At 38.1% G+C, this 72,089-nt stretch overlaps 2 protein-coding genes across 2 annotated transcripts; one reads left to right on the top strand and one right to left on the bottom strand.

Annotated features, from left to right (window-relative positions):
* The first annotated feature begins 25,468 nt into the window (after positions 1–25,468).
* LOC134745888 (uncharacterized) lies at positions 25,469–40,585 on the top strand. Its single transcript, XM_063679992.1, has 3 exons — positions 25,469–25,947; positions 37,729–37,807; positions 38,446–40,585. The coding sequence occupies exons 1-3, from the start codon at positions 25,920–25,922 to the stop codon at positions 40,400–40,402; spliced, it is 2,064 nt and encodes a 687-aa protein (XP_063536062.1). The 5' UTR covers positions 25,469–25,919; the 3' UTR covers positions 40,403–40,585.
* An 896-nt stretch (positions 40,586–41,481) lies between these two features.
* On the bottom strand, positions 41,482–64,992 carry LOC134745965 (transketolase-like protein 2). Its single transcript, XM_063680116.1, has 13 exons — positions 64,790–64,992; positions 56,569–56,686; positions 55,309–55,526; positions 53,734–53,884; positions 52,200–52,427; positions 49,037–49,224; positions 48,676–48,747; positions 48,234–48,357; positions 47,631–47,779; positions 46,135–46,252; positions 44,484–44,595; positions 43,092–43,211; positions 41,482–42,677 (listed from the first exon to the last, which is right to left on the bottom strand). Exons 1-13 carry the CDS (start codon positions 64,885–64,887, stop codon positions 42,505–42,507), a joined length of 1,869 nt encoding a protein of 622 aa, XP_063536186.1. The 5' UTR covers positions 64,888–64,992; the 3' UTR covers positions 41,482–42,504.
* Positions 64,993–72,089: the final 7,097 nt, after the last annotated feature.

Here is a 72,089-nt window from a genome sequence, read left to right as displayed (position 1 = left end):
GAATTATATGATCATTGTCAAGAGGGCGCTGTTATTTTCATGTATAGGGTGACAGTTTAGTAAAGTATGAAAAAAATTGTTCCTGTGAAATTCCGCAACATGGCGCGTGATCATATATTCCTGGTCAGGCTTTATATAGTATTTTTTGCAGGCAGAATTGTGTAAAAGCGTAGTAATACTGAAGTTTTATTTAGGTTTATGATAAATCATGATTTACTTATGTGTTCGAATGGAAAACAACGTCAAAAACCATCACTTACATTAGTATTTCAGATGGGATCATAAATATCATAATGACTCTCTAACTAGTGAAGTAATCAATGTTAAAATATCAGACGCAGTTTTCCCTGATCAAAACAACGCATTACTTAAAAAGTATAATATTTCTCTGTAAAATTTCATGCATTGTTTGTTTAGATTAAAGCTTGTCCCAGAAAAAATGACCCATTCACCCATGATTCGTAAGTCCCCGTGTACTTGCACAAGTACAAATTAAATTCGAGTTTTGAACTCATTTAGAAATAAATGATAGTTTCTAATTCAAAAACGCAAAAATTGCCCTGGGTCTTACGAGGATAATTTTCACAAAATCTTACACAACAGTTAAAAACCAACTGTTTTATGGTAAATTCTTGTTACAGATTTAATAAACAACATGTATGTACGCATGTTTTGGGTTTTAGACTTTATAAATCCAGAAATTTGGTAATTTTGTTGTAATGCCTGCCATTAGTATAGGTTTTGTCAATAGGACTGTTATTAATTTTTAAGCGTAGACATATATATTACTTCATAAAGACCGGCTTTACGAGCACTACGAATGGGGCCGATACATTGTAGTCAAAATCGCATTTAGTTACACCAGCGCGCTTAGTCGTGTTGTGGCGAATTAGAATCGAGTGATTCGATGAGTCGAGTCTTGCAGAATGATGCATCACTTATAAGAAAAACTTAAAACTAAACATGCAAAAATAACATTAATCAATTTCTGTATCTTTTTTAGGGTTCCGTACCTCAAATGGAAAAAAACGGAACCCTTATAGGATCACTCGTGCGTCTGTCTGTCTCTCCGTCTGTCTGTCACAGCCCATTTTCTCCAACACTACAGCCGGCCTAGCCAAGGTGACAATCGCTATCGCTACGACAACGAAACGCTTTGTGTCTCTCTATCACTCTTCCATATTAGTGTGACAGTGACAGTTGCGTTTCGATCGCTACGCAGCGTAAGCGATTGGCATGTTGGCTACGCGGCCTGGTCCAATTAAGTTGAAATTTGGTACACATATTGTAAATTTGTAACCCAAAAACGGACATGTAACGTAAACAAATGAATTTTAAACATGGGGGCCACTTTTGGGGGTATATTGTGTTACATATCAAATGAAAGAGCTCATTTTGAGAATCTCAAATATATATTTTTTGTAATTTTAAAATAAATAGTTAAGTTATTTAAGAAAATAGCCAAAAATTACCATTCCCACCCCGAAACTACTAGGTCTAAAATTAACCTTCTGGACGCCAATGACGGATATATCGGCACCGCAGGTCTAACGCCAAAGACAGATTAATCCGTCACAGACCACAGAGCAACATAGACCTACGTGCATGTGCATAAAGTTCAATTTCAGATTTGACACTTAGGTGACGTGGCGTCCGAGTGACAGCTTTTGTGTTAGACACGGCGTCGAAAATGTTAAAAAAAATACACAAAATAGTTCTTTACCTATAGATACAAAAAAAAACACATGACAGATGACAGGAAAACCTATAGAAATGTGGAGTCAAGCGTGAGTCGGACTTAATTACTAGTTTAGTATTTGATTACATTAACAGTAGGCTTTATTATGTAGATCAATAAGTAGTCGTGAATTGGAACAAGTATAAATTTAAAAAAATTGGAAAAGTAAAAAGCACTAGTTCGCGAAAACCAACTTTCCGCACGCTAAACAGCTACGTAAAGTAGCACTTTTTGAGCAACTGTATTAAAAAATAACTTCTACCAACCGTCTGAGTTAAGCGGACTATAACATAGCATAGGCTTGTAACTATAGGTCCCTATAGTTTCATGTGAGATGTCGCTGCTGACTATAGTCTTACAATATTCAGGTCATCTAGAATCCAGTAAAAGACCAGTTTGTATTTACATCTTCAACTAGTCCTTTATGCAACGGTGCCAAATCATCATGTCATTAGCAACATTCACCGGAGGCACAGCAAGTGTGAATTGGCCCGTGAGATCAGCAGTGGGCGGCAGCGGCAGCCCACGGTCCCAGCGCTGCACTCGCAGAATGCCAGTATCGTGTGAGCCTCGCTCCCGAACGCCATCTTGGATTTTTTATCTGTGGTTCAGTTGTTAATGACATTTACGCGCCAAACTTGAATGGTGATTTTGAATAAGCTTTGCTAGTGACTTATTTAGCCAATGGATTGCCTAGTTTTATTGTGATTTGTGTTGTGATTGATTATGAGCTTTGGATGCTAATGTATGGATTTGGAGAGTTTTTGGAATTTGCTGTGAAACGTAAGTTGATTGTTAATTAGGCAAAAGATATATAAATTATAAAGAAGCTAGTAGGTACCGATATAGGAAAACCGATGACTGACTAATGAAAATCGTGCGGTTTTCTATCCAGCAGTGTTACGTACACTTCGACGTATGTAGGTAAGAAGAAGATCTTCTCATCTACATAGAAAATATTTATTTTGACATTACTATTGTAACAGATTTTCCCATAAGTTACTTGCTTGTATGGAAAAAAACAAAAACGGCTAGATAACATTTCCCACCCATTTTGAACAAAATTTTTAATAGTTTGCCCCAAATTTTTTGAAGGGAACGCTAGGATTACTTACACTTTATCACGAAGTGATCCGTATTTTAACGTTTCACGGGCTTTATTTCACTACAAAATCGGCGTGGGGAATGTTATCAAAAACTTAAGATATTTGTCAAAAAAAAGTTTATTTTAAAAATTCTTTACGAAAAACTCATGGTACATGCATGATCATAACGCGAACACGTAGTAGGCATGAAAAAAGGTACCCTTTAATTTTGGTTAGAAAATCAAGATTTTCGAAAAAAACAACCGAATTGAGAACCTCCAGGACCTTTTGAAATCGAAGTCGGTTAAAAATTAAAAATACTGGTCGCTTTATCAAACTCCTGCTGTACGTCATTTATACGAGATTCAACTTGCATACTTTGACGAATATTTTGCCAAGCGTGGGAATCGAATGCGCAACCCATTTGGGCATCATTCGAAAGCCTAAATCTTGCTGTAGGCAAATTAAACAAGAATCCGGGACAGATGCGGGATGCAAATTTGGAATGTTTGGCGTGGCACGAATGGTATGGAGTATGGATTTTTCTCAAGAATTCACATCAGTTGAAAGGTACCTAATTAGGTAGGTACTAATTAATTTGGTATTTTGAAATAATTATAGCTTTTAAAGCTTATTCGGGAGATGTGCAAAAAATAAACCTTACTACCGGTATCAATCAAGCCGATTTTGAAGTGGGCTGCAAACAATTTGAAAAACAAGCGTTAAAGAGCAATATGAAATTTTTAATATTTAAGGAAATTCTTAGAACAAAAATATTTTTTTGAGGTAAAATATAAGTTATTTTCCCCTCACTAGCTCGGAAGTTGTCGTTTATCCTTCAATACAAGCGGGGAAAAACGCGTTTTATCCACTAGTGGGGAAAGTAATTTGACCTTGGATGGAGCGTGTTTAAGTAGCTTGACAGATAACAAAACGTAGAACGCTCATGATAATGGTTCGTTCGATATTAATTATCATTAAATAAATGGTTTGAGAATCTAATAAAAAATACCAAATTTAGCTTTATTTAATGATTTTAAGTCATAAACCTTAAAATTCCATAAGAAACGTTAGATTTTTTATAATGATGTTAAATATAATTCTAAACGCACAAGTTGAGTCGATGCAATTTCAAAACGCATCGTTGACATTTCATACGTCAGAACAGAAATGTCAACATTGTCAACAAAATTTTTACTGTTCTTCTCACCGACTCACGTAAAAATCAGAATTTCTAGTGTTTTCTGTTATAATATCGTAAAAAAATTAGTGATTCCAGTGATGAAGATGATCTAACGCCTGTGGATGTTGCACTTTCCTCGCTATAGTGAGGGGAAAAGTTTTGTGTTACACACGGGTGCAAATGTATTTTACTTCTCGTGTGTTGAAACACTCGCTACGCTCAGGATTCTATTTTAGAACCACTCGCTTCGCTCGTGGTTCAACTATAGAATCCTTTCGCTTGCTCATGTTTCAATTCCACACTCGCGGGTAAAATACAACTTTGCACCCTTGTATAACAAATAACTATTTGTTGTACAAGGGGGCAAAGTTGTTGTTTAACCGCTCGTGCTAATATACCCGAGCAAGCGAATGATTCCAAAACTGAACTACGAGCGTAGCGAGTCGTTCGAAAAACTGAATCTTGTGCGTTGCGAGGGTTTCAAAGCACGAGGGTTAAACAAATTTTGCCCCCGAGTGAAACACAAAAATTTTCACCACACCAACCTGAAGAAAATATTAACTGTAAGATATCAAACAATATCAAACCAAAATCAAATCCAAATGAACTTCATTAAATATTTATTATTCAAAATCATCATTTAAAAGTCAATTCTACTAGCTAACATAAGGAAACAACTCAAAATTTGCATCTGATTACTTTGCCTCACATGTGGATAAAATGCAACTTTCTCATCAGTTTTTAACAATCAAGAGATCCTTTACCAGCTGGTGTGGTGAAAACAAATATTTCATCCGCCTTATCTAAACTAAAAATGTGGCAAGGCAAGGTAGCATAAAAAACATCGATGTACTTACTTATTATCTCTGTTCACATCAAACTGTCCTAACAACGCTCCTCTACATAATTTCAGAATAATGGGAACATTAGGGTCTACCTACACTAATGGCAAAATGGTTTATTTAACAGCAACTATACCTTAATAGATGTATTATCTGCCATCGTCAACACTGTCAAATGACAATTTGTGAACGTTATTACAAAGGCATAAGGTCCACTGATGGTTAGTTAAGAGCCTTGCTGTAAATACAAGCCACTCTGTCCATCATACCTGCGTGCGCGCCGTGGGTGGCTGGAGGCTGGTCTTTTGGCGTTACACTCATAACCAAATATCGCCGATATGGCGTATCGCCCGTAAGGCCATACGGCACGTTTCGCAAGACCTGATTTAGGTTCGTTATAGTCATAACAGATTCCATAAATAACTTGGACAAAGCAGAGCATTAACTTGGCAAATGGTAATATGATTATACTGATTATAATAAACTGATCCGTTCGATTTTTATTGGGATTGGGATTGTGGCGATTTTACGCTATTTAGAGCAATAATATTTATGAATATTATTATGATTGAGGGGTCTGATAAATTCAAATAAGGCATGCAAGTTGGTAATTATAAAGTTTAGAATGTAAGTATGTACGTAGGTATTAAGCTAGGAAGTTTATTAGTCTAAGTACAAGACTAAATAGTAGTACCTACATAGGTAGATTTCGTGGTATGTCTTCCCGCATTTCATTTCAAATGCACGGTCTTTTGAAACGCTTGTACTTAGCTATAATAATTATATTCTATAAAAAAAAATATTAATAAGGACAGTCAGCATCAAAGGTCCAAATATAAATAAATAACAAAATTTCACGTTCTTTTACAATCTTAATTGTTCTATATACAGTGAAACCTGGATAAAGGCTGTGCCAGGATAAGCTAAGTGATTCTGCCCCCCTTGAGTTTTGGCTTGTAATTTTATAGGTTGTGTGGCTCTACATTAGTCATTATTGTGCCAAATTTGACCACCCCAAACGTTATAGTTTTTGTTTAAAAAAAAACGAAATTTTATTTTTCTTTGATATTTTTTTTCTAGTCAACCAATTTTAACGAGCTTGGCATATATTGTACATTTAATAAAGATGATTAAATGACCATAATTATATTTTTATTATCCCATAGAAAAATAAATAAATAAATCCAATTAAACTTTTTAGATTTTTTTTCTTTCACTTTCACGTTAGAGACCGCTCCAATTTTTTTACTGGTAATACATCCACTAACTAAAACAAAAACTATAACGTTAAGGGTGCTCAAATTTGGCACAATAATGACTAATGTAGAGCCACACAATCTATAAAAATTACAAGCCCAAACTCAAGGGGGGCAGAATCACTTAGCTTATCCTGGCACGGCCTTTGTCTAACTTAATGAGTATTCCACTTACCATAGAGTAACTTATACTAGAGCGGTACTGTCATAGTAAATTTTGTAACCCCAGTAAATTCACTGCCATCTGTCGACACACTTTAAAACTAATAAAAATGAAGATTTATAAAAATACGATAAAATGTATTTAAATATGGATAAATGATTTTTTTTATTTGCATTAATTATTTTTATGATTTTGACCCATGTTCTTTCACTGATATGCGTTTCAATTGTTAAATAACAAACGTAACCGTCAACGCCATCTATACGACAGTAGGCCAAAGCTAGTAGCGCCCTCTGAACGAGAATCAAATTTTCTTGATTTTCGAGGCACGTTTTTTCCTTAGACTGTATCCATCTATTACGGAGTTATATCTATCTTTGCACTTATCCAGGTCCTCAGTTAGCCAGGTATAAATAAATTTCTGTCTTATTTACGGAGGTTTCTATTAATAAAGGTTGTTTAAGTTATAGAGGTGGTTAAGAAGGTATTTTGTAAACATTATGTATGAGTTGTAATCTTTAACAATAAATAAAAATCGACCAAAAGCATGTCGGGCCATGTTCAGTGTAGGGTTTCGAAGTTACCATTCTGTCAAAATAGGTTAAACGGGGGCTATTAGTAAGTATCATGAACATTACAAGCATAAGAAAGTACCTTTGCAGTACGTCTTTTTACTAAGAAGAGAAGATTTTTTGCAATAATTCAAAAATGACTGGACCGATCATGTTTGCTTTAGTTTTCGTTGAAAGTATTTATTAAGCTTTTGTTTTAGGATTTTTTTCATATTTTTTGGACCCATGGTTCAAAAGTTAGAGGGTCGGGACACATTTTTTTTCTTTTGGAGCGATTATTTTCGAAAATATTAACTTTATCAAATAATGACTTTTGGAGACCCTTATTTGTTTCGAAAGACCTATCCAACGATACCCCACACTATTGGGTCAAAACAAACAACAAAAACATTTTGTATTGGGAGGTACTTTTTGTTGTAGTTTTTATTTTACCTTTTTGTCGTAATGCATGATTTATGTATCCATGCCAAATTGCAGCTTTCTAGCACTAACAATCACGGAGCAAAGCCTCGGACAGACGAACAGACGGACATGGCGAAACTATAAGGGTTTCCAGGTGACTACGAAACCCTAAAAAGGTAAAACCCTTTTCCTTCAGAACATTGATAATTTTTAAAACTCTGTTTTAAAAAACGAATTTATTTAGAATGATTTTACAAAGGATAGATATTGACAGATTGAATACAGACTTCATTGCTTCTTACCACTTTAATGAATGGAAATTATTTTTTGATTCTTCATATTACTTATCAAGAGCTTCCGTTTTAATAGTTTGAACTACTAAAAGTAACAAAAAAAATTGAAGACGTTTAGACAATTAACCAAATGCGGGATTTGTGGTCAGACTAAGAATTAGTAAATAAACGAAAATTGATCTGCAATAAGGTCCCAGCTAGAGAGGTCATCTAGATTGACTCTATCTCAGATACAGATATAAACTCCTATATCATTAAAAAAAACAATTGATCAAAAGTATTCGATCTTATATGTATACTCTCTGTCTCAATTATAGAGGTAAATGTGACTATAAAATCGAAAATACTAATCCCAATTTTATTATAGAGGTTTGTTTTGTCTTACTAACAGAGGTAATTCAATGGTAAAGTGTCCGAGCTATGGAGGTTTCCCACTTATCCAGGTCCCACTTAACCCAGCTTCACTGTATAAATACTTACATCACTTATTGTTAAGCTGTTACAGAATACTTATGATGCGTTGTTTGATACGCTACTTTTGATGCTGATTTTTGAACCTAGTTGGATTTTCGAGAAAAAACTCTAGTTTTTTTACCTAGTTCCAAAACGAATGTAAAACAAAACAATAGACATGACAAACAAAAGGTAGGGTAGTACAGTACGGGGACGTATAAACACTTTAGGTTTAACCGCCTGTAACTATTTTATTTTTACAGTTAGAAGGGTATGTGCCTGTATTAATTAAGTAAAATACAACTTTGCACCCTTGTATAACAAATAACTATTGTCTTCCACAGTAAATTATCTTACTTAACGCAAACTCATGTTATCGTGTTTATTGACTTACTTATTAGAACCAACGCCAGTGGGCGCCACCCACAGCTACAGCCATGAATCATGAACGAATAAAGTATAGTTAATTAAATTTAAACGCTATACTCATTTGTCGACAAATCACCAGTTGGCATAATAAAGCAAATATATTAACTATGGATATTAACTATGAACTATGAGAATATAAGGTGAAGATACTTGACAGACTAATGCCAAGAGTTGACGCCTTGTGTGTAATTTTTAAAACAAATGCTCCAAAAGTAAAAACAAAATGTTATATCCACCATCTAACTGTTGAAACGTATGGGCCAAAAATATTAAAAAATCAGGGAAGTAAGACTTAATTGACTTAAATTAATACAATGTAGGCCAATCATTAAGCTATATTGGGAATTGGAATCCATAGAGCAAGGGACAAATTTATTAGCTCATAAAAATCCACTCAAATACAGGACTAAGTAAATAGGACCTAAGAAGTATATTGAGAAACATTTTGCTTAGAAATATAATGAAAATATTCACCATACAAAATAATTCGGCCCGCAATGTAAAGCAACATAAAAGTTACGAGATACGAGCTTTTTATAGTAACTGTCAACGCTTGTTGGCAGTAAGTATAAAAAGCTCGTATCTTGTAACTTGTATGTTAAGTATTTTTTGCAGTACCTACATTGCTGCTTGGTAAATTAAAAAATAATAATTACGGGGTCATAATTAAGTGTAACTTAAAAAAACTTCTTAATTAAGGATTATACGAATAAATTCTATACCTGGTTTATTTTATCGCCCGTATTGGATTTACACACGTATATTTCTTTTCTTAACAATAAGTGAGGCCTCGTCTATTCGTCAGTGTCAGCAACAAAACGCGCTAATGTATCATAATTGGATACAGTCGATGACCACGCCTACATAGTCACTAATATGGCAAGTAATGTATAAAGCTAAACCATACCCCATACCTTTAGCTTTTGACAAGTTTTCAGAGATAATAAAATATGACATTGATGCATGTAGGTGGTTTGCTTACAGAGGATCTACCGGGAAACGCGAATCCGAAAATTCGCTATCTGCCTCTTTATCGCTCGAATATGCAAGTGACAGAGATGTTAGATAATAGTACATTTCGATGCTAGTGCGGAAAGCATGTCATTACTTCACGAGTACCGAGATATGGGACGAGTGAAGAATGACATTTCCGCACGTGTATCGAACGACGTTTTTTAATACAGTTGCGAAAAAATAAGAAAAGCATCAAGTAAGGGACGGAATTCGATACTTTCATATTATTAATTCTGTGACATCATTGACATTGACATTATGAAGAAGTGTTTTTCTAGCTTTTATTCGACTAAAATAGATTTTGTTAATATTATTGAATCCACTTCAATGAAAGTTTTTTTGTTCAAATGCATGTTCTATAAGACAGAAACAATTGTAAATATTAAAACATTGTACTATTATTACCTAAATATCGTTATTTATGATTATTTGTGTATCGTATATTTATAAAAACAATATCGAATGTTGCCTTTGGAAACTTAAAACATTCTTGCAGTAAGAAAATACGTCTCTTCTTTGACAGGCGTTCCGTTCCATTCAGACAACTTATTAAGAACGGTTCTTCAACATTAAAAAATAAACGTGTTATAATACTTATAATGATGAAGAGGTAAGTAATAAAATATGAAATATGCATATTTTTCGTATTCTTACATTAACAGTAGGTTTTATGTTGATTACGACGTTTAAAGGAAACTAATATTAACACTCATAACTAACTAACTATAAGTAGTCATGAATTAGAATAAGTAACAATTTAAAAAAATTGGAAAAGTAAAAAGCACTAGTTCGCGAAAACCAACTTTCCGCACGCTAAACAGCCACGAAAAGTAGCACTTTTTGAGCAACTGTATTAAAAAGAAATTTTCTTGTTTGCAGATTGTGGTAGTGGCGCCCTGGCGCCCCCTACGCAGAGTTTCGCGTAATATTCCCTAATGAAAAGTTTGTCTAAACCAAATTCAAACAGTTTCTTAAAAATAAAACTCTGTCTATGGAAGCCTTCATAGTATATGTCACGTCAAAATCATAAAAATGCAAAAACTAGACTAAATAAAAATAATTTCCTTCTCATCTTCTGCTTAATGGCCATCAGTTGACCAGGCGACATCTCCGCAGAATAACTCAGTGCACAACAACAACAACAGTGCTGTGCAGTACTACACGATACCTACCCATCATTTACCATGTCACTGTTGTTTGCAATTGCTGTCATTGTGACCATCCTGATTTTCACTATTTTCCGGGACAACTTGATTAGGCTGGTAAAGATCCGCGTATGCTAGTAACTAATAGAAAGTAGATATCGAATGTATTATAAGGCCGATATTTGGTATTGTAAGCACCTATAGACTTATAACACTCCACGAGAAAAAAGAATGTAAGATCATCATAGAGAAATAAGTAAACTTAGTACTAACTCCATATATGGCTACCCTTTGATTTGAAATAATATTATTTATTTAATAAGTTTTTAATTCGTTTAAAACTTAATACTTTACTAAGCTTATTAGAAATAAGTTTATACAATGCTTAGTTCGCTTAAAACTTACCTATTCTAAATAGATTTTTATCCATGTAAGTCCATACTTGCACACTCCATAGTGTAAGCTTACCTACTTATTTCTCTAAAATACCATTCACTTCTTATTTACAAAGAAGTAAGAGCGTGAATGAAGACTGGAAATTCAGATTTTCTATTTTGCTTTAGTCATTATTATATTCTTGTGATGGGAAATGCTTAATAGTTGGCTCGTGGTTGGCTCAGTTGGCTCAGTCTACTATCTTCTTTCTTCTTATTTTCGCGTACCAGTTTGTACCTTTTTAAATTGTTAGAACTAATTTTAGCTAAAATTATGTACTAAGTAAGTGCAATTAGTATAGGTACTAATTTAGCGAAAACTTTTGTGCTTACGCTTAAATTTTAACGCTTTATCTTATTAGGCATGCTCCGATCTGAATTCAAGACATAATGAAAAGAAAAAGGGATATGGATGCTCTTCTATTTATCCCCAAGATAAAAAAAAGATATCGAGAGAGCAGACGAAAAAGGTCTTCAATTGTAAGGTACTTAGGTCTATCCTTGCAAAGTAACCAATCTGTGAACCATTTTTATCGAATTTCGTTCTGATGTTTTGGTATGACAAAGTACCCGTCACCAATTTCCATTTTTAGGGCTCCGTACCCAAAGGGTAAAAACGGGACGCCTGTTACTAAGACTCCACTGCTCGTCTGTTTGGCTGTCTGTCATCAGGCTGCATCTCATGAACCGTGACAGCTAGACAGTTGAAATTTTCACAGATGATGTATTTCTGTTGCCGCTATAACAACAAATTCTAAAAGGTACGGAACCCTCGGTGGGCGAGTCCGACTTTCCGGTCCGGCTTTATTTTATTTTTTTATATTCGAGGTGATTGAATGAAAGGTAAATTGCGGTTGACGATTTATGACGTATTAAAAAAAAACTACTTACTAGATCTCGTTCAAACCAATTTTCGGTGGAAGTTTGCATTAATGTACATCATATATTTTTTTCAGTTTTATCATTCCTTATTTTTGAAGTTACAGGGGGAGGGGCACACATTTTACCACTTTGGAAGTGCCTCTCGCGCAAACTATTCCCTTTGGGTATGGAACCCTAAAAAGTACGGAACCCTCGGTGCGCGAGTCCGACTCGCACTTGGCCGGTTTTTTTTTATTATAAACTAGCTGTGTCTGCTGCGGTTGCGAGTGGTATTTGGTGAATTCGGCCTACGTAATTTATTTATTTTAAACTTTATTGCACATAAAAAGAGTACAACAGGCGGACTTATTGCCATTATAGGCATTCTCTACCAGTCAACCTTAGGGCAAAACAGAAAAGCGTCAAGTTGTAAACGAATTTTTTGACACGCCAGGCAGTCGTATCAAGCCAATGGTTCCCAAAACACAAGACGGACCCCCGAATCTTTATTGACGACGAAGAGATTGGACAGGAGCCTGTCGTCAACTAATAACATTGTATCATACCTGAGACCATACTTTGCTCGACTCAAAATTTATGGAATTTCTCTTTTAAATATTACATACCCACTGTCATGTGTTACTTAACTGTTTAAATATATTTGTATAAAATTAACTTTGAATTTAATTTTAATTAAATTCTTATTTCGTAGGTACAATAAATCTTAATTGGACATGGGAGTTATGTAAACTCTTTAAAGGGTTTTAACTACCCGTCGTTAAAGTCGACGGGTAGTTAAAACCCTGGTTGAATTAAGACTTCATACTATGGGCTCCCGAATCAACTATAATGACAACTTTAGTGTACTATACTATAATAAATTTGATCAATCACGTGTCGCCGCGGTCAAGAGGATAAAACTAAGCGACAGAACAAAAAAAGACATCAACGAGACTCTTTTTAGTTCAGTAGACAATTTTGTTTAATAGTACATTGTGATACAAGTGTGTATTGTCATTACACACGAGGCGATATTGTGCGCGCAAGCTGTAAGCGAGCGCGCAATAAGAAAGCCGATGTGTGTAATGACCAATGCACACGCGTTTCATACGACGTTTTTCAACACACTTGCCAGGAAAAAAAAGAAACTTTCTTATTAATCAAATTTTAATTGTTAAAACAGTAAAAGTCTAAAATCTGTCATACTGCCTGGCGCCCCGCAGTGCGCCTACTGGCAGGCGCCGGCGCCCTCTAGTCCTTGTTGTAAAATCTAATCGACCAATTTAAGAATGCTCCGTTTCCATACATATTAATAGCAATCAGTTAGATTATCATTCATTACCTAATACCAAGTGCTATAATATAATGAAAAAGCACGCGTGTTTAATATCTAGGATTATGAGCCTAAAAGCGGTTCAATAACTTCCACGTTACGAGTACCTAAGTGTGTTGTTTTTTTTTATACATTTAGGTTGTATAGTGGAAATGGTATTATTTTAGTCGACTCATAGAGTATACAATAGTATATAATCTAGCTGTACCTTACTTCTCTCACTCTTAGCATGATGGATAAGTACCTACCTATAGCCGAGTAATCTGATTCCTTAATTAAAAGCGTAGAGCCACTAGAGCTATTTATTTAGTCCGTCATTATAATAATTGCGTAGGACTAAGTGCAAATCGCGGTAATGCTATTTTGCGCCAAAAATACCAATGAGTAACCGATTACCGAAGATGGCGGTTAAGATGGCGACCATAAACCATAACAGGCAAGACAATGTTGGCATCGGCGAGATGCAAAATGGGCAAAATGGCCATTGACAGGGCATAAGGAAATAACTCGAGGACGGCCAAAACGCGGACAATTTATCGACCACTATTTTTGGTGTGATCAGATTGTTATAACTAAATTGGCTTTTATTGAATACTTACTTATTGGGGAGTTCTGATTGTGGTTTTGGCACGACTGCGTAGGTCTTTAACTTGCGAAATATTGATGTTATAATCATAATACTTGTTTATCTAATGCCTAGCTAACGTTGCACAAAATATGGTAAAGAGTAATTGTCAGCTACCTATAACTCCTTGAAGAGTAGGTATACTCTTACTTCTCTCACTCTTAGCATGATGGATAAGTACCAGTGGAGTGCAGTGCAGTGGAGTAGTAATAGTCTGAAATAGATCGCTAGCTAGACAGTTGAAATTTTTACAGATGATGTATTTCTGTTGCCGCTATAACAACAAATACTAAAAACAGAATAAAAGAAATATTTAAGTGGCTCCCATACAACAAACGTGACTTTTTGCCGTTTTTTTGCGTAATGGTACGGAACCCTTAGTGCGCGAGTCCGACTCGCACTTGGCCGGTTTTTTTATTTATTCGGCTAGTATTTTTTTACAGAGTGCGATAAGTATTCTAATTTTTTTGTTATCACCCATTAATGACTACTAATAAGGGCCAGTTGCACCAACCACAATTAACAGACTGATTAACGTCAAGCAGCAGAGAACTATGAAACCAAGATTCCAAGTAAAATTTAGCTACGGTAAAACGGTGGCAGACGGTTGGGTGCAACCGACCCTAAGTAATATAGTATGTTAACATCAATGATTAGTCACATATTTATTCCATAATGACTAAGGGTTTTCTTACACACTTAATAAACAAATTGTCAGGGAAAATGTGGACATTAGAGCAGCTTATTAAAACCACAATGACCTTAACCGGACTTCTCGACTATCTGTGAACAAGACAAATGGACAAACGAAATATGGCCCCGAATATTAACCATAACAAATAAGAGCGCAGTGTACCTACGAAACGCACGTAGGACGCCCATTACCGCCGCATCTATCCAAAAAGTGACGTATATCTGTTAAAGTTTTGATTGCGCTTAAGTCTTTTAGCTTGCCAAGCCCAACCATTAGCGGTGAAGAAGCACTCATGACCAAAAAAATAACCCACGCGCCGGACTACCGCAAAAACTATTGTCATGGCGTATTGACATCACAATTCACTGGCAAATTGTCGGTGTCCGTGGATGTCAGTGTCAATTCATCATGCCATCTTTAGGAAATATAATCAATTAGGGTAAAGCAGACTAGTTGGTCGATTCCATTAGGGAGATAGGTAGGTACTACATTAGGGAATGCGGGGCTGCGGGAATGCGGTACTGTTCCCAGAACCGGGACTGACATCCGGTACTGGGAAAGAACCGGGTTTTTCCGGTACTTCGGTACTTTTCGGTACTGAGTATTTACTGTTGTATTTTTTGTTAAATGATAAGTTACTTATATGAAACTGAAGATTAAGAATCAATTTTGTGTAATTCAGTACAAACACAACCTAGAAAAGAACAAAATGATGAAAATCGACACTAGCAAAAATCACAATTATGTACCTAACCTTCCTTACTTTATTCAATATTTTTTGTAAAATGTAAAATTTTACGCACAAGATCTATAAAAATAATATGTCATAAACTACAATTTTAATAATCAATAAATGGAAAAGTAAATTAACGACTGATAAGAACAAACAACAGGTTCATAACCTTTCACTAATCAAGAGAAATAGTATATATTATTTTCTTTCTTCACTCATTAATTTTTGTAGATCTTCACGAATCTCTTTTTGTGTCATATTCCTTGAGAATTTCACTCAAGGATTTATTAGGCAGCGGTTGACCAGCTCCTTCAAACAGAGGTGTCAAATCGAGAAATACGGTAAACTTTTTAAAAGGAACTCTAACGAGTGCAACCATGAGACAAATTCTGTCGTTTTTGTTATTTTTGGGTTTACAATCAAATTCATTAAGTATATCTTACAGTCGTAAGCTTCACGTTCTTGAGCATTGGGAAAACGTCTTTGTGCAAAGAATCATCTATTATACTGGGTCTTGGTTGTGACTCTGGATGCACGTCATGGACAATTAAATGAACGTTTTTTATTTAAAAAACGTAATGCGTAATCCACTAGCGATCCATCTAACGTTTTCTGGGGGCACGGTAGTGCCCCCGCCAAGTCGAGCAAAACAAAGAGGCACGGCCGTACCATCCTTTTCTCGAAGCCACTCAGGCCATTTTCAACATACTGTAATTTTGTGATAGCTAAAGCTAGAACCCTGAACTTTCAGTGACGTAAAGAGCATAACATGATTTTTATATATTCTCAATAGCATGTAATTTTACCATGTAGTTTTAGAATTATTGCATGTCAAAGTTCCTTAGTTTTGTCACTGACACACTCACGATCATCATAATTCTAAGGTACTTCTGGCAGACCCACAAGCTCCAAATTTGAAACGTTATAAGTTTTTAGCGTATTAAGCCAATAAAAACTTAAAAATACTGCAATATCAGTCACGTTTCAAAGATTTGATAACTGCACAAGTAAGTTTGTAATCCTATATAAATATATGCGATAACAAAGTTACGTTTGCAGTTCCTACAATTAGTAGTCCACTACGTTTTACGATGTGAGTATGAATGAAGATGTGTATAATTTGATATGTGTATCGTGTATCTCATAGTATGAGTATGGTATGGGTATTAGTACACGAAAAGAAGGACTGCCTACAAAAAGAGATGAGATCCCATCAAAAACATTACGTAATAATTTTTAAGAAAAAAAAACCGACTTCAATGGGGGATGCCGCTGAAAGTTCACTTATTGTTGATGGTGCACACTTAGATTCCAGACAATGAAATGAAAAAGACAGCATCTTTTGCCTAATTATGTAGAAAAGAAGGTAAAACCACCCACTTTTCTAGTAGTATTTCGTTTTTGTAAGGGTCGCAGTTCTAACCTAACCTAACCTACTTTTCTGATAGCATTTCGTTTCTGTAAGGTTCACAGCTCTAACCTAACCTAACCTACTTTTCTGTTAGCAGTTCTGTTCTGTGAGAATCGCAGTTCAAAACCCACTCACCCACCTAACCCTTTTCTAGTAGCATTTCTGGGTCCGGGTCTGGGTCCGTATCTGGCTGTCCGGGTCCAAGTTTGGGTCAGAGTTCAGTCCGGGTCCGGGTCCGAGTTGGGGTCCATGTCCAGACCCGGGTCCGGGTCCGAGTGCGGGTCCAAGTTTGGGTCTGGGTCCATAAAGAAGAGAACAAATCGCCAAACGTGAACTATGTGTCATTGAAGAGTTCCATTCTGATCATCATCAGCAGTTCCACTTCATCAAATGTCACTTTTTTAAAATGTAAATGCTGGATTTGTTGATGCAAATACAAAAATCACTATATGTATGCCTTTCACATTTGAGGTGTTTCCTCGGTTCCTCGTGGGTCTCATCATCAGAACTCGAGCTTGACAAAAATATGTCTTAAAAACTTAAGTTGCTTAACAAACATAAAGAAGAGGACAAATCGCCAAAAGTAAACTATGCGTCATTAAAGAGTTCCATTCTGATCATCATCAGCAGTTCCACTTCATCAAATGTCAATTTTTTAAATGGAAATGCTGGAGTTGTTGATAAAAATACAAAAATCACTATATGTGTGCCTTTCACATTTGAGGAGTTCCCTCGATTCCTCATGGATCCCATCATCAGAACTCGAGTTTGACAAAAATGTTTCTTGAAAACCTAACTTGCTTAATAAACATAACGAAGAGGACAAATCGCCAAACGTGAACTATGCGTCATTAAAGAGTTCCGTTCTGATCATCATCAGCAGTTCCACTTATTCAAATGTCAGTTTTTTAAATGTAAGTGCTTGATTTGTTGATGAAAATAGTAAAATCACTATATGTATGCCTTTAACATTTGAGGAGTTCCCTCGATTCCTCATGGATCCCATCATCAGAACTGCTTTTTGACAAAAACGGGACCAATCTGTATGTATATACTTACAATCAAAAAAATAATTTTCAAAATCGGTGCAGAAAGTTATGGAGTAACAAACATAAAAAAACAACCGAATTGAGAACCTCCTCCTTTGAAATCTTGAAGTCGGTTAAAAAGATATAAGTCTTGCAACGCAGTTCTTCTACTACAAAAAAGTTTTGAGATGTAATGTAAAACCAAGTCGGTTATTTTAGTCAGTACCAGGGGGTGTTAAAACCGTAAGACTATTAGATACATTTATTTTTTTAATACATATAATGACTTGGCAATCGAACACAATGCTTTACTTGTACTCGTATGTATATTGCTCAAACTGCATGTCATTGAGCATAGCGCTAGCCTTATTAAGCGCTATGTAGAAGAAGAAGAAGAAGAAAGACATTTATTCCATAAAGCACACATACACAGGACAATACAATGAAAGAAAAAAGATGTTTAAAAAAGGGAATATAAAAATAATAGCAAAAACAAAAAACAGAAAAAACAAAACAAAAAATTAAATTATTTACACATTAAAAACATAAAAATTACACACGGGTCCAGCAATGTGTGCAGTAGGGAAGAGGCCCTGTCTCAGCATATTGTTGCAATTTGCAAGCGAGGCAAATTCCAACGCTGTTATTCTGCCAAGGCCTTAGGGAGTGACATATAAATATTAATAAGATGTATATAAATATATATAATAAAAAAAACATAATAAATGAATAGTCATTGAATGCATTGTAATATTTGTAATTTTTATAATTTAATGTAAGGATATGAAAAATGATGTCAATTTAGAATAGTATTGTAATGTAATTACTATGTGTAAAATTGTAATTTATTAATAAATAATAGTAATTGTAATGAATACTTATTGGGTGATTTATGCAACATTTTTTGATATTTTAACGAAGAAAAAGAAATGCTTATAACTAACGTGCAGCGGGTCCAGATTTAATTTGAATGTCAAAGAGTATTTCACGCAGTTTCCGTTTCAAACCGAATTTGGAACCACAGTTTCTAATAGGCGGCGGCAAGTCATTCCAGCACTTGGTAGCTTGGAACCGGAAGCTGCCACGGAATGCAGCACATTTATATTTCGGGGCAATGAGCGGCTTCAGGTTAGCTATATCACGATCGGTCTTTGTTCACGCCAAAGCAATTTCTCCGAAAGATAGGACGGCTTGCCGTATTTAATTACACCAAACAGAAGAGAAGCTAAGTGAAGGTGTCGCCTATGTTCCATCTTAAGCAGCCTTGCACTGGATAGGTAAGGTGTAACCGAAGTTCGAGGGGAAATGTTGAAACAATAACGGGCACAGGCATTTTGAACCCTTTGGATCAGCTTTTGTGTTTTCTTGTACAAACACGGGCCGATAACTGTGTCATAGTAATTAAATTTAGACAGTACCAGAGCTTCACAAAGTTTTATTCTCAGGTCTATAGAAATGAATGGACGGATCCCGTAAAGCACTTTCAACCTATAGAAACAGTTGCGGACCGTGTCCATAACATGCTCCTCGAAACTAAGGTGACAAAAGATACCAAGATTACGAGCTTTATATACTCGCTCAATTGGGATACCAGCAACTTGAACATTATCGTCACTCTGCGTAAAGCTTGAAATTTGTTTCTTACTTCCAAGGACAAGGAATTTGGATTTAGCTGGGTTCAAGACTAGGGAATTTTTCGCAGACCATTCAGCAATGTTCGAGAGGTCTTCATTTATACGGTGGATTGCTTCCCCGACGTTGTGTTTATGAAAAGGGACCATCAACTGCAAATCATCAGCGTATAAATGAAATTTACTGTTTTTGATGCTTTTTACAATGTCCGCCGAGTACAATATAAATAACAGTGGGCCAAGAATAGATCCTTGGGGCACGCCTCTTTTAACAGGCTGGGCGTCAGAATGTACGACCAAACCATTGGACTTCCTAAGCTCTACTAGCTGCTGGCGACCGGAAAGATAACTATTGAAAAACTTTATAGCTGAATTATCAAAACCGTAAAAAGCTAACTTTGACAGCAAGAGTGCATTATTAATGGAGTCAAAAGCACGAGAAAAATCAAGCAGCGTCAAAATTGTCCCACAGCCTTCATCTTGAGATGCAAGAATATTATTTACGACATCCAGAAGAGCCGTGCTCGTGCTATGCTGCTTCCTAAAGCCCGATTGCATTTCTGGCAGTAGACAAAAGAGTTCGCAGTATTGAAGTAACTGATCGTACACAGCTTTTTCCAATTAGGATTAGGATTGGATTTCCATGTACAATTAGGATTATTTTAAATAGTTGACGAATTATCCTTATGTCACTATGTAGCCGTGTGATTGCTAAGTCATTATAAGTATTAAAAGAATAAAGGTATCTAATAGTCTTACGGTTTTAACACCTCCTGGTACTGACTAAAATAACCGACTTGGTTTTACATTACATCACAAAACTTTTTTGTAGTAGAAGAACTGCGTTGCGAGACTTGCATCTTTCTACATGTAATGTTTTTGATGGGATAAAACTTTACCGCAGTTATGTGTGTAGTTTGTCTTTTTCTTTTTCACATAATGTACACGCGAATAATAAGAAAAATAAAACAATTTAAATATCAAAATGTACGTTCGGATTGGCCCCTAATCTTTACTTATGGTTTTAATTCATATATACACCATTAAACTACAACAGCTACAATACTTATAATAAGTATTTATCTGACTACTTGAGCCTGACTGTCAAGGTAGTTATCGCGCTAAAGCCCAAATTGTAGCCGGAAAATACCGAGCGGGACAAACCTTGGGCAGCCGAGACTGCGGAAGGTACTACACGGTGCTACGGAGATTACGCGCCAAATTTTAAAGTGATTTAATGCGGTTTACTTTACAAATTTTTCAGTACCGAAAAGTACCGAAGAACCGGGATTTTCATTACCAGAACCGGTACCCGAAAAGTTGAAATTTCCCGGGAGCATTCCCTAGTACTACATAACCACATCTAAATAGGTGCAGCTGCAGACACAGCAGCTGTAAGTATATACCTAAAATCAAGAAAATGAAGGGAACAAACCTACCAACTTCTTACCTCCTATACAACGATCAAGTTTGGGATTATTCTAATGCAATTATACTCACACACAATTAGGTAGCCTACTAAAGTGTTTGAAATATCTGATAAATGCCTATAAAAAAACAATGAATTTACCATCGTGTCACTCAGCCATCCGTTCCAATTTGCTTCACCTGGTTACGCAGATTGTCATTGTTTTCCACCGAAGGTGTAAATGTGTCGTGTCACTCGTGTCAGCGCGCCGGCGGGGGAGTGGGTTCGATACCCCGCACGTGGGCTGTAATCGGCTCGCTGTCATTACTGGCATTATCGTAATTGTTAAGTCGCACATTGTAATTGTGACACGTTATGCTGTGCGTTATGAGGTGAATTAAGTATATGCTGCAATTTTGTAGCTACGCTTTGTCGTTGCATTTAAGCTTTAAGGTATTGTTACACTAGGCTCAACGGCGTTCTTATACCCGCAGTATTTTAAGTGGTATTGGAGACTAAGAATAACTTACTATCATCGATTACATTGAGTTGAGCCTAACTTTAATCTTTGTCTGAGAATTAGTTGTGGTGGTTATCGTAGGAAAGGACCTTGTACTAGGTAGATTATTAACCAAGGGTTTAATGTTTTTTCTTAATAGAAAGAAAGAAAGAAAGTAAATAAATTTATTCAGGACGTTTACAGTATTGCTTAAATGTAATACACTTTTATTAATATAAAACATAAACGTCACTGAAAAGGTCTCCCCTCAGCTTGATGTCAAGTTACCTTTCAGGTATCTTGACGCTGGTCTTACGTGGAGACCTGTCCAAGCGATCGCGTCAGCACGTAAACTTAACTAACATTGGTTAAACTAAATTGAGATCAGAACAGATATTACAAATAAATATTAGGTACCTATTTCAATTTGACTTATTAAGTATATATTAATATATGGCTTATTTAATAACATAATAATATTTGTAAGACTTATTAGAGTAAAGGTTGGCACTTACAAGTGATCCACTCTTTGAGCAGATTTCTGCAAATTCAGAATATACTTTTTGTATTCTACTTTGAAAGACAAAATGGAATGTGTGTTTCTTATGGGCGGCGGTATGTTGTTCCAGCATTTCGTGGCAGAATGTCTAAAACTACCACGAAATGCAGTTGTATTGTGCCGTGGGCAGATAAGACGAGTAGCTTCTCTAACATGCCGCTGAAAAAATTGCAATTTTTTAGATAAATATTGGGGTGTCAATGACTTAATAATGCCAAATAGCATACATGCGAAATGCAATGAACGACGTGACTCCATGTTCATCAGCCCGCTGTTATTAAGGTAAGGAGTTATGTGAGTTCTGGGCGGTATAACAAAACAAAATCGAGCACATGCGTTCTGCACTCGCTGTATGAGCTTTTTTGTTTTGTATAGAAGACATCTTCCTATAACCGTATCTGCATAATTCAGTTTTGATAAGACTAGTGATTCACAAAGAGCAATTCTAACATCAGTTGACAAATATTTACGAACTTGGTATAGTATCTTAAGTCGATAAAAACATATTCTTGAAATGTCTATCACATGGTTACACCAACACCTACTTACATTTCATTTTATCACGAGCGATATAGCTTACAAGTTGTAATAAATAATTCACTAATCAAATAAACACGTTTATTTGAATATCAGTAAGGGTATTATTCCACCTGTCCAATATTTGATCAAATTTGTATTTGCGTCTCACATTTTGCTTAATGAGAGAGTGAGACGCAATACGCAATTCACATTTGATCAAATATTGGACAGGTCAGACAGGCGGAATACCACCTTCACACACATTAGGTACCTACCTATAATTGCAAAATTCTCCGATACACCTTCAATTAAAACTTGGTGAAAGTTAGTACATTTGTCGTTTTCCATACCATATTTAATCTGCTCCGAGCGGGGGCGAGTTCCAGTTATCATCCATCATGCTTATTGTCACACGAAGCGATTGCCGATAAGTAGGGCTGCCGCAGCCCGCGTGGCGCGGGGGAGTGGATTACGTGTGCGTTTGCGCAACACCGATAGCAGTGCACTTTATAACGACAACGCGCAACGTTATCAAATTACAAGCGTGCTTAGATCATGTTGACCGGTGCTTACCATTGTTACCTTTTAATATTGAAATAGGTATATACCTACTTATGTCATACTGCGTTAAAACGAGAGTTAGAATAAGATTTGTGAGCACTGTTAGCAGATTAGCAGTGACCAACACATGCAACATGCAAAGAGCTCGATTGTCATAACTACTAGGGTGGTCTACGGACCTCCACGCCGCTGTTGGTTAGGCATTTAATAAGGAACTAGCTAACGGCAAGTCATAAAGTGCCATTGTCAAAATTAAGCGGCTTCAACTTCAACTTTAGGACAGTTGAAGTAAAAATATTCAGAAGCCAAGCCGATGGGAATCGGATTCTATGGATCAACGGATGTAACCTTTTATCATTCAGTGTTTTTCCTTATACCTACAGGTAGGCAGGCATGTTCGTATGATCACTTCATGGTCCTGAAACAAAATTTACATAGTCCGATTAGGTATGAATATTTCCATTAATTACCATTAGATTATGTTTTAAAGCCCGCATCCTCCTACGGGCGACACAGGTTCCCCAGCTTACCAGTAATGTGTCGACGCTCTTATTACTTGGACACAAGGTTTATTATTACGCGAATTGTATTGATTATTATTGGTTCTGAGTAAGTGGGCCGCGTGGGCGATAGCTGCCGCAACTGGCTGCAGCCGGCCGGGTCGCTGGGAGCGCACAGGTACCGACAGTAGGCGATACAAGGCCTTTATTTAACACTTGACATAGTCTACATAGCTTGTCTATAAGTACGTGTAATACACACATACAAATAACTGCCAGTCTGTTACAGGCACTGTTGATTATGAAACTGTTCGTAATTAATTATTAGGATTTTTAAAAGTTCTTAGATATCACGCGAAACTTGTAAATTATCTGAAGCGGATTTGAATCAGCACTGCCTATATGTTTTTCATCGGTAAAAAAACCGAGATTTTTGGCTTTTGTCACATTTTCGAAAAGAACATCAATCAGATTAAGTAAAATTTAAACATGATCTTTGTCTTACTCAAAACGTTGTCCGTTACCTGTAAGGCACCTGATCAGAACAAAATTGGAACTAACAACTATTAACCTACTGGACGTCTCGTTCACTATGTAGAGACGCCTATTCACTATGAATGCTAATTTGCATAAGGCGGTTGCAATTAAAGCGCATTTACCTTATCTCGGCGGGCGAGATAGCTCGAGATATGCTGAGATAATGCCAGATTGTGGTGCAAATGGGTAGCTGTGCTAATTGTGCTTTTAATCGTAGTTCATTTATTTTTGTAACTTGTATCGATATGGCATGTTTAATATGCAGATCTGACTCCTCTGGCTTGTCTTAGCAGGCCGTCCAGGAATAGTGATAGATGTGAAAACATAAGTAGGTAATTATATCTTTAAAGTACAGTGACACCTCTACCCTCAGCTTCTATGCCTTGAGCCATCTTCGATGGAAGCCCACTACATTTTAAATTCCAACAACTGTCAATATTCCTTATACCATGGCGGGCTGCCTTTGCGTGCGTCCTATGACACGAGCAAGGTCAGTATCCCCTAGTCCTTTACATTGTAATATTATATTAACTGGTTTATACGGACTCTACGTGTAGGTTTCGGCCCCGCGCACGCCTCCCAAATGTCCGAACCGAAGCACCGTTGTTCCATGTACGGGAAATACATCAATAATCATACCTATTATAATAATTTGCCACATAGAATATTACCGGATTAATTAATATTTTCACAGTAACGTTCTCTAAGCAGGGAACGTTGAATGTATACTCGAAATGCACCGTATTAGACCGTAGTAGATAGATACAATCATCGTTTTTGCAACAAGAGACTGCGTTGATCACGATGACAAGATGGATTTTCCAATATAAAACTCCGAATTGTGTAGATATACTAGCGAAAATCCGGCAACGTTCCCGGTAGTATTCGAAAGTTTCCCAAGAAATATAGGGTAGATGAAATTCATTCATAAAGTCGCCATGCACTTTTACAGCGGTGTGTGGAGCGATTTGAAAATTGATGAAAAATATTCGCTAATACAAGAGTGAAATTACCGTTTTAACCGGGCACGTTACCGGGAAATTACCCGTCTCTTGAGAATCCGCGGTAACGGCACATACTCATTGGAGCCAATTTTGAAGAAACTTACTTAATAGATATATAAATAAATTCAAACAAACTGAATCACTATGGTAGTTCTTATAAATTAAGTTGTGCAACTTTATACTGGAAAGAAAACTACAGCAGACTAGGTACTTATATATTATAGGGAATACCCTAACAATAGTTGAACACCATGTTAAATGGACATCTCTGTTGTTGCACCTACTTTTAAAATATGTTTGTAATTTCATTATTTATTTCGGTTTTTCAATATCAATTTTTTATTTTTAGTGTTCCGTACAAAACATTGTTCACGGATCACTTCGGTCTTGCAAATCAGTTATTCAAAATTATGATTTATTTTTTCCTTGTAGGTATGTAAATCTTAAATTATTATTTTAATGATGTCTTCTGTAATAATAAATATAGTCATGGTCAATTTCGCGAAGTATTGTAAATAATTTATTGTCAGTTGATACTGAATCAAGGGGCATAGCGGAACCGCTTCCGCGAACTCACTAGTGCCATATAAGGCGGCAGTCTGTACGCGCCCGCATGCGCGCCGCGCGCATCGTATGCGCAGCGGAAGCGCTAAATTCAGCGCAAGAAACTAAATACCCAAAACCGTGCGCGCCTGCCAAATACGGCACGAATCTCGAGTTACCCCCGCCGCGCTGGCAAGCGGCCGCATCCACGAAAAACACGTAAAAACGCATTTATTTTCGTAGCGAGCCGTCTCTAATTTTAGGCCGTATGTTCGCATGAAAACTGAAAGTAATACGAGCGATTTTGGTTCGGGCCGAGATGTCTGTATTTAGATTAGAGTGCCGACCTCCGGCTGTTGATAACGACGCGCTTTTGCATAACCTCTTCGCGCGCAGTCGGAGCGCGGGTGCCGCGAGTGCAATGCTGTGTGATAGTACTGATAGTGCATTCTAACTGGATTTGGATGTCACAAATGCTGCCCGAAGGCGGAGGTAAATATTTTAAACACTGTTTTTACTGTGACGTAGATGTCATTGCTTGATCAATCGTCGTCATTCAGTAAATTAATTAAAAAAAAACATAAACACAATAATATTGAAATAAGTGCTTGTTATTAAATTATCTTCGTAATTTAACAGACTAACTTTTAAGATATTTTTTTATTTATTTCTATATAACAGGAATTGGCTAAAATAAACCTAATACTTAGTTATCGTTATCTAGTTTATCGCAATAAAAAAATTGATTTTGTCAACGCAGGGCAGCATTATTTAATTGATTGTGTGCGAAGAATTATCAATATTATCATAGTAAAGTTAGGCGGCTACTTAGTACACAACAACAAGGTAGGTAATGTAATTTGATCGTGTTCGTGTACAATTGCACCTCTCGTTTGGTCCCACGATGGTTGCACCGACGCGTCTCTTGACCTGGTTCTAACCTACTAATTATTAATCGAAATTATCGTTTCTTGCACCGTTAAACCGTTAACCCAGTGTCAAATTGTACTGGTAACCATGGTAACTCCAGGTTTAACCGGTTAACCCAGTGTCAAATTGTACTCGTAACCATGGTAACTCTAGGTTTAACCGGTTAACCCCGGGTTAGTGAATGGTGCAAGTTGCCCTTAGTTAACATAAATGTTAAGATAATCATTATGTAAGATATTTAGCACAAGACATGCCATAAAAACATTATAGTAGACTAATTGGTTTTTCCACAATTAGAATGGCTGAAACTAAACCGGGAGTTCGATTTGATCTGTCAGCTGTCAAAGGTGACAATTTTACAGATTAAACTCATCACTTTCAGAACAAACAATTTTAATAAGAATCGGTCTCCGAAGAAATAGTCACTGTGTAATTACTGTTAAGGACACTTTAAGAAGAAAATACACATGTTTCTTCAATAAAAGTCCCTTGTAAATAATTTAAATAACCCGATTTATGATTTCTAAACTTGTACAAAAATAGGAAACGGATGTGTAAAATCACGATGTTAAAGATGATTCTTTATATGCGTTAGATAAAAAAAAAAACATATAGGTACATAACTACTTGTACATATTTTGCAATGAACCATAAAACTACCTGTATGTTTTAATAGCTTTGTATTGGTTAGGTATATGACGGTAGATGACCTTGGTTATAGTTCATGACGGCAGGAGTCATGTCCTGCATCGCTGATGACGCCTACTGACTCAGGTGCATAACATAATACTACTACGTCAGCTGTCAAAACAATCTTATTTAATTACTAATACAACACTATACAATATATGGATAATTCATACAAAACATGCATAAGTAAACAATTGTACTGGATTTTATCACTATACAATTCCCAATTCAATCTATGTGGAAGATTGTGGAACCTTGATAACACGAATCTCATATTTTCATCTTAACCTTTTGGACGCCAATGACGGATATATCGGCACCGCAGGTTAATGCTGGAGGGTGTCTGCACAAAGAGGTTTTTATAAGTATATAGGTGCTTGTACATTTATTTTTTTCGAAAGTTAGATAGACTAATCTTTACACACGGATAATTATTTCTTGATTACTGTTTAGGGGGTAGTTAGGGGGCTAATTAGGGAATGCAATACCGGGATACCAGGATCCCGAAATACCGGGATCCCGCACGTAAATTAAGCGGGATCCCGCGGGATTTGCGGGAGTGAGGAGTGACGTGGTTCTTACGTGTTACTAAGTCTACTACTGGCGAAAGTTCTTTACGGAGCCTAGATGCATCTGTGGAGTGTGGAGGAAGGGGGAAGGGACACGGAAGAGAATTTCGCCCAAATTTGTCTATTTTTTGCTATCTTGTGAATTGAGTAATATTTGTTTTGATTCAATATTCAAAAATAAACATTTATTTAAATGAATAAATATTTTTGCTTGTATGTACTGTTAAGTATGTTGGAGACGGTGTATAAAGAGTTTCCAAGTACTGGCAGTACAGCAACAGTACCTACTAAGAAATTTACGCTGTGTGTGAAAGTATTTTTTGAAGGCGGAAGATTCGCAGTTCTAAATGCATGTTGTGTCAAACAATAATAAAACTATGAGGCGTATTTTATACCAGTATTGTCTTTAAGAAGTTAAATAAATAATTTTTCATCTCACTTGCTCGTAAAAGGTTACCTATACACGTAGGCGATGCGGTCCGTAAATCGTAAATTTCGACCTGGGGTTGTAGTGTATTTCGACCTGGGGTTTTAGTGTATTTTTACGTCACACTTGCTAGGTGATGCGGTTCGTAAATCCTAAATTTGGACCTAGGGTACGTACCGAGAGTATGTACGTACCGAAATTAAGCAGAAGTTTTATTTTTTCCCTCTTTTTTTCTCACAAGTGTGTTGAGACTTGTGAGGAACATTGGGCGTGCCTCGGTACAGGAATTACGAAATCGTGTAATTAGACTAATTAGGCCTTCAGTTCACTCTCGTTCGTACATTTTTGTTTACCGCCCAATCCGCCCATAATAAACAATTTCTAAATTTTGTTTACTTTTTATTTTAAACCTTCAAATTTAGTAAAATAAAAATTGTTAAATTGTCTTGCGGGATCCCGCAAATACCGGGATCCCGCGGGACTGAGACTGACAATCCCGCTAAATACCGTGATTGAATTCTTCATGCGGGATTGCATTCCCTAGTGCTAATGAAGGGAGCACTCTATTTTGTCAACTGGAACTCCTATTTACGTGGTTTTAGTTACCTACATTATAATCATATACTTAGGAACTTAACATAGGCTGTTACCTACGGTATAGTGGTAGGTTAATAGAGGACTGAGGCCATCGTTAGCAAAACCTACAATAATTTTAAGTTCTACGTAGCGCGAGAGTAGAGCCATAGGCCGGTTGGTCGTATTCTAGTCAGAGAATTACTATACATTATTATATTTTGTTCTTACTTCAGACTGATTTATCTTAATGTACTTACGTGTAAGCAAAGTAATGGTTGAAATTAATTTAAATTATATTTATTACTCATCTCGACGTTGTAACACATGCATTACTAACTTAAGCTTATAACAATACTACGAAGAAACTGTTTCCATAAAGGATTTGCCAATGCTCAAAACAAATAGAATGCGGTTTGCTATTTGGTCAGTGAACATTTGACACCTCTCACATAAGGGTAAAGAGCCGCTATGTTTATTTGCCAACTACTTACATGTACCAAGGTACTAATGATCCGTGGTTGTTAGTGGTCTGTGTTGTTACCCCATTGACATACGGCTTATTATCGCTAGATGTTGCCACATGTTGGTGGCTCTGTCTCGTTAGTCGGGAGGTGCTAAATAAACAAACTGGAGCTGGCATAGTTTCTTGCAACGTACTAACTGTCAGGCCTAGATTGGAAGAAGTGGTAAAGGCAGAATGGGAAACTTTAATCGGACTTGCCATTGATTCCGGGAAGGGAAAATTTCCAACGCCACATCACTAATTACTACTGATAATGATTTTCTTCCCTGATTTGTAAATGCAGCTAACAATGAGAAATTACTGATTTCGAAAATTTGTCTCTTGAATATTATTAAATTTCCTCGTAATCAAAGTGAAAAGTAGAGTGTGTAGCTCGGCTGAAAAGCATAATTTCAGTTTTGACTGAAATGAGTGCCTTCCATAATGAATGAGTATAGACCTTAGCCATAGTTTGCAAGGTGAATGCAAGTACATACGTAGGTCACACTAAATAACTTTTACTTCTTCGTCAGCGAGTATACACCCACTGTTGGGCATATGCTTCCAATCTTCCTCCAAGCAGCCCGCCTCCGCCAGAGTGGGCCAGCAATATTTTTGATGTCCTCCTCCCATCTGGTTGGAGGTCTGTGATCCGGTCTTTTAGAACGAGGCCTCCACGCTATAGGACCTACCTACTTGCTCCACCTCCCATGACATCGGCGACATACGTGCCCGCCGGCCCAGGCCCATTTCAGAGTTGCGTCGACCGATACCTACTACTTTGGTCCTTCGCCGGATCTCATTTCGGATTGTATAGCAGAGAGATAGTTATACCGAGCATACTGCGTTCCATAGCTCGATTAGCTCATTGGGTGACTTTAAGTCTCTTCATTCGGCAGATCGTTATTACAATAGCGTAACGTAACGTTTAGCAAGCGTAGGTCATGGCGGGCAATAGTGGCAATACATATTTTATTACTTATACTTTGGTCTTTAGTGATTTACAGATTTAGGTATATTGGCTTGGAATACATTCTTCAGTTTACCACATTCTTAACTTTTTTAAGGCACCAAAACTGAAATCGTGAAAGGTTAGGTAACTGTCCCGTTGAACATCGACATGATCAGCCGAAATGTATTTTTTTAAAATAAGTATTAGAAGATAGTGTTTGCCAGGCCACGGTCGCAGATGAAAGAAAGATTTTGAATCTTATTGATCGACACCTACTTTATATAAAAGAAATATAATGTCTACTTGTATCCCGATAGGCTTCTTGACATTCCCAGGAAACTGAATGAATACTGTAAATACATATAAATATAAATTTATAGCACTAACTCTAACGTTGTCATTTGTCGTCGTTGTCGTTGGTTTAATACGTGTTTCATAATATTCACTACAGAAAATGTCTACATGCTGCTGTAGACATTTTCTATTCTTACTTGTTTTGATACAACTATACTACTATTTGGTAGTAGGTGGGTATTTATTTGGTATTTCTATTCACACAGATATTGCAGCAAGTCGCATGCCATTAGCCATAGACGTTACAGGTCAATAATTTGGTAGGTATACCATACCTTTTAGGTTTTTAGTTATGCTAACTAAACCATAAAACATTGTGGTTAAAAGATATTACGGCATAATATGAAAAGCAGATCTAAATGATAATACAAGTATAAGTAAATGATAATAGAAGTATACTTAATGTTAATAGGATTATGCCAGCATAATGTTACACATCCTTACAGGGCGTTTCGCTTTGTAAGACACCATTAATATTGCTCCTACGCGCTCATGATTCATTCTTCAATGCTCCTAATAAAGCCAATATTAACATTCATGTATAATTTATAAGAAAATAAAACCGTATACGCTTTGTTTTGGATTTGTGTCAGTTGCCAAAATATGTGTCATCTCATATTTGCACCCACAATGCAGTAAACAACAGCTTTGCGCATGAGCTTGTATATTGTAGGATTTGTAGGTACCTACGTACAATATACCTTGAAACACTAATAGGTGGTACCTGCCTGCTAGAAATATAAAAGGGCCCACTGATTACCAGTCCCCCGGACGATATCGGCCTGTCAGTTGTTCGGAGCTGTCAAATTTTTGTTCTAACTGACAGGCTGATATCGCCCGGCGGACTGATAACAGTCCGCCGGGCGATATCAGCCTGTCAGTGGACCCCTTAATATTTGTTATCGCATTTCATCATCAATTCATCATCATTAACTTAAGAGTTATTTTCTTGTCGGTGGAGTATCTTCCAGCTTTCCCTATCCCGCGCCAGCTCTTTGACTTTTTGATACGTAACGACCCCTACTTTTTCTTTCACTTGATCTAAAAAGCTGCGTCTGGGTTTTCCTCTACCCCGCTTCCTTCCTATCCGCCCCTACAGGATAGTTTTAAAGAAGTAGTCGTGTCGTATCAAGTGTCCAATCATTTTCCCGCGTCTATTTGCAATAGTGTTCAGAATAGCTCTTCTTTCACTCACTCTTCTTAGCACCTCCTCATTCGTTATCCTGTCTCTCCAACTAATGCCTTCCATTCGCCTCCAGCACCACATTTCAAATGCTTCCATTCTCTTTCTATCTCTCAGGGTCATTGTCCACGTTTCACTTCCATAAAGGGTTATTATCCAGATGTACACCTTAATCAGTAGCTTCTTGCTTCTGCATGATAAACGGGATTTCAACAATTGTTTCTTCTGGTTGAAAGCTTTTTTTGCCATAGCAATCCTTGCAACGATGTCTGGTGTGCACCTGGAGTCCCTGGTAATTAAGCTACCTATATTTGAAACTTACAACCTGCTGAATTGGGATGCTGTTGAGAACTATTGGAGGATGATTAGTTTTGCGTTTTGAAGTTGTAAGGGTCTTAGTTTTCTTTATGTTTATCTTTAAGCCTGTGTCCATTGTCAACATTAGATGTTCTAGTTGAGCTGAAGTTTCTGCAAACGCCGCGATGTCGTCTGCAAATCGTATAAAATGTATTTTCTCCCCATTGAATTTTACCCCTCCCTTGTCTGCTTCAACAATTTTTCGTATAGCGTATTCTATGTATATATTAAATATTAAAGGTGAAAGTGGACACCCCTGTCGTACTCCTTGTCTAATCCTTGCATTCCCAATTTCCTCTCCCACTTCCATCAACGCCTCCTGCTCCTTGTAAAGTTGGTAGATTATTCTTCTATCTCTATAGTCTACTCCTACTTCTTTCAAGATGCTCATCATTTTTCTCCAGTTAACTTTATCAAAGGTTAAGTTATCGCATTTAAGAAACCAAATTTATGACTTTTTCTACACTTTTATGCTGCAAATGCTAATACTGCCATGCATAATTAACTTGGTCCGACTCTACACCTTTATTACAACTATAAAAATGATCTCTACACGTTAGTTATTTAAAATTGACTAAAACTAATTGTGGCAAAGTTAACGGACGAGTATATTTCCTCATCAAAGAAACAATCATCTGAAAATGAACACAAAAGCATAGAGTAACTGATACTAGAGTGTTACTGTCATAGTAAATTTTGTAACCCCAGTAAATTCACTGCCATCTGTCGACACACTTTAAAACTAAAAATGAACATTTATAAAAATACGATAGAATGTATTTAAATATAGATAAATGATTTTTTTATTTGTATTAATTATTTTTATGATTTTGACCCATGTTCTTTCACTGATATGCGTTAAAATTGTTAAATAACAAACGAAACCGTCAACGCCATCTATACGACTGTAGGCCAAAACTAGTAGCGCCCTCTGAACGAGAATCAAATTTTCTTGATTTTCGAGGCACGTTTTTTCCTTAGACTGTATCCATCTATTACGGAGTTATATCTATCTTTGACAAAAGTAAACTGGCACGCGTTTTACCGGCATACTTTCACAAGTTTCCAAGATTCAATAAACCCAAAATATCCACTCCTTTTACCCACATAGCAGTGTTTACACTCGTAGAACGGCCCAATTAAAATGTGTATTACGTAACGGGAATAAGGTTAAATCTCCCGTGACAGGCGCACCCGGTGACGCGGTACACTTGGCGGTACGCCAGACTGCGTCTCGTGACGTCACTGCTGGGTTGCCCGCATGTGTAATATGTTATAGTAACATTAGTAAGGTACCAACCTGTCCAATTTCTTGGTCCAATGTGCATTGCGTCTCACTTTCTCACTAAGCAAAATGTGAGACGCAAATACACATATTGGAAAATAAAATTGGACAGGTGGAATACCAACATATGCACCAGAGATTCATATACCTCGTTTATTTATATTAATCATTCATTAGGAGGTTTAGGTCTAAAATCTTTTGTCCGAAGTAATTATAATGCTATTCGTACAGATATTCGAGATATGAGCAAAAATCTGAAAAAAGGTACCTTCAACCGCCCTCTACACCCTTAGCTAACCCCCCACCCCCGCGGACTTTTAGTATGTTCATCTGTACACCACAAGGTATAACTGTACCAATTTTCAAAACTACACGAATTATTTCCGCAGATCGCCCATCTTCGGCGACCCACCCATCCGGCGATCGCCCATCTTTGACGTAGCTATTTAGTAGGTATCCGTGTAAACGCGGATAAAATCAAAAGTTTGAAAATTATGAATGGTCAGGTGCTTTGCCCATAATTAATAATTATAGTATTCGTTAAGTAATATTTCATATTTTCCTTTAACGATATATCCTATCAGATCATGGGCCCAGCCCAGCCCGCTTCCACTGCGCATGTATTGTATAAATCCCAAATAGTCCCATGTCGCATGGGTTGCATTACTAGAGATTACCTGTAGTTCATGATTCAAAGCACAAAACAGAATTGTAGGAAGCTTCTTTATTTTTCACAAGTCAAGAAAAACTCGAATAAGATTCTATTGAATGGGTTTCACGTTACTGGACTTATATTATTATGGCTAGAAAACGGACTATTTTTGATTCTGTATACTACAGACATTTTTTTCTTAGAGTAGGGTAAAACTGGGTTACTTATAAAAGTAATTACTATATTTATAAGATTTATTATGTATGTGCAGACAACCGGTTAAAGGAAATAAGGACTATGGGTAGGTTCACACGGCGTTTATTTTTCCGGAATACGGAATTTTATCGAATACCGTAGTGACAGCAAAATTTGAATGGCAACGTTCAAAATGGTTCACACGGCGTCTATGCGGGAAAGCCGTCTAGCCGTGTGAACGATTTTGAACGTTGCCTATCTACCTATAGTTGATCATTCGAATGGACCTCGTTGTTCTTATAACAAACTAGCGACCCGCCCCGGCTTCGTACGGGTTATACAAAACCTTAACAAATTATACACCTAAATCTACCTCAAGAATCACTATATAAGGTAATAGGTAAAAATCGCATGAAAATCCGTTCAGTACTTTTTAAGTTTATCGCGACTATCGCGAGCATACATAGCATACATACATCGCGAGCTTACATACAGACAGACAGACGCGGCGGGGGACTTTGTGTAGTGACTGGTGTAGTGATTTATAGTTATACATTGGCGCTATATTAAATGTAATTTTTTCCCTTATTAGATGCGTATTAGCATAGAAGTAAGCCATCTTCGTTTATATATAGCGATGTGTAAATAATATATACCGGCGTGCGCGTGACTCATTGTGTTTACTATGGCGCTTTATTAGCGACTCGGTAAGATAGCCCAGCTGTCGGTCAATTCAATTCTCAATGGACTTTGTTTAGAACATTATTTACTGATATTTTATATCTACACATTAAATAGGTACCTAAGTAGGGTAGGTATGTTTGTTTTTTGATAACTTAGTGTTTTAATTTGTTTAGATATTACAATAGACTCCTCCTCACAATATTTCGTCGGGTGAGAATACGTTTGACTCGTTTGAGCCATACGCCGACACTCGTGTAATACACACAACTTTTCACTTCAGCAGTGAGAACATATTAGACAACCTGAAAAATGTAATCCTTCTTCATCACTTACTTATTCACTCATGTTTTCTTAAGATATTCTAACAATTTAGTTTAATTACTGCAATAAAACACAAAAACAAAACGTAATAAATTTCAGTAAAACGAACATCAATTGACACTTCAATCGATAACTTTTTTTTTGTATTTAGAACTTGTATCAGACCCCGTATGTTGAAATGACATTTGAATATAAAGGTCACTTGAATGTCATCTTGTCTCACTCAGTGAGCAAAATGCGATTTTGCTCACTGTTTTTATGTAACAAAGTACCCTTGTACGAGCTGTTGAGGTGAAAAGTATATTACGATAATTACAAAAATTAATCACAATAACTCATTTTATCGAAAAACTCTCACACGGTTGCAATTTAAGATGAATTACATATTTAAAGTTTGGAGTGAAAATACCGGGCGCAGGTTTTTTTTTTTTTTTTTTTCTGTTTACGACAGCCAACATGGCAATGATATTATATTATGTGATACTATAATGATACATATTTAGCAAAATAATTAAAAGTATTTTGGTGAAATATCGTATTATTTAGCATTTTATTTATATAATAACAAATAAATATTTACTTTATATCGTGTAATATACATTCAAACTGTTTGGCGAGGACGTATGGATTACGGTCAATGAGGTTGTATTTATATGCTGCTAAAAGAAAAATCATGGAATGGTAACGTCACGGTTTGGCTCGCTTCTGATTGGTGTTTCAGTCAAAATGGCCGATTGGAGTATTTTGCACTTTTATTTTATTGAAAATATTAATAACCCTGACGTTTATATTGAAATTGGGCCATTTTTAGGGTTCCATACCCAAAGGGTAAAAACAGGACCCTATTACTAAAACTCCGCTGTCCGTCTGTCTGTCACCAGGCTGTATCTCATGAACCGCGATAGCTAGACAGTTGAAATTTTCACAGATGATGTATTTCTGTTGCCGCTATAACAACAAATAGGTACTAAAAAGTACGGAACCCTCGGCGGGTGAGTCCGACTCGCACTTGTCCGGTTTTTTTTAAACATCATATTAACATATATGTTTCTTTGAAACCATTATTTCCATGATTCTTGGTTGCTGTTATTATGCCAAATGAAATTGACAACCCGTTGCTATCTAGAAATATATGCCCAAAATATATTTTCATTTAGCACTCGTCTGGATAATAGGGACCAAGAGATAACATAGGATACGGGATCAGACCCTGATCTCCTTAGATCAGACCCAGCTAGGTGCTCTCGTACCTATACCCATACTCATTTTGGAAAAGGAGCTAGAGACCCTAGCCAAGGCTGAATTACAGTACGGCTGAAGTACAAAAGTAACTGGAGTATACTCATATACTAAGAGTATACTCGTTGTTGCCGTAAAAGGAGAGTCTATTTTGCTCAAGCGTTGCGAAATTGGTATCATCCTTTATTTTGGGACGCGCCTTTCGCGGCGCGCGTATTTCGGGCGCGCTCGGGTTACCTCGCGAGAACTCGCTTCTTTTTACCTCTTTTGCTCTGCGCGGAATCAGGGCTGTCAATCATTCTAGCATTTGGAAACTAACTAAATTAAGCTGTGCCCTTTAGTTAGGTTTGTTTATAACTTAGTCAATTAAAATTAGTTTAAAAGGCCTATTATTAAATGTGTCTTAATTTCAATTTACTTAAATTATAAAAATCCGGTTTAATAATTCTTGGAAAATAAAAACTTATTAGTGGTTGCCGCTCTATATGCAGCTTTTAATGTATTTTTTAATACAGTTGCTCAAAAAGTGCTACTTTACGTAGCTGTTTAGCGCGCGGAAAGTTGGTTTTCGCGAACTAGTGCTTTTTACTTTTCCAATTTTTTTAAATTTATACTTGTTCCAAATCATGACTACTTATTGATGAGTGTTAATATTAATTTCCTTTAAACGTCGTTATCAACATAAAAACCTACTGTTAATGTAAGAATACGAAAAATATACATACTCATTTCATATTTTATTACTTAGGTACCTCTTCATCATTATAACACGTTTATTTTTTAATATTGAATATTGAAAAACCGTTCTTTGTCTGAATGTCCTGTCAAAGAAGAGGATGTTTTTCTTACTGCAAGCAAAAAAAAGCAAAGTTTCCAAAGGCAACATTCGATATTGTTTTTATAAATATACGACACACAAATAATCGCAAATAACGATACTTAAAAAACACTTCTTCATAATGTCAAAAATTTTCACTGCAAAAGTTCCTTACTTGTTGTTTTTCTTATTTTTTCGCAACTGTATTTAAAAAACATCGTTCGATATACGTGCGGAAATGTCATTCTTCACTCGTCCCGAGTCTCGTGAAGTAATGACCTACTTTCCGCACTAGCATCGAAATGTACTATAAACTCTTTTTATCAGACTACATGCAAAATATAACGGTTTATTTTTGTAGGGGCATAAATTTCATTCAAAATGTAGATGAATCTGTATCTACCTTTTGACAAGTTTGTTTGGCCCTATGACTTCATAGACAGGTAGATATCTAATTAAGTCCGCCTTTATTACTTCACAGGAATTATTTGTAAATTTATTTGAATGTTGTCTATAATTTCGAACTAATTGTTGTTCCAGAAGTGATGCGCCGCGTGGCGTGCGCTGACGTGTGTCCCGCGCCGCTCGCGCCGCCTGCGCCGCTTCATCCCGCCAATAGGTAAACTAATTACCTCAACATTGCCTGAAGGCATACCTACCTACTTACGAGATAACTTTATAAAAATAGCATATTACAAATCTAGGGCAGTAAAGTAAGAAATGGCTTCGCCTCGGCTGACAACTATTATAGTGATACGTGTTATCTGGGTACGTAGCTAAGATGCCAATCGTTTACGCTCCGTAGCGAATGACACGCAACTGTCTGTGCCGCACTAATATGGAAGAATGATAGAGAGAGATTACCGTATCTTTCGCTGCGGAGCGAACGATTGGCATCTTGGCTAGGCACCCTGAGGTTTCTTATTTACTGGCCGAGGTGTGTAGTTATACTATTTTTCTGTTCGACGGAGCCGGAAAGAACAACCAGAAATAATACATTACGATACAAGTGCGAAAAGTAGGAAATTTGCAACGAGTGGCGATAAATTAAAACACGACCGAAGGGGGGGGGGGAAGGGGTTGTGAATTACCTTTAAGCACGTGTATTGTACAACGTTTTACAGTACATAATGGCCCTTTAAATTTTCCATTATTTCATTCAGATTTTCGTTACTCGCGGTAGGGCCTCTGTTGCGTTTCATCTCTTTATGTCTAATGATGTATGTACCTAAGTGTAATTAAACCATTTCTTTCCAGACCATCAGAAAATAAGGAGTTACTCCGGCAGCAGCTACTTTCAGCGAGTAAAGCGCGCGCTGACAAGGGTGAGCAGCCCAAGCCCAAGCACCGCAGCCGCCAGAAGAACCGATGGAAGCTCAAGTTCCACCACCAGGCCCTTCCCCAAGAGTACCTCGACCACTACGAGCAGAGCCTCCAAAAAGTCAATAAAACCAAGAACCCGGAGAAACCTAAAGCGGAACCCATCGATCTCAATAACATCACAAACGAAACCTTCAAAATATGGGCGCAAAGGTTAGCGGGCATTCAGAATGAGACTGGGACTTTAACTGTACCAAACATGGCTAAAGCACCTAAAAAGGACGAGAAGAAGAAAAATCCGGCCATCGCTCCGAGTAAGATTGTCACTTACGAAGATCTGCCGTACATGGGGGAAATGACGCTAAATAATTCCAAGCCTAGAAGAGGCCGCAAACCCAAGAAGGCAGACATTTGCCATCTCATTTATGAAAACTACGGGACTGTTGTACCCGGACAACCTCCGCCTCAGGTGGAGAGAAATCAGCTTAGTTTGTGTCCACCGTTACGAAGTGACGGATTAAGTACATCCAAAACCGACTTACAGAACAAAATAATCTCAAACTTGTTGGAAAGGAAGCTGTCACAGGAAAATAAGAAAAGATTAGAAACTCTGACGCCGCCACAGTTCGCCAGTCCAGACGAGCCGATGCCCGAAGCCCCCGTCACTATCGCCGGTCCCTTGCACAGCGACGAGGAGCCTCTCAATCTTTGCATAAGAGATCTGCACGAGCTGAAGATTCAAATTCAAAAGAAATTCGGCAATATTTATATGTCACTACCTGAAGTAAAGACTGAACCTGAAACTGAAATAATGGAGGATAAAGAACAGCCCAATGCCATATCTGTAATTCAAAGGAATACTAATCTTCCTGCTACAGCTAGCAGTTCACCCGACCTGTCACGGCTGAACCGGAACGTGTCCCCGACGCTATCGGAACCTGCTCAATCAACGGCGACTCCCGATGGGGACGGAAAGTTCCCCGGCTACGTGTACTGGCCTAACGCGGGCATATACATGCACCCTTTAGCCCTACAGACGCAACTCCTCTACTATCAGAGGCTAGCGGCGTCGGGCCAGCTGCCGTTCTCACCTGAAGAACAAGAGAGGTTATCTACTCCGAGTAGTGTAAGCGAAAGCATATCTACGGAACCTTCACCACCGGTAGAAGATAACAAGAATAAATTAGTTTTAAAACAAATTTCAGAGTTACTAGACCCTAACGTAATAAAGAAAACCGAGGAATCTAAAAACCCCGATTTGGTTAAGATGAAGAGGTCATCTCCAAATCCCGTACCAGTGCAGGCGCCGGTCAAGCGAAAGAGGTCGGCGATCTTCATTCCTCCAGTACCAACCAAGACTAATTCCACGACGCCAACTACAGAAGTCAGCATCTGCAAATTTAAATTTACTGGGGGATCAAAGCCCTCCTTACAAGAAAAAAAGATGCTTTCCGTAGATTCTGGAGGGAATTTCAGATACTACAGTGGAACAGGCAACAAAGGGAATAAGGGTTATGATTACTTGCATAGAGACTCCAATCAGGGTCGAGCTCAGTTAGCCGAAGCCTCTGTCTCAAGTCGGCCTAAAATCGAGGCACCGGCGACTGCTTCGAGTAAAGAAGACTTGAGTAAGAGGAAGAGAAAATCCCGGAAAAGTCTACAGAGGGAGAAGCTGGAGCAAACCTTTAAGGAAAAAGGTTTTTTGATTCAAACCCAGCAACTGCAGTCAGCGGAAGGCGCCACATATTGCAAGTTCAGGCAACTCCGGAAATTTACGAGATATCTGTTTAGGAGTTGGAAAGATTATTTGCCAGGCGAGTTGGATGAGAGGACAGGTGAAGCTGTGAACCCGCAGCCGTCCCCTTCAGAAGGGCCTGCCAGTGAGTGGGGGTAAAGACCTATACTTATTGGACTGTTTTTACAGACTATGAAGGTTCCTCGTTGAGTGTCCGCGTTTAGTGCTCTGCCTGTCTAGCTAATTGGAGAGAACACTATAATTATTGACTTGCGTGTTAAAAACTGAATATTAAAACAAGTGCCTGTCACAACACGAGTAAAAGGACTTACAGGCCAATTCGAACGTGCACTGACATCAAACTGATATTAGAATCATATCGGTTAGCTGTCATTCATGATTCCAATATCATTCTAATATCGGTTTGATGTCAGTGCACGTTCGAATTGGCTTGTTATTGAAGATTGTTTAATTATAGCCAAAGAATGTTGTATACTGGCTTCTAAAGTGCATTTAACTTGCTGTAGTGAGATTTTAAATTTGGACTTATGCTGCTGAATTTAGAGAGGGCTGGTTGTTGATTGTGTCCGTCCATTATTTAATTGTGTATTGCCGTAAACTTTATGGACATTGTTTAATTAATCCATAGTTTACCCTTTACAGTTGTGCTTCGTTAAATTTCGTTATCTATGTGTTGTGCATTTTAAAACTTCGCTTGAAATAATATGATACGGTAAATATCATTAGTGAGAAACTTGTATGTGCCTTTTTTAATCTAATGTTATTGTGAGGGTACAAATATCTAGATTATAATTCTCAATCAACAATGTTTATGTAGACATAGAAAACTAATGAAACTAGTCATTTAACACCTCTAACGTAGATTATTTAAATAAGCGTTAATGAGAGTTTACTAAAACTGCATTCACGGCTGAACGTTTCTACTGTTGTATTTAATGTAGTTAAAATGGATCTAAATATTTGTATTACACTTGCAGCTAACCTTTATTATAACTATCTATATTTACACTCACATAAGTAGTTAAAACCATTTGTTTATTTATATAATAAATACTGTATTGGTTGTATGTAGCTTCAGTAAACTCTCACTGTGTTCTCGAATAAATGTACATACAGAATCAAACAGAGTTATTCTAGTCATTAGTGTTAAGGTTTTTACTTGGTTGTTAATATAATATTTAATAGATTAATATAAACTGTTTTATAATAAAACCACGTTTTGTACTTGATATATTATTTATTACAGAAAACATAGTTCTGTGATAAATGAAAAAAAAACAAAAAAACAAAATGCAACGGGAATGTAATATACCAATTAAACATTTGATCTAATCATATTGTGTATGATTTTTGTAACACAACAAAAGTAAGGAAGCCCATAGTAACCCGAGATTACTCAAATGTATGCCTTACCTATACCAGGCATGTGCCTTGACACACCCTCATGATTGCAATATAACAAATAGTAAATTTTCCTTACAAGCTAAGCAAATCTTAAACATCTTTCCAAAACATTCAACAGTCTGCGTACCTGTACACATTCTTAATAGATTACCTATATATCTATGCTAAAATCCCGACTGAATATTTATAGCAAAATTAGAGGACGCACCTAAAAGTTGCCATATAAATGATTTAAAAGTATTCAGTCAAGATTAATTAAGGCACTGAATAACAATGATGTATAAAAATAGCATTTCATGTTGCACACACGTATACACGTAATGTAACAGCGGGATTGAGCAAATAAGCTCATCGGATCAGTGTAGGACAGTACACCATAGTCGTTTAGGAAATAAACTCAAAATAGAAAAGTATGCTCGGAATGTCCCTATTAGCAGGAATGTTATCAATTATGACCGGAACAAACAAATAATTTATTGTGACAGGTCAATTTTTGGCGCGAGTAGGCATAGCGCAGACTATTTAACACTCCAACCACATAGAAAGTGGCAACCTAAAATAATGGTCCGTACTTATTATTGTATTTTCAGTTTGTAAAGCTCCGATAAAACGATTACAATTGGACCCACTCGCGACTCTCTATTTGACACTTTGTGAATTTTGGCAAGTCGGACGTCCCTAGAGAAACAGAAAGCCAACGACGGGTGGTTCAATCGCCAAAAATCCGATCAGTGCAGCCGTGAAAGGCCCGGTAAATATAACCGTGTGATGTTTTGCACATATTTTGTCGATTCTCATGGTTTAGGAGACGGAGACTCGCTACTGCTAGCGGGCGACTAGGCCTTGAGCACGGCCCGGGCGGCGGCGGCGACGTGCGGCGCGGAGAGGCCGTACTTGTCGAGCAGCGCGGCGGGCGGCCCCGAGCGCGGCACCGCGGCCACGCACAAGTGCTTCACCACCACGTCGCGCTGCAGCGCCACCGCCGACAGCACGGCTTCGCCGAGGCCTCCTGGAATTTTTACTTGCTCTTATTATTCAAGATTACGCCGATCTTTTGTGAGCGGGGCTGAGCGAAATAATTTAGACTTGCGAATAAAAATGACAATATTGTGGAAATGGAAATCGTTTGCGGGATATTTGAACGTATAATCGGATAATAGTTTAAATTTTGGATCCTTCGATAGCGGTTCACATTTTTAAAATATATTGTGTTTTAAAATTTATATTCCGTCTCAAAATTAGCAACTATAAAGAGCATGACATAGTATTAACCGAGACAACTATCATATATAGTTAAACGACATAGGAAATCAAAAAGACGGTGGACCGAAATTTCCTAAAATGAAATAAACACGTTGAAAATCTGCAAGTTATGTTTAGCTAAAAAGGCTTGAGATGATAAAGATGTGTGAATGGAACTGACCGGCTTGGTAGTGGTCCTCCACGACGACGATGCGGCCGCCGCAGGCGCGCGCGTTGGCCAGCACCGCCGCCTCGTCCAGCGGCTTGATGGTGAACGGGTCCAGCACGCGGGCGTTGATTCCTAACAACAATATTATATACTTTTAGACATGCGAAGTGAAGAGCGGTCAAGAAATAATGATTTCGTACACTGACTTTTATACACTGTGTTCTTTCAAATGTTAAAGGTTATACTTTAAAACTAATTATCGAACCCAAAAAATTTGGCCTCCGACCACAACGTTGTCCGTGTTGTTCCCTAGTTTAATTTGTTCAGTTCTTATTTGACCTGGTTTGTGATCTATATCTATATCTGGTCCGCTGTTATTTTTTTTAGTGCTCCGTACAAAATATTTTGTTCCTGGAGCATTTATGTAGGTTTTGAGGGTTCTATACCAAAAAAGGTAAAACCCTTATGGTGCGACTGTCTCTGCTACGCTATCGATTTAAAATAGTTATAAATAAGGCTAAAACGCATTAAAAGTTGTTTTGTAATAATACACGCGTATGTCCGAACGCTACTGACCACGTCGCCCGACGGCGGGCGCATGAGTACGACGCACGGTTTACTCTAGCACCAGTGCTTCAGCGATTATTGAGAGCTTGTATGCTGAGACAAATTCGTGCTTTGGACACCACCAAACCCGAACAACCCCGAAGTTTGACAGCGATTCAGGGTCAGCGATTTCTAATGTATGGCACTATCCCTTTCGGCTATTTAGGGTTGGCAAAATTCAAGGCATTATCTTTGTTATCTGTGGTCGTCTACGCAAAGGGACGTCAAGTTGTGCCAACCCTACTAATTGCTCGGAGCAATGCTGAGCCGAACGGAGCCGAGTTTGCCCGAAAGGAGGAGTGTCTCTCCACTGCTTTGGATTTGACAGCTGATGTGGACGACGCTGTATGGCTTCGTACAGAGCCGTAATTCTGGTTGTTAACTTGATGTTTGACAAATCAGTGATTACAAAACATATGACGCATATATATATTTTTTATGATTTTAGGATAAAAAGTTTAGAAGAAAATAGGCAAAAAATGACCATCCCCCCCCCCCCTTAATCTCCGAAACTACTGGGTCTAAAATTTTGAAAAAAATACACAAAATAGATCTTTACCTATAGATCACAGGAAAACCTATTAGAAATTTGCAGTCAAGCGTGAGTCGAACTTAATTACTTAGTTTTTGATCCGACCCCTACGGGGTTTTTTTACAGACATTTTACTCACGTTTCACATAAAAAATACATTGTTTAAATTGTGTAATGTACGGAACCCTTGGAACGCGAGTCCGACTCGCACTTGGCCGGTTTTTTATGGTTAAATGTTAAATAGATATTAAGATGGTAAATAATACCTTCAGCCTTGAGGGTCTCCGAGGCGGCGACGGACTCGTGCAGCGTGATGCCGGCGCCGATCAGCAGCACCTGGTCCTTGGGAGACTGGCGGACGACCTTAGCTTGTCCAACCTGAAACACAACATTCGATCAATTTCAACAAACTTATTTAAACACACAAACAAATTTCACAAGATTATAAATAACATATGCATGTCACTGAACTTCGATCTCGTCAGAACAATTTTATATATATATACATTTAATGACAAAATAGTCTGTTGAGTCCGATAATTTTGGGTCTATTCGAGGAGAATATGCGAAGTATGCAAACTTTTCATCGTAAAAGTGTTTGGGTGGATCTAAATCAGTGTTTTTCAAACTTTACGGTGCCACGGCCCTTTATGATCATTAAAATTCTTTCGCGACCCCAACACTGTTTCAAAAAACCTTGTTTGAAAAATCTGGAACTCATCTTTCTATCATTCAAACAGTTGCATAACTTACACATGCGTTTTGGTACGCATACGCAAGCTACTTTTATAGAAAGGTAGCTTTCTGTTTCACATACTACCAATTTTTTTACTGGCTTCAATTTTTGAAAAGGAGGAGGTTCTCAATTCAGTTGTGTTTTTTTAATTTAAAATTTTGTTATTTTATAACCGTAATTTTTTGACCGATTTTGAAGTTTTTTTTTTATTGAAAGGCTAGCTATAATGTAATCCGGCGGATTATACGATCTGACTGCGACATATACATATAGACTGGTTCCATTTTGATAATGTGATCCATGAGGAATCGAAGGAACTCCTCGAATCTTAAAGGCATAGGTACACATAGTGACGTTTGTATTTTTATCAACAAATCAAGCTCTTACATTAAAAAAGTGACATTTGATGAAGCGGAACTGCTGCTGATGAATCCGAACGGAAATCTTCAACGACGCATAGTTCACGTTTGGCGATTTGTTCTCTTCGCTATGTTTGTTAAGCAAGTTAGATTTTGAAACCACATTTTAGCCCAGAAGAAAATAAAAACTAGAAAAAATGACAATTTTTTTAAGGGTACGTTGAGGTGGCTGATCTCGACTCAACTGAAAAAAATACTTTTGGAACTTGCAGGAAGGGAAGGATGCTGAAATTGATGTTTGTATCCATCTCGATTGGTGCGTTCTGGGTTTAATCTAGCAAAATTAGCCCTTAAAATTTTGATATCATTTGCTACTTCTTATTTATGCGAGCTGACATTTTCAACAAAGGTCAATCAAACAAGCTCTTTCTGAATACAATTAAAAAATAAGTTCAGTTTAGGTGCCTACCCAAAAAATTATTTGTTGAAAGTACATTTCCATCCTTTAAATTTTAAAGGATTTACAAAAATCTAATCTTCTCTCGAAGCTGAATTTCGCGACCCCCTTGGATAAGTGCCTCGACCCCCCTGGGGGTCGCGACCCACAGTTTGAAAAACACTGATCTAAATAAACTCGCTTTCCGTGTACGCTTCGACTCAGTCAGCGGGCCAGCTATCCAGAATTATTAGCACGTACCTAAGTACCCTTATTCTCTTTAAAAAAAAAATAATGTTTTCAGATGATTTTGAACGCCCCTAACGCTTGATGCTTCCGCTGCTGACTACGTAAATAAGTGGTAGAATGAAAGTAAGTCGACCGACCTTGAAGAGCTCGTCGTTGGGGTAGAGCATGGAGGTGTTGGGGCGGGAGGTGCGGATGTAGCAGATGCCCTTGGTGTTGGCGGCAAGCTCCACGGCGCGCTCCGTCGACACGGCGTCACTGGAAACAACAACACTTATTGCTGAAGAAACATTTTCAACTTAGATTAGGTATATTGATTCCCTTGTAGTAAAAAGGTTGCCGTGTTCTGATATATCTGGCGTTTAAAAGGTAAAAATAGAAATAGGTAGGTAATCAAATTGTAATTTGCTGAAAGAATCAGTGATTAGTTATTCGTTTTGGTTAGCTGCGGAAAATGTCCATAGTTGGAACTCGCACATCTGGAAAATTTCTTGAAAGATAAAGAAAGTTTTCCAGATTATTGGGAACATTTACAACTTCTTGGAAAGGTTGTTCGAACGCTACTGACCACGTCGCCCGACGGCGGGCGCGTGAGTACGACGCACAGTTTCCTTTAGCACCATTTAGTTGCAATGGACAATTTGTGTACACTGCAATATAAATAATGTGGTGCAGTTTGGAATTATACACGGAGGTTTTCAAATGTAGGGGCTAAATTAGTGATATTCTCCAGACATAATAGTAATTTCTTCCCCATTTGATTATGGAATCAAATGGGGAAGAAATTAAATATTAAATTCAACCGCTGCTGAGTTTTTACTTCTTTAAGACTTACTCCTGTAAGGGCACATATGTGTCGTTTTTAAGCAAAAGGTACCACATTGTCGCTTGCCATAGGGACGCTCTGACAGGTTTTGCGTATAAAGATACAAGCAATTTTCGTCCTTATGGTTAAGCGACAATGTGGTACCTTTTGATTGAAAACGTCACATATGAAAGTTTTACCAAAGGATTGACCTGCTGAAGTTTACGGGAATCCGCTGGATATGGGAAAAGTGGCAAACGGCTAAACAGCTGTTGACATGGTCGAGTTATAGGTACAATGAATACACTGAATCCTGCCATTTACACGGGGTACACTGCCACTTACAGGCAGTGGGTACAGCCCTAAATCCTTGATATATTCGAAGGATCGTCCTCTCCAATGCTACAGTGTTACATTGTAGCAAAGATAGATATAACTCCGTAATAGAAGGATACAGTCTAAGGAAAAAACGTGCCTCGAAAATCACAAAAATTTGATTCTCGATCAGATGGCGCCACTAGTTTTGGCCTACTCTCGTATAGAGGGCGTTGACGGTTTCGTTTCTTATTTATAATTTTAACGCATTTCAGTTAAAGAACATGGGTCAAAATCATATAAAATAATGCAAATAAAAAAATCATTTATCCATATTTAAATACATTTTAACGTATTTTTATAAATCTTCATTTTTAGGTTTGAAGTATGTCCATAGATGGCAGTGAATTTACAGTGGTTATAAAATTTACTATGACAGTACCGCTCTATCATATTATATCCTCTTTGATTGTAGTAACAATAGCAATCAAGCAGGTTTAGAATGTAGGTACTCACGAGGGGTAGAAGACGGTGGCGGTGGGCACGGCGCGGAACAGCGCCAGGTCCTCGAGCCCCATCTGCGAGGGCCCGTCCTCGCCGATGCTGACGCCGCAGTGCGACCCGACCAGGTTGATGTTGCTCTGGCTGATGGCACCCATACGGATCTGGAATATTTACAAAAGTTACTACTACTATCTTTGCTATGGAAACAATACAGTTGGGTTCGTAATGGCAGGGAAAATTTGTGAATTTTACTATAGCCTGCCAACGTGATATAACTAGACTGCCCGTTTTACAGCGACTGGCTGCCATTTCTGTTCCAATTAGTTTTCTTATATGCCAGATCCTCTATCCAGGCCGTGCTTTTTTATATTTCGAATTGGTTGAAGTTGGCAATGGCAGAAGCTCACTAAATGCCAAATGGGGATACTGTTGCCCATCCTCTAGAGATGGTGATGAAATTTTAGGGCACACCAGTGGTTCCACGAATCAAATATTTAACAAAGCCTCGCTTTACGCCTCTCAGTGAAAATATTCCATAGGTAGGTTTGTGTCAGATCTTTGTGACTATGTACCGAGTACCGTTGGTTCACAAAGAACTATCATTCATATACAGACCTGGTCGAAGGTCCTGGTGAAGAAGGCAGCGAAGGTGGAGACGAAAGCGACGGTGCGGTCGCGGCAGGCGGCGCCGGTGGCCACGCCTACCAGGTTCTGCTCCGCGATGAAGCACTCGATGTATCTAAACATTTTAAAAAGGATTCATGTTCTTATCTTCATACTGAAATTAAGTTAATTAACACGCTCCATTATACTAGTTAGTATTAATGATTTTATAGTATAAAATCGGACAAGGGGTTAAAATGTTCGTAGCAACTACCTATAGGGACGCAGAATCGGGAATTTAAAGTAGACATTTACACTTCGCGCGCCACAGGGGGCTTCATTGCTGGCCTCTACAGTTCATGCACGCTGTCTATTTCTTCATCCATATATTACATTTGAAATGTATACTATTTTCTAAGTAAAGATGAGGAAAAATGCTACTTATAAAACTTACCTGTCAGGGTAGGCGTTGCGCAGTTTGTCACTGAAGGTAGAGTTCTTAGTGTCACCGTCGAGAGCTATTACTCTGAAATATTGAAGAACCAATAAATATTACATTGAGCAATGATATATAAAATTGTTATAATAATAAAATAAATAAATAAAGGCCCGTGATATCCAAGGAGATACAAATAAATAAAATAAAATAAAATTCTTTTTATTTGCATAAAATATGGCGCAACAAGGTGATATTGGAAAGGTTTTCCCGTACAGTGACATATTTTGCTGGTTAAGCATGCAAATGTTATCTTAAAGCTATAAATCCTAAGGCAAGTTACATCCAGCAGTAATGGTTATATGAATGAGTGTCTCACCTCAGGTTGGTGTCGGCGATCTTCTTGAGCGCGGTACCATAAGCGAGGCGGGTGGCGACCTGCTCGCCCTGTTTGTAGGCGGGCGGCGACGACAGCGTGATGTCGCCGATGTGCACGCGCGGCGCCTCCGCTAGCGGGGGCTTGGGCTTCAGCGAGATTGTGTTGTTCTTGATCTGCGACTGCAGGTGCTGTGGGGTAAAAAGAGCTTGTTAAATGTAGTAAAGGAAGAGAGAGCCAATAGAGAGTACTCTCTCCAGGCAGGTGTTATGCCTCCCCAGGCCGAAGTCCACTGAGAGTTCGTTGAAAGTTGTATATGTAGGTTTCTACCAAATTGCGTTCTAGCTTCCTAACGCCATCTGTTAAAACCTTCAATCAATCTTTAAGTAGTATGGCTCCATCGGTACTGTCGATGATTTCGCCAACGTCAAAGTGGGATCCACGTGGGATCGAATTAATATTTCTAGATTTTCTTCAGCCAGTGTACGGTAAATAAAATTATGGGCCTCTAAGGCTCTAGCCAGACACGGTTAGAGGTAGAAATACCAAATGCTCTTAGAGCACGACGTTGTTCGGTAGTTATTGTTGTTGTTGTCTCGTAAAACCGATAGCTGGATTTTACGAGAAGCACGTGGACTACCGGCCGTTGAGTCCAAAATGGTGGTTAAACACGCTTTGAGATTAATTCACCATTCACTGCACACTACCAAATTAGATTACTGTATAATAAAGCTATCGATATTACACTTTAAACAATATTAATGAACAAAAAATAAAGGAATTAATCACGAGGCTACTATCAAGATGGCGTTCGAACCGGAAGTCCTGTTAAAACCTTGTGGCACGACGTCGACAGTGACAGAGAAGACGCCACATTAAACTGGTTTCTGCAGCGGGCTGAACAAAACAATTCTTGCAGCAATTGTTTTTAGTGTTCGAACGCTACTGACCACGTCGCCCGATGGCGGACGCGTGAGTACGACGCACGGTTCACTCTAGCACCACTTATTTGCAATGCACAATTTGTGTACACTACAGTATAAATAATGTAGTGCAGGTTAGAATTATATTCAAGATTATCGAGCGTAAGGTAAGAGAACGAAACATTAACAGAAGTAAGCCAGCTCAAACCTTCAGTTATGAATTTAATTCATTATTTTACTAAGTCCTTGGCATCTCGCTGCTATTTATAACTTTTCGTTAAGTTCGCTAAAACTCGAGAACGGCGTGACCGATTTGGCTAATTTTGATATTGGAATATTTGTTGAAGTTCAGGGACGGCTTAAATGGTGAGAAAAATAAAAAAAAATGCAAGGAAAGTAGTAAGAATAACAATGTTATTTAACATAGAAACTGTTCTTACGACGTGTCTTATTAGATTTTCTGCATTTTTGCTGCGATCAAGATGAAAATCGGTATCGAGATATCGATTTTCATACGAGTTTTTTTCCAATTTTGTCTATGATTTCAGATTTCAGGTCAAATTTACATTCATTATAAATATTTCTGTGGCTCCTAACTTAACAATCTTAAGATACAATGTATTAATGATTACGGAAGCTTTAATTGCCTTTAAACACGTGCGACAAACGAACATTGCAAACAATAAATTATTTACCCCATTATTCACTTTAAAATAAAATAATAAATTATAATACAAAAATATTGCATATAAAACATCAACCATAACCAATCATAGCGACTCATTTTATAATCACACCAATCTTACTTTGAGTGAGTGAAATTGACCAATCATATCTTGGTCGAAGAAGCCCAGAACTAAACTTTGAAGAGTTGCAACGTGTTGTTGTATGTCCTAGGGCACCCCGGAGGTGCATAGGGCCTCCACAAGATCCCGCCACGCCTTTCTGTTTTCTGCAACCTTCTTGGCCTCGTTCCAGCTCAGTCCCACGGCTCGCAGCTCGTTCTCTATGCTCCGCCTCCAGGTGTGTACTGGGCGTTTGCGGGCCCTCTTTCCTTCTGAGGTCGCCACTCAAACGCGATACTGGCGTTGTTCGCAGCTCCTCTTCGAAGTGTATGTCCGATCCATCTCCATTTCCGCAGCGCTACTTCTTTGGCGATCGGAGATTGTCGGCACATACTCCACAAATCCTCATTTCTAATGGTCCTCGGCCAGAAAATGCGGAGGATCGACCGCAGGGACTTATTGACGAACATTTGTAGCTTGTGTGTCAGCCCCTTAGTCACTCTCCATGTCTCACAGCCGAAGAGCAGCACGGATTTGACGATGGATTCGAAGAGAAAGATTTTAACGCGGCGAGTAAGAACATTTGAGTCCCAAACAGGCTTGAGTTGGGCAAATGCAGCTTTTGCCTTCTTAATTCTGTTCTCGACGTCTTCGTCTGCACCTCCGCCACATGTAAGTGTACTACCGAGATATACAAACTTGGAGACTGATTCAAGGCGATCGTTTTTGAGCAACAAAGGTTCCGTGCAATCTGATTTTACTCGCATGTCGACAGTCTTACGTCGGTTGATTCGCAGGCCCACGACTTCAGCTTCTTCTTGAAGACTCTCAAGTTTCGCTATAAGATGGGCTAAAGATGGCGAAATCAGCACGATGTCATCGGCGTAATCAAGATCCTCCAGTTCCTTGGTATCCCAGTTAATGCCTCTTGGTCTTTCGATCATTTTTCAAATCACATCGTCGACGTGATGAGTTGCAACGTACGTTACGTTATAATAATAATAATAAATGATATATGATATTATGAGTGCGTATTTTAGTTTTGGACCCGCTTCTAGGAAAAAAAAATTGTTTGGGGTAGCGTACCCAAAGGGTAAAAACGGGACCCTATTACTAAGGCTCCACTGTCCGTCTGTCTGTCACCAGGTTATTCAAGATTTAAAAAGCATTTTAACCATAGGTACTGTGTCAACCTTTTTTTAATTAATTTTTTCTACAATATCGAACAATGTGGGACAAATCTGTTAATAAAATAATGAAAAGAATTACATACATACATACATATAATCACGCCTATTTCCCGGAGGGTTAGGCAGAGACCACGGATTTCCACTTGCTACGATCCTGACATACCTCTTTCGCTTCCTTCACTTTCATAACATTCCTCATACACGCTCGCCGGTGCTCTAGACCCGGCCTTTCTTCAGGATTCTTGAAAAGAATTTTACTTAAACTAACCTTGATAATCTTCTCGCCATCAGCGCCGAGAGCCTTTCCATGCCAGTTCTCCAGATCTTCGATGCCGGGGAAGCCCTTGCCCTTGAAGGTCTTGGCGACGAGCGCCGTGGGCTTGCCGGAGACGGTCGCGGCCTCGTCGAACGCCTTCACCAGCTCGGTGACGTCGTGCCCGTCCACCACCAGCGAGTGGAAGCCGAACGACTTCAGGCGAGCGTCGTATACTTCCACCTAGTCAGAGAAAAGTACTTTATTTGTAGTGTTATTTGTTAAAATCGATATGATCACTTCGAAAAACAATAAATACATAATGAGTTTTCCAGATACCTCCATACAATATACAATAGAAAGTTACTATTACCTTCAGAGCTTCAAACCCTTCTGAATTCGCGTATTCAATTATATTGTGTACTTCATTTTTCCTCTCACATTCATATCTAAATCGGAAAGGTGTGACAATAAGCCTAAAAAGTAACTACGTAAACGAAACGGAACAGACGTTCAACAATTCTACATTCAAAGGGTATCTGGACTTCTCATACAATGATTATATTGGTTTGATAAAACTGTTCGAACGCTACTGACCACGTCGCCCGATGGCGGGCGCGTGAGTACGACGCCCGGTTTGCTTTTGCACCACTCGATTGCAATGCACAATATATGTGAACCGCTGCATTTTAGTGGTGCATACATTCACATCATAATAAATATCTATAGCACAGCATGTCTACGATAACTGGTGAAATTGTGACTAGTTGCCGCTTTCTTACTGTGCAAAAAATATTGGAGTCTCATATCGCCTCAAATATCGTTAACTATCATTTTGATTGGACCAGAAAACTCGCCCTGTGTGTTGACGGGTTCCAACTGGTCAAGTTGGTTGAAGATTAGGCGACCAGGGGCCTGATTCTAAAAAATTTTTTAGTAAATAGCAGAAGTCACTTCAATACCTTTTACTAAAAATAAACTTCTGCTTTTTGTACAACTTAAAAAACTTTTGTGAAACGGGTCCCAGATTGTCTAGCTTGTGCTTGGCTCGCGAAGTGCAGCAACTCCCAGATGCTGCCCTTGTCCACATTTACGATAAGGTTGTATAGTTATTTGTGCAACAAGAGAGGAAAGTTGTGCGTAGCGAGGGACTCAAAAACACGAGATGTAAAATAACTTTGCTCTCGTGTTGCACACATAATTTTTCACCTCAGTAGTGAGAACATAATTAAAGGTTAAAATGTATTTCGAATTACACAGAATAAACAGAAAAAAAAAGTATTATACCACACCATATACAATATATATGTACCATACCATACCATACGATACGATACGATACCATACCACACCTTACCATACCATACCAGACCATACCATACCATACCATACCAAAACCATACCATACCAGACCATACCATACCATACCATAGAAAAAAATGTAATAAAAGTATGAAGTTCATAGCCTTCACTAAATTAAAAAGCTACATTCCCACAAAAATCCCTTGTCTACATTTCCTTACGAAAGTCCTTAGTGTTGCAAACTCACGTGATGCTGCAGCGAGGTGGGTTCCGACTGGCCGAGTCGGTTGACGTCGAAGATGACCACCAGGTTGTCTAGCTTGTAGTGGCTGGCGAAGTGCAGCGACTCCCAGATGCTGCCCTCGGCGGCCTCGCCATCTCCCACCAGGCAGTACACCCTAATGAAGAACATTTGGTAATGACAAATTTGTATATGTTTTATATGTATGAAACTTCCATTACATTTAAAGTAAAATGCAAAAATATTCGCTAAATATTATCGTAGGTCGGTAATTCAGTAGAGACTTTTAATGTAATAGGAATGGTCTACCATTTGTTTGTCATATTTTTAAGAAGAGTTGGGAAGTAAAATATATTTACACACATTTCATAGATACGAGTAAGCTAGACAGGTAAGCCTTTGAAATAGAATATTTAATAGAAATGTACTTATAGCGGTAGGAAATGGTTGTTCGAGTGCTACTGGCCACGACGCCCGACGGCGAGCGCATGAGTACGACACACGACATACTCTGGCACCCACTGATTGTAATACGCAATCTGTGCGCACCACTGTATAAGAGTAAAGTGCCTTTTTGTTACCTTACTAATTAACTACTGAAATTGACGTGTGACGTGTTTCGAATATAGAATTGAATTTTGAGTCATTGCTGAACAGCTATCGCGTCCCTGGGAGTCGTGGGACTTAAGGTTTCAAAATAGTATTTCTAAAGACTGTTCAATAAATAATAAAAGGTTTGCCTGTTGAGAAAATAATGAGAAATTCACATGACTACCTACATTCTACAACACACTAATCACAAATTGAATTCATCATAATCAAAAAGTACACTCCTAAGTATTTAGCTACGTACCTACGTAGGTACAAGTTGACTAACGCGAAAGTACAGGACAAACACGAGCTTTAGTTTGAGCCAAAGATAGATATAACTCCGTAATAGATGGATACAGTCTAAGGAAAAAACGTGCCTCGAAAATCAAGAAAATTTGATTCTCGTTCAGAGGGCGCTACTAGCTTTGGCCGACAGTCGTATAGATGGCGTTGACAGTTTCGTTTGTTATTTAACAATTTTAACGCATATCAGTGAAAGAACATGGGTCAAAATCATAAAAATAATTAATGCAAATAAAAAAAAATCATTTATCCATATTTAAATACATTTTATCGTATTTTTATAAATCTTCATTTTTAGTTTTAAAGTGTGTCGACAGATGGCAGTGAATTTACTGGGGTTACAAAATTTACTATGACAGTACCGCTCTAGTATAAGTTACTCTATGGTTTGAGCTCAACGAGGGTGCGGGTGTTAGGGTCGGCAAAGCGCATGTAGCTCCTCTGGAGTTGCAGGCGTACACTGTGAGGCGTATATACATAGGCTATGTAGACTGCTTAACATCAGGCGAGCCGTATACTTGTTTGCCACCGACGTAGTATAAAAAAAAAATAGATGAATATAAATTAAGGAGTTAAACACTTATAAGGGGGAAGATACTTTAGGGGGGCGAAGTTCAGGCGGGGCGTGGGGTGGCCCTCGAGGTCGTTGTCGATCTTGCGAAGGTTATTTAACTAAAGGACATATACCTGTAGGGCGCCTGGTCGAAGTACTTCCCCACGTAGGCCATGCCGGCGGCCACGGCCAGCCCCTGGCCGAGCGAGCCGGTGCCCACGTCCACGAAGTTCAGGCGGGGAGTGGGGTGGCCCTCGAGGTCGTTGTCCATCTTGCGGAGGTTCTTGAGCTCCTCCACGGGGAAGAGGCCGGCTTCAGCCCACGCGGCATATAGGATGGGAGCGGCGTGACCCTGGGTAATTAATTCAGTAATGAAATTTGTATTAGGCAGAAACGTCTGCAAACGATACCACAATGTTTAGATTAAAGGAAAAGTGGAAAAACCTCACTGTTTCCGACGAGACTCGAACTCGCGACTCCGGGACACAAGCCCACCGCTCTACCAACAACATTTACTTATTCACAGCGAATATTTCCACCATATATATCATATGCTCCTTAAGTATTACACTTCTTAAACGGCTACCAGAATTCCAAGTCATATTGGAAATTCACCAGTAACGTTGTACTGCCCACACTAAAAAGAAACGTCTGCAAACGATACCACAATGAGCGGCAGGCTGGTATCCCGGAGGCGCGAGTTCGAGTCTCGCCCGAGATAGTGAGTTTTTCTACTTTTCCTTTATTAGAAATAAATTGTAAAATTCTGTAATCGTATAGTTTAATGGCGTTATTCATAAACGAGTTACTAGCCTGAATTAGCTATGTATCGTTTGTCTTTATCTGTCATTATGACTTACGTGTTTGTAAGAAAGGGATAAAACATAATTTAACTAAATCAGGCCCGTAAAGTTTTATAAATAAGAATTTTACCTGTTATAAAATAATAAACTGAAATAGATATCATACACCACCATACACTAAAGAAAAATAAATTCAATCCTGAAAAAGCCATTTTGCATTTTACTGTATTAGCTTGAAGGCGTTGTTTCATATAAAAAAATTATATGAGTGTTCGTGTTATCAAACATGCCAGACAATGGCGTGTAAAGGCTAAATTAGTATTTTTCATTCGCCTATTATAATGCAAACGATAATAGAGCCAAATAGAAATCGACCAACGAATCACGATTTCAGACTACTGACAAGTTTGAAATATGTTAAATGTATTTACAACTATAGTCTGGCACGAATACCCACACGAGCGATTCATATTGATGAGATGATGAGGTCTATAACCTCAGTTAAGTAAGTTGACTGCAGTTAACTCAATTTTGTGCCTCAGGCAGCATGGTAAGGTCGCCACCAAGTCTAGCAAATGTTTTCTAAAATACCTTGGAGAGAATGAAGCGGTCGGCGGAGGGGTCCTTGGGCGCGGAGATCTTGTAGCGCATGGTGTGGAAGAACAGGACAGACATGATTTCTGCCATTGAAGCGCATGATGTCGGATGTCTGCAATGAAACAATAATTTTGATGAAATCCAGAATTGTTCTTCTGAATGTGATCTGTTGATAATGTTGATATGGATGCAAATATAATTATTTAGTTCCGATTTATTTAATACAAGACCAAGTGTACTTTCATTAGTAAAACGAAACGGCTGAACGAAGTGGACGGAGATTACCTTTTGTTTGGCTAAGGGCAAGGGTTCAGACTCTTTAAAAGCCACGTCATCGTGAGCCTTATCGGAATGCATGGAGGTTGATATTGGGCTGTAGCCGCGAACGCGTCATGGCTTCTCTATACGATGGCCCAGCGTATGCTAGTTCAATGGACGCATTTATGCGTCAGAGGGAGCAAGTGATATTGGTATCTCATTCCATCGCATAGCTGCGTGCTGCGTCCCTTAGACTGGCCTACGCTGGGCCATCGTGTAGAGCAGCCATCATACGTCTTTGGCGGTCACAGCGTTAACCAATGTCATAGCGGTTTTTAGGGTTCCGTACCCAAAGGCTAAAAACGGGACCCTATTACTAAGACTCCACTGTACGTCTGTCTGTCTGTCACCAGGCTGTATCTCATGAACCGTGACAGCTAGACAGTTGAAATTTTCACAGATGATGTATTTCTGTTGCCGCTATAACGACAAATACTAAAAACAGAATAAAATAAATATTTAAGTGGGGCTCTCATACAACAAACGTGATTTTCTTACAGTTTTTGCGTAATGGTACGAAATCCTTCGTGCGCGAATCAGATTCGCACTTGGCCAGTTTTTTTAAGGTGAGGTGATCCACCGATCCGCTGGATGGCCATTGTAAAGAAGGCCTGTCAGGGATAGATCCCTCACATCAGGCGCCTATTATTAGGAAGGCCTATTATTGGTGCACAAAATAACTATCTCATGTGGTCGCGACCCTTAGTCATGAGGAAACGAAGAAGAAGTCAGAGGCCGAGTTTAACTTGAAATTAGACTTTCTATTAGATTTAGATTTTTAGATTTATTTATTTCATAATATTAAATTACATTATAAATTGTATTAAGCTAATCTATACGAATTTATATTATGATCGTCAACTATTATATACAAATGTCAATACAGATCAAAATCATCATCAAATATCAATAGCAAAATAAATTCATCACAAAGTCAAATAAATATTGGGAAATAAGTATACAATTGAACGAAGTTTATGTAATCGCGCACCCATGTAACAATGTTACTAATATAACTTATTTGGAACGTAAACTCACGACGATGAGATTGCGCATGTCGCATTTAGGTAATAGTTAAGGTGCTATCCATAATAATTACTTACGTCCATAAATATTCAGTAGGTAAATAGATAATTAATTAACGAAGTTAGGAGACAGGCGAGGTAGACACGCGATGACTTCGGAAAGTACCTAATTATTTTGAATTTATTATTGCAGCAAGATTATCACTGCACGCTATCCTAGTGAGTATAAGTATATACTAGCGATTTCATCGCAGTCATTGTCAAACAATAATTCTTTAAACCGCCTTTTTAAGGACGCCATTCCTAAACTATCCCTTATACACATACTCTGTTTATCTCTTAAGGCAGTAAGCAAAGCAGGGTAGTGGGCAATGGTCATGCCGCTGCCTCCGTTCATGCTGTTGCCTGTTTTTAGGGTTCCGTACCCAAAGGGTAAAAACGGGACCATATTACTAAGACAGATGTATTTCTGTTGCCGCTGTAACAACAATTACTGAAAACAGAATAAAATAAATATTTAAGTGGGGTTTTTTGCGTAATGGTACGGAACCCTTCGTGCGCGAGTCCGACTCGCACTTAGCCGGTTTTTTAACGGTGTGGTACATAATTCTGTTACGCATACACCCTGTGCCTGGGAAAGCGTCAGGGGTTGTATGTGACTCATCTCCAATACCTTTCTTTTACCAAGAAAAGAGGGAGAGCAGCCCCTAAACCCACACCGGTGTTGCCCGCAATGCCGTCTGGCGGACGTCATGGAATCCTGAACGTTCTACCATGACGCCCCCGGGGTAGCCTAGCTAGTTTATACTGGGTCACCGCACCAGATCAGCAACGCATTGAGCTTCCCCTTACACATGTAGAGGGTTGCCGTATAAGCTAATTTTATAATACTCTTATCGAAATTGCGGTCTTTATAAATGGTTAATGCGACAGATTAATTCATGACAAGATAATATAAAATTCATTTATCAGAGTGATTTTGATTTTACTATCTACATCATTATTGTATAACTTTATACCAGAAATAATCAAAAGTTGGTTAAATAAAAAAAATAAAAAATTTTTAAACTAGTTTAAAGGCTGGCGTCCACTAGGCTCGCCGAGGCGAATCGCAATAATTCGCCTTCTATACATTTACTATGAAACTGCGTCTATTGACGAAGAGCCGCGGCGCGTCGAATCGAATTTTCCATTCATAGTAAATGTATAGAAGGCGAATTATTGCGATTCGATTCGATTCGCCTCGGCGAGTCTAGTGGACGCCAGCCTTAACACAGAAATATTTTAAAATAAAAATCGAATATACAAAAAAGTGACATAAATGCGATAGTTCTACAAGTCAACTGGTGTTGCCACTATGTTTCGCTTTAAGTTCCATTTAATTTAATTTCTACAATTGCATGTACAGCCAACCAATTTGATTCCTAGGCTACTATAGAATATAATAGAAGATGCTTTAATCAAAAACGCTTAATTTAGACTTAACTAATGACGCTAACAGTAAAACTGTATAATTGCCTCCCCACTGAGCTCAAAACAATACATAATGTGAACAACTTTAAATGCCGGCTAAAGGACCATTTAATCAGTAAATGCTATTACGAAATCAACGATTTTATTTGTAATCTATTCTTCGATATGTTCTTAAATTTGACTAAACTAAACTAAATATAAGATTGTTTTTATCTTGTATATTTTAATTTAATCTATAATATGCATGTTAGATTATTTTAAACCGGGTCACTCACGTATTATTAAGTCGAATAGCTCGACATGTTTCGGTCCAATTTACGAGGACCGTCTTCACGGAGACACGACACGTCTTCACTGGTCGATGGCGCGGCGTGTACTGCGGGCCAAAGCCCGACTCGCCCGGCCGCTCACGACAGACGGCGTCGGCGGTGCCGGCGACGTCACCGTTGCTAGGATAGCTCTACCCTCCGTATTGCGTTTGTCAAATGTCGGATCGCACACAACACTCACTGAGTCACTTGCTAAAGGCGGACCACACTGACCACCGACGCAGTAACCAAAACCGTTTTCCAACTAGGCGGCACCGACCAGCCACTGTCACGATTGAAATTCGGATAACGACTAATCTCAATAGCTTCCCGTATTTTCCGTTGAACGAAGAACTTTTCTCGCGCCAGAACGGTTACCCTATCAAACCTAATATAGTGCGTCGCGTCCGAATCCAATACGTGTTCTGTCACTGCGGAGCTTTGGCCGTCCCGGTTTTTCATACTGCGTATGTGCTCAGACAGTCTCGTCGAAATGTTCCGGCCGGTCTCACCAATATAATACTTCCCACAGGAGCACGGAATCCTGTACACCCCAGGAACATTTAAGGGCTCCTTGTCCTTTGGCGAACGCGTCCACTGTCTAAGCTGCGCGTGCGGGCGGAAAATCGTCTTGATGCTATATTTACGGCGTAACAAGTGTCCGATCTTATCCGTCACACCCCTAATGTAAGGCAAATACATAGGCTGTCTTTCCACCACAGGCGGTCGTGGGCGCGCAGATGCATTCGCAATCCGATTACTGTGCCTCCAGTTGTAACCGTTACTTTCCAGGACACGCTTAACGTGAGCCAACTCGCGATCCACGTGCTGTGGATCACACAAACTCAAAGCGCGATTAATCAGAGTTCTCGGCACAGAAGACAAATGAGATGGGTGGTGGTGTGAATCAGCCCTTAGGTAGCGGTCAGTATGGGTCGGCTTCCTGTACACCGTTGTTTGTAAACGCCCACTAAGATTTCGCATGACTAGGACGTCCAAAAATGTCGAGCTATTCGACTTAATAATACGTGAGTGACCCGGTTTAAAATAATCTAATATGTTTGAGTCTCACGGGAGTTTTATAGTTAGAATATGCATGTTATTTATAAAATTGTAATTTATTTTAGTAGCTTGTAAGATATTTCCGACATGATTGTAAAATTGTTATGGAATAAATGATCTTATCTTATCTAACATAGATTGCTGGTTATAAAGCGTTCCTGAAATGGTCTCCACTCAGCTTCATGTCAAGGAACCTTTGAGGTCCCCGACGCTGGTCTTCCGTGAAAACCTTTCCGAGAGAGCGCAACAAATACTATAGAACCTTGTTATTTAGTTAGAACTTGCTGTTCTATAGTTGCCTAGGAATCAAATTGGTTTACTGTACCTACCACTATACCCACTTTTAAATCAATGACCTGCCGACAATTTATACCAATGACCTGCCAGATATCACTAAACACCAATGTACACTTTTTGCGGATGATGTATTAATTCTAATTACATGCGAAGACGAAAAACGGTACAACAGTGAAATTAATAATACAATAAAATATGTAATAGAATGGCTTGAATTCAATACTTTATTTGTTAACCTTAATAAAACTCAATACATTCAGTTTTATAGCACACAAGGTAAAGGTAAAAAGTTAAATATAATGATACACAAATTACAGAAGTGGATACAGCTAAATTTTTAGGTATTGTTGATTAAAACTGTAATTGGAAAAACCAAGTGCGATAAACTTATAAAATTTGCATATGTTTTGACATCTCCCCCAGGCTCAAAGGCTACGGCCGGGGACTTTTGATATGTTCACCTCCTAACTAGTCCAAACAAAGTTGTAGTCAAAAATTGTGTTGCGAGCATTTCCCTCTATACCCTCTTATTGCTTGGCCTATCAACAAATTTGGGTAGAAAAACTTCATGAACAAATTAAGGTAGAGACACGCTTAGCCCACATACGCAACGTATGCACATAATGAAATCTGAACCCTGAGATTTGTATGCTTAGAAACATACTTCTCATACGCAACGCAACGCATGACGAGTATGTTTCTAACCATACAAATTTCAGGGTTCAGATTGTCATAATGCATTGCATACATTGCGTACGTGGGATAAGTGTGTCTCTGCCTTTAATTAACCAATTGCTACCACATGCGATTTTATGATATCTCCCATTATCAATAGGTATTGGTTTATTTATAAATATCTCAGGTCAATGGTCAATCACAATCCTCCATCAATGACAAGTTGAGGTTATTGACAAGTTGGCAACTTATTTTAGGTTTGTTTGCTTCATCTACAATCACCTTACAAATGGCATAAAATACCCAAATTAATTGCAAATATCGGACAAGTGCGAGTCAGACTCGCCTACCGAGGGTTCCGTACTTTTTAGTATTTGTTGTTATAGCGGCAACAGAAATACATGATCTGTTAAAATGTCAACCGTCTAGCTATCACGGTTCATGAGATACAGCCTGGTGGCAGACAGAGGGACAGTGGAGTCTTAATAATACATTATTATATATATTATATACGAATGCACAGGCAGCTTAAAATAGCTGATACGTGCATATCAATGACCCACCCCATTTTTACCCTTTGGGTATGGAAGCCTAAAAACTAACATTTTAAGATATCATTATACTAGCGGTTCTTAACCCTTTGAACGCCATCATGTGCGGCATCAGCAATATCGGCATGTCATCATGAACCTTGTCGCAGTGCACAAAGGTTGATATTGGGCTGTAGCCAACGCGTCAGTTGACGTCTTTTTTTTTGCAGCAATCAGCAACTGTTTGGAAGTTAATACTATGTTGAATAATCCAACTAGGGAACAAATCCTATGACATTTTATGGAATAAACTTGAGAGGTGTACGAGTACTCCGAGGGGGGTGGTTAACCTCTTCCGTTATTGGTACGGGCAACCAAATCAACCAGGTCAGATGGGCGGGAGCGTATTCAGACGTGTACAGGTTGACATGTGGTGTGAGACAAGGTGGTCTCAGCTCACCCAGATTGTTTAACTTGTACATGGATGACCTGATCGCTAGGCTCACCAGCAGGGGTATTGGATGCTCAATTGGCGGTACCATTGTCAACAATATCAGCTATGCAGATGATATGGTGCTGCTGTGCCCCGCGATCAGTGCTCTTGTCAAGCTGTTAAAGATCTGTGAGGAGTATGCGGTGACCCATGGCCTGATGTACAACACCAAGAAGAGCGAACTACTCGTTTTCAAGGCAGGCAAAAAGGAGTATACGTCAGTTCCTGCCGTATATTTGTGTGGTGTTCCTCTAAATAGTGTCACGGTTCAAGTACCTTGGGCACTGGGTCACCGAGGACCTCCAAGATGATGCTGACATGGAAAGGGAGCGCGGAAGGGTGTGACAGGGATGTCAAAAAGACCCTTTTTAAGGCTTTTTGTCAATCCTTTTACACGTGCAGCCTGTGGACAAATTACACGAAAAAGACCCTCAATGCCCTGTGTGTCCAAGTACGTGACAGTTCCAACAGTCTGCTTCAGCTCATCCCTGGAAATCCAGCTGGTACACTTTGGGGGCACTGGAAGAATGACCTACACATGGGTTCTAGAGGCACAGTGTATAATTTAATGTAAATAGTTAATTGTAATTTTTATTGTAATTGTAATTTTAATTTTAATTTTAATGTAATGTAATTTCAATTTATTTTATGTATTATTATTAAGTTTAAGTAATTTGTAATTTTTATCTATGGGTTTTTGCCTGAATTAAACATATTGAATTGAATTGAAATCAAATTATTTTACGAAATATTTTGATTTGTTTTTTTTTTTTGTGTGTCAAAGGCGCCTACTTTTCAAAGATATCATACACCAGAGAATTTGGAGGTGGTCTAGTGGTCAGGATGTTAGCCGCGTAAGCTGAAAACGCGGGTTCGGTTCCCGCCTCGGCCACCTGTGGACTTGGTCACTTTTTCTTTAGTGTATGATATCTATTTCGTATGAAATATATTTTGTTTATAGGTTGAATAATATATAATTTTCAGCCTACTTCAGATATTCCCAGGGACCATCAGTTAAGAACTACAGATAGCCTACTGCAACAATCAACATTTCGTTTTCTGCCTCTCTACCACTCTTGCATATTAACCTACTAAGGCCCAAGGTCCTACCTTTAGTACTTCTTCAGTTCAATGAAATTTAAATTATATTCAATTGGAACAGTCGCTTTTGCTTTGATTTCCACTCCATCAACACATGGTGAACATCTTCTATTTGATTGCATTCAGGACAGTTTGGTGATGCAGCTAATTTCATAAGGTGCTGGAATTTGTTTGATAATATTCATCCTCATAGTCCTATATGTATAGGACTATGAGGATGAATATTATGGTGGAAATTTGTATGGGAATTGTATTACAACTGATTGTATTACATGGAAAGGCTCATAGAATCGAAATTCACCAAATATGAATTTCAGGACAAATAAAAACCCAAAACACTTAGTTCAGATCTAAATTTAAAGCATGAGTTCACTTCATGCTTTAAGGTAGAAGTCATGTAGAAGCTGAGTATAATCTACACACAGAAACTGAACTGATTATAAAGAATCATTGATATCTAAAAATTATTTATATCTCTTATCATAATTATACAGTCAGTCCGTTACATTACCGTACATAAAATGAGAGAGCGGGCGGCCTTGGATTATGGCTACAAAACAATCACGTGGTCCTAACCTCGCGATTGCAAACCTAATCCAAAGCATATCATAATTTCTAACAGTACTACTAACAAATGTTACAGTCGAAAGTCCATCAGAACACCGGCAAATGTACTTCTGACCTTGTGAACTCATTTGCATCACATTCAAAACGCCGGCCAGAGTGTAAGTCAGGCACCATTTGATGCCTATTTTCAGTCTATTACTCGAGTACTCAAGCAGTTAATCTTGAGTAATATTGCTAGGAAAGCCACCAAGATAAACTCCTTATGAAAACCATTGGAATCTAATTGGTAATACATGCATTTTTAACCTTCATTAGACCTTCAAAACAGGTCTACAAAGTACCGACGCTATAAGGTTAGATACTCACCCGGACTTTGACGCATTTGTGGCGACTATGCTGTCGATTCTGAGCTTGTTGGCGATGTCCTTAAGAGCCTGGACGTCTACGTTCTTGTCACCCTTCATTTCGGATTTAGGAATGTTTATCACAGGATATAAGACACCACGTTGTTACACCGGGCGTTTGACCACCCGCCGCGCGCTTCAATCGAGAAGTGTCAAAAACTGACGTTTGATTTGTTTTTAATAACTCTGGTACTCAACGGATGTGAGGCAATGCCGGTAATACCATATGAATGCATTTTTTTAGTTATTAGAAGTATTAAAATAATAAAAAATAGTATATTTCAGCTTTTGCAATATTTATATTAAATAGTTTACAGCAATTCATTATTTTTGTGTACCGAGTTGTGCCATCTGTGATCATAAATTTTCTTTCTTTCGTTTGACTACTCGACGCTAGAGGGCAGCTTTTATTCGTTCAGTTTCATTATCAGCACTCATCAAGTCTTCAGTAAACGAGTACGCAGAGTATGCAAATTCAGAGGCTATATAACAATAAGTTAAAACAACCGGCCAAGTCTGAGTCGGACTCGCGCACGAAGGGTTCCGTACCATTACGAAGAAACGGCAAAAAAAACACGTTTGTTGTACGGGAGCCCCACTTAAATATTTATTTTAATCTGTTTTTAGTATGTGTTGTTATAACTTATAGCGCAACCGAAATACATCATCTGTGAAAATTTCAGCTGTCTAGCTATCACAGATCACGAGATACATCAGCCTGGTGACAGACGGACAGACGGACAGCGGAGTCTTAGTAATAGGGTCCCGTTTTTACCCTTTGGGTACGGAACCCTAAAAAACTACATCTATGCACAATTTCAAAATTCCCCTAGTTTCCATCATAAGGGAAACCCGGGAACGAATAATCCCACCTTCAAGTGGCGCCAGCGAAAACACGAAAAGTAGTCAAGTGGCGCCGCGGATTTGCGCAAAAAGCAATCACGTGGCGGGGCCCCGATGGGTGGTCAGTGCCACGGATTTAGATTTTAATAAACCGGATGGAGTACACGGGCCAAAAAGTGTGTCCACATGAGAAGTCAAAGTGGGCGGTTGCATCTCTTTCTAATTAGGGTGACCATAAGTCATATGTATAAGGGATATTAGGATAAGTTGGAATGTATAGTTTGGCCAAGATCTTTTTTCATTCATGCATAGGAAGTCAGAGAGAATGGATATAGTTTTTTTCTCCTCTGTAAAACGCTTCTCAAAACCTTACTTAATTTAGTCGTTATAAAAGATGACAGACAGACTGACAGACGGACAGCGGAGTCTTAGTGATAGGGTCCCGTTTTTACCCTTTGGGTACGGAACCCTAAAAATGGTCACTTTTTTTCATTTGTAGTCTGCCTCTTTCGCACTCATGGTATGTTCATATACGTAATGGTTTCTCTTTTGCACACTTCAGCTATTCTTTAAGCGTCATCGTAGTTAATTGCACCATTTTTTTTTTAATTTGCCGCCTTCGTGTACTGACGGAAATGTGTGTTCAACTTATATAGAATATTATGACTGTATAAATGTGTCTGTAATATTTAAGGATTTTGGATTTAAATTTTGGCAATTATATAGCTCTCATTACGTGCACAAATAAATCATTTATCTATCTATCAACCAAATAATTAAACATGCCGAAATAAAGATATACTTATTTAGGTAAACTTATTTTTACATTAAGTAAGTACGTAGGTAATAAGAACTCTGTAAGGCCGATTCACATCGTGCCGACATCATAGTCACCCTAATGAGTTTGACAATGTTTTCTTGTATTTTTATCGTAAACTTTAATAGTTGAGGCTTACCTGTGAAAAGATATACCACAATCAACAAAACTTTCACTTCTGGAACCTTTCACACAATATCTTTTACCCATTTTATACTTTATTTCGCAAATAAATCTTGAGCGTCGCCATTCATGTATTTTGAAAATTTCTTTATCAAGTTGGGGATACCAATTAATATTCAAAGTTACTACAATGTCTACCATATTAAAATTAATGTATTTTTTGTTGTGCACATGCTTGGTTAAATCAGTTAATAATATTGACATTATAACTATTTACAAATTACGTAAAAGATATCAGAACCGCACTTTGAATATAGCACTTAAATAATATAAGTAGGTATTTAATTTTAGTAGTTATTGATATAAATACTACCAAAATGGTATTTTTTTAACATTGGCAACATGTGCGAGTGGGACACCGCGACCCACTTTTGCTATCTCATGTGGACCGTTTTCTCTAGTCTGGTACGAACACCTTCCTGGCACGGTGATAAGGTTCAATTTAGTATGGCAAAAAAAGTGACAGCTCGCTCCTGTTTAGGGTATAACTTCATGGTCAGTGCAGATTAAGAGAATTTTACAAAATTGTCGATTTAAGCTTTTTTATATTTGAAAGCATATATTAAATCACATATCGTTAGAATCAGCGTTAAATAGGCTATTTGAATATAGCAATTAAATTATTATAATGTGTACACATTTGGCCAGACCTAATCAAACCTACGTTTCCTTGTCAAAAATGACTGCCACCAAAAAACTAATTAATGATTGGAGGTAATAGCTATTTAATTTTTAAAAGATTTAATCATTAAAAAGAACCTAACATACAATTTATTTTACAAAACAATGTCGTAAAAATCAAAACTGAACTGGAGTCTCGGACTAGGCGGTCGCTCCCGAATCAATGATCCTTACCAACAATTTTTTTACCAAGTGTGTGTTTCTTACGGTACCTATGCTATCCTTGTCTAACTCGCCTCCTATTTTTGGGCGCTAGAAGAGCGTAATTATACTTAAAAGCTTACAATTTCAACTCTAAATACGGCAACACCTCTTTAACCACTCACTGGTGGCCGACAGTTTACTGGTTTTCGCATCGACGCGTGAGTGGTGGGCCGCCAGCGGGTTGGCCGCCACTTGAAGGGCTAGGGAATTTTCCTGGGCACGGCACATCGCTAAGCACTTGTCTCAGTATCAACTTTGAATCATAAAACTCGTACTATGTTGAATATTAAATCTGATAACTCATGTATTGAATCTGGTGTACCCCAAGGGAGCATACTGGGGCCCATCCTGTTCCTTTTGTACATAAATTATTTGCCACAGATATTATCTAACAAAATAGTTATGTTTGCTGATGACATTTCCATATTATTTAAATTCAAGAAAAATGAAACTGAGGATCTTACCAATTTAATTACAAATAACTTGTCTACTGTTGTAAATTGGTTAAGTATGCTCAATCTAACTACAAACATTAAGAAAACTAAATGTATGCACTTTAGAAACATAAGAACCGAAAGTGTAAGGCTAGACATAAAATCAAATAACTTGTCTGTTCTGGCTGTAAATGAAACTAAATTTCTGGGTATCTATGTGGATGAGAACTTAAATTGGAAAAAACATGTTGACTTTCTCTGCAACAAACTTAGTAGCTTCGCTTTTGCTCTGAAAGGCTTGAAAAATATTTCTACACAAAAAGCGGCTCTGCAGGCGTATCATGCGTTTTTCCAATCACACGTCCTCTATGGATTAGCCGTATGGGGTAGTTGTACCGAAGTCCATCGTCTGTTTATACTACAAAAGAGATGTGTACGTATTTTAGTTGGCAGCAAATCTAACCGAGAGTCGTGCAGAGCCTCCTTTAAAAAATTAGGTCTGCCCACTATCTCTGCACTGTATATAATAGAACTCTGCAAACTAGTTCGCCGGCATGTAAATAAATTTCCTGCAAAAAATAACTTTAATAGCGACAGACTAAATTCAATGTTTGCTCACGACATTCGGGCTCCTGTTGCTACGGCAGCAATCTACCAGCGTAGCACTATCTATGTTGCTGCTAAAGTGTTTAATACGTTGCCCGTACAAATTAAGTCACTTAATGACTTGAAGTTTTTGACAGAACTTAAAAAATTTGTCATTGAGTTATGCCCCTACACCTTAAGTGAATACTATAATATAAACTGTTAGTTAATAAGTATGTAAATATGTAGCTACACCCACCGGGTAAAATTGTATTGATTCTCACTGTCCTTGTCTAACATCAACATGTACACATACAGTTTATGGCTATTGAATAATAAAAAAAAAAAAAAAAAAAAAAGCTACCTTCAGAGTGTGAAGGTAGCTTAATCAAAAATACCTACACCATCCTACACGCTACGAGTAGCCCACACAACGGCAACTAATGATTTTTACTGGTTTTGTTTTGACGAGTTTTAATGCAAAATACATATATAATTTATATTTTGTAGGAGGTTGTATCTGCTTAGATTTTAGCTTAAAACATTGATTGATGGCGACAAGAACCACGACCATAGTGGGCGGCGTGCGACGTAATAAAAACTAAATGAGCGAAGTTTTGGCGGCAAAAACTGACTGCCGCCATCCTGCCGTTGATCTATAGGCGATGTCCACTACGACCACATTATATAAACCGGATCTCTAGAACTGTGTCGTATGCATAATTATTAGACTGCTGTTTAACTTCTGATCCTCGTAGTGGTGCGCCTAGGCATCTAGAAACGATGATGCCAGACTGAAAAGTGAAGCCGTTACCCTCCAACAGCCCTTTGAATTTCCCTCTTACAATTCTCATACGTTCGCAATCGAAATTTCACACCTTTTTCACAATCAGGACGTGAATGACTCACGTTAGACCGGGCCGTGACCGGGCCGGAGCTTCCGGCGCTTCGTTTTCTATAAGAAGCATCACGTGATCACCTGTAATGTCATAGAAAAGTAAGCGCCGGAAGCTCCGGCCCGGTCACGGCCCGGTCTAACGTGAGTCATCCTTAACGCACTACCCTTCAGACAATTACTTTCATATTTTTGTAAACATCTAAACAAAATTTTGTTTTTTAAACACAAAATATGTCAATCTAAAGGTAATTAAAGGTAGTTTATATTTAAATATACCAATATCAACCAGGTACTGCAGTTACGCTAAGAGCTAGTCTGAAATAAGTAAGATTTGAGAAAAGGGTGTAATTTTTACAAAATTACTAAAGGGGCTTCAAAGGGCTGGTGGTGGAAACGGCACCCCTTTTCAGCCTGGCAACATTGAGTTTCTTGAAGCCTAGGTGCACCACTACAAGGACCAGAGGGCCTACCACGTACCACTCTCGACGTGTTGCCTCTCTGTCGCTCTTGTAAATTCGTACGTAAGTGTGACAGGGAGGCAACAGGTCGAACGTGGTTTGCGGTTGCGGTAGGCCCTCAGGGCTAAAACCACGAAAATCCAAGTTCGCAAATTGCGGGCATCTTTCTCTGTCCCTCTAATTACGCCTTCATTGTAGTAAAAGAGAAAGATCCCCGCAATTTGCGAATTTCGGTTTTCGCGGTAGGCCCTCTGAAGTCAAACTGCTGCGGTCAAATAATTATGCATACGATACAGTTCTAGAGATCCTGGTCTAATATGCCTTATTCTCTATTCACTCACATTATTCTATGGAAGCACTCCATTATTGGTTTAATCAAGCTTATTAAATTTATAACTAGGTACAGTCAGCATATCAATAGTAGCGGATGAAACAACGCGTAAAAAGTAACAGCCTGGAATACTCTTCCTGCTCTTTCATTTAGAAACATATTATTTCTTCAGTTCGCGTTTAAATTTATCTTTCACAGTCTAATTGCTTTACATGTAGAGACAACTTTTTTTGTTAAGTTATTAGAGAATGGTAGGGTAGGTAGCTACTTTTGTCGCGTTATAGTTTGATCCGTTTCTTTTGATGCTGATTGTACCAAAGCACAGTGTGGGATTTCACCTAAAAATCGGACATCGCTCAAATAATAGCGTAATATCGCGTATATATATAGCTTAATGGATATTTAATACAAATGTGAAACCCCCCACTAGTCAAATCTTTATAGTTTTAGAGAAATAAATATTTTAAGTTTGTTCTCAGAAACTTCAAAAAAATCATAGAAGTGTTAATATTTTACGAATACGCGCTTGTATTGTCTTTTTTGTAGTATTAAACGTTTTTATTCTTCTGGCTAAAAAAATTAAAAGCAAAAGTATCCTAAAAACATACTTCAGAACTGAGTTTGCAATTTAGTAGTCAAACTACTTTTTTTTTGTAACTCAAGGTATGCGGGATAAATTCTTATCAAGAACTCTTCTTTATACCTTTTTTAGTCCACATTATTAATTTGAACAACTTTAATGAATGGATTTAGATTTTAAAGAATTATTAATATTTGTGTTTGGGCTACCGCTACCACTTGGTAAAGCGTCTGATTCCATTATCATAGCAAAGTTACTACCTACGTAGCGTAGCATATTGCGGTTCAAAATACATTTTATTAGGTTAGGTAATTAATTTAATTATCATTTCAGATATGTATGTCTTGATGCCGTAGCTTTGAAACCCCCAGTGAGCTAGGTACTAGAGAGGACCATGCACCAAGAACTAGGTGCACTGACTCATCAGATTGCGTTCTTAGTTATAGACTTCTCTCCAAAAAACCCCTCATTATTTGCTATAACGCAATCAAAACATGTTTTCCGCTCAACGTATCTCACGTATTCACATCCATTTGCGACATTGTATGAGTAATATTCGGAACGATGCGATCAAACACGACCCGATATTGGATTGATTTCGAACGGCAAAATATCATACACACTTACCAACATATCTTTACTCTCACTACCGACCCTATTAACAATCCGTTAAGGTCGATGTTAGTCTAAAGAAGCCGTAAGTATAAAGAGGTAAAGGTTTACGATAACGCGGGGGTGGCTATTCTAAATCGCGCTGACGTATTATAGTCGGACCTTTGCTTTCACCTGATACAGATAGCATAGTAGGGATATGACTGCAAAATGCTAGGCTTACGTGTCTTTTTGAAACGATAATAAATGAGGTTGGTAATCAAGTTAAAATAACAATATCTGCTGTTAGGGAATATCTCAGGCCCTGACACAGGGAGTATTATCGATCGAGCGAGCAAAGCGAAGCGTAGTCCTTCAACTACAACTTCGGCTGGCTAGGCTAGGGGCAAGTCAAGGCAATTCGAAGATTTTTTGATTTTATAGTTTAAGACATTTATTCTCATAAGAATATACATTATTCACTTAAATTGAGAATTTAAATTTAACTTAATGCTATACAATGACATATTACTTTCATAGTTTGTTCCGCGATAACTTTAGTAAATTCTAATTGAAATGAAATTAGGTAATAGCGATTGATCAAGAAAGTATGCGTGGCCATAATGTAGGTACATATACATATAGGGTAGGTGGACA

Source organism: Cydia strobilella, chromosome 1 (assembly GCF_947568885.1).
Source record: "Cydia strobilella chromosome 1, ilCydStro3.1, whole genome shotgun sequence".
NCBI classification, from domain to species: domain Eukaryota; kingdom Metazoa; phylum Arthropoda; class Insecta; order Lepidoptera; family Tortricidae; genus Cydia; species Cydia strobilella.
This window is presented reverse-complemented; position numbering and strand designations above follow the sequence as displayed.

What these genes read in the sequence shown, in the direction of transcription:
- LOC134745888 (XM_063679992.1), top strand. Translation starts at nt 25,920, where the DNA reads ATGTCACAAATGCTGCCCGAAGGCGGAG. An exon ending in AATGCTGCCCGAAGGCGGAG is followed by an intron (nt 25,948 to 37,728) that starts GTAAATATTTTA and finishes TTGTTGTTCCAG; the next exon opens with AAGTGATGCGCCGCGTGGCG. An exon ending in CCGCTTCATCCCGCCAATAG is followed by an intron (nt 37,808 to 38,445) that starts GTAAACTAATTA and finishes ATTTCTTTCCAG; the next exon opens with ACCATCAGAAAATAAGGAGT.
- LOC134745965 (XM_063680116.1), bottom strand. Translation starts at nt 64,887, where the DNA reads ATGAAGGGTGACAAGAACGTAGACGTCCAGGCTCTTAAGGACATCGCC. An exon ending in ACCGCTTCATTCTCTCCAAG is followed by an intron (nt 55,527 to 56,568) that starts GTATTTTAGAAA and finishes TTAATTACCCAG; the next exon opens with GGTCACGCCGCTCCCATCCT. An exon ending in ATGGCGAGAAGATTATCAAG is followed by an intron (nt 49,225 to 52,199) that starts GTTAGTTTAAGT and finishes TTTACCCCACAG; the next exon opens with CACCTGCAGTCGCAGATCAA.